The sequence below is a fragment of the Lampetra planeri genome, chromosome 4, assembly GCF_965212315.1.
Source record: "Lampetra planeri chromosome 4, kcLamPlan1.2.h2, whole genome shotgun sequence".
Taxonomy (NCBI): Eukaryota; Metazoa; Chordata; class Hyperoartia; order Petromyzontiformes; family Petromyzontidae; genus Lampetra; species Lampetra planeri.
Window position 1 is genome coordinate 26,786,380 of NC_136110.1, and position 62,493 is coordinate 26,848,872.

The 62,493-nt window shown below is 42.3% G+C and overlaps 3 protein-coding genes and 1 long non-coding RNA gene across 6 annotated transcripts in view; all 4 read left to right on the forward strand.

Moving 5' to 3' along the window:
* Window positions 1-7,420: 7,420 nt before the first annotated feature.
* On the forward strand, window positions 7,421-23,834 carry LOC144717876 (uncharacterized). Of its 2 annotated transcripts, XR_013585157.1 has the most exons (9): window positions 7,421-7,529; window positions 9,383-9,967; window positions 11,304-11,410; window positions 12,045-12,103; window positions 13,396-13,535; window positions 15,041-15,214; window positions 16,926-17,096; window positions 21,224-21,265; window positions 22,568-23,834. It is a non-coding gene; the product is annotated as an uncharacterized LOC144717876 (long non-coding RNA). The 2 variants fall into 2 exon arrangements; XR_013585158.1 differs by lacking the exons at window positions 21,224-21,265; window positions 22,568-23,834 and adding an exon at window positions 17,203-17,554.
* Window positions 23,835-27,747: 3,913 nt separating this feature from the next.
* LOC144717877 (uncharacterized) lies at window positions 27,748-42,603 on the forward strand. Its single transcript, XM_078593623.1, has 16 exons — window positions 27,748-28,951; window positions 30,237-30,357; window positions 30,509-30,536; window positions 30,677-30,814; window positions 32,579-32,682; window positions 33,138-33,196; window positions 33,281-33,429; window positions 34,094-34,197; window positions 34,433-34,491; window positions 34,576-34,724; window positions 36,027-36,248; window positions 37,004-37,216; window positions 39,363-39,512; window positions 39,869-40,053; window positions 41,056-41,256; window positions 42,217-42,603. The coding sequence occupies exons 2-16, from the start codon at window positions 30,250-30,252 to the stop codon at window positions 42,586-42,588; spliced, it is 2,241 nt and encodes a 746-aa protein (XP_078449749.1). The 5' UTR covers window positions 27,748-28,951; window positions 30,237-30,249; the 3' UTR covers window positions 42,589-42,603.
* On the forward strand, window positions 42,603-47,224 carry LOC144717878 (adhesion G protein-coupled receptor F4-like). The gene is made up of 4 exons (XM_078593625.1): window positions 42,603-43,574; window positions 43,968-44,009; window positions 44,823-44,867; window positions 45,230-47,224. Exons 1-4 carry the CDS (start codon window positions 42,639-42,641, stop codon window positions 45,239-45,241), a joined length of 1,035 nt encoding a protein of 344 aa, XP_078449751.1. The 5' UTR covers window positions 42,603-42,638; the 3' UTR covers window positions 45,242-47,224.
* A 3,460-nt stretch (window positions 47,225-50,684) lies between these two features.
* Window positions 50,685-62,493, forward strand: part of ADHFE1 (alcohol dehydrogenase iron containing 1) — a 15,638-nt gene continuing 3,829 nt past the window's right edge. Inside the window, exons 1-11 of one of the 2 annotated variants that reach the window (XM_078593626.1) lie at window positions 50,685-50,870; window positions 52,211-52,251; window positions 52,731-52,768; window positions 53,215-53,268; window positions 54,730-54,884; window positions 56,068-56,264; window positions 57,846-57,923; window positions 58,279-58,384; window positions 60,051-60,203; window positions 61,437-61,535; window positions 62,141-62,219. In XM_078593626.1, the coding sequence (XP_078449752.1) occupies window positions 50,809-50,870; window positions 52,211-52,251; window positions 52,731-52,768; window positions 53,215-53,268; window positions 54,730-54,884; window positions 56,068-56,264; window positions 57,846-57,923; window positions 58,279-58,384; window positions 60,051-60,203; window positions 61,437-61,535; window positions 62,141-62,219 (1,062 nt within the window). In that variant the 5' untranslated portion in view covers window positions 50,685-50,808. The remainder of the gene's footprint in view (window positions 50,871-52,210; window positions 52,252-52,730; window positions 52,769-53,214; window positions 53,269-54,729; window positions 54,885-56,067; window positions 56,265-57,845; window positions 57,924-58,278; window positions 58,385-60,050; window positions 60,204-61,436; window positions 61,536-62,140; window positions 62,220-62,493) is intronic. The other variant, XM_078593627.1, reaches the window with a different exon arrangement.

Below are 62,493 nucleotides of genomic sequence, written 5' to 3' on the forward strand. Positions count from 1 at the left end.
CGGGGGCGGCCGGCCTTGGGGGGGGGGGCAGCGCGTTTCAACATCACAGTGTCAGATTTGCCCGGGGCCAGTCCCGGATTATCCTAGTAAAAAAAGTAGTATATGCTACGGGCCAGTTCCTGAGACCCATTCGTAAATCGAATGGTTCGTAAGTCGGAATGTAATTATGTGCTATAAATTAAATGGTCATACTGTCAGTGTTATGAAATGTGTCAGTTAAAAAAAATGGAAGCATTGTTAAACTCCTCTGTACCACACCTCATAACAAAAGGTGAACTGAAAGACATTGTCAGGGATTTGGAACTACCCAACAGTAAGGCAGAGCTGTTGGGCTCCAAACTGCAGCAGTGGAATCTCCTGGCAGGTGATGTTAGGGTTTCCATGTTCCGTGACCGTCAAAAGGATCTTGTCCCATTCTTCTTCATGGAAGGTGATCTTGTAGCCTGCAGCAACATCGATGGTGTGATGGCAGCCCTCAACATCGTTCATGATCCAGATGAGTGGAGACTGTTCATTGATTCATCAAAGATGAGTTTTAAAGCTGTTTTACTGCATAATGGCAATGTTTTGCCATGAATTCCAGTTGGTCATGCAGTCCATATTAAGGAAACCTATGACAACATGAAACAACATTTGAGATGCGTAAACTATAACCAACATCAGTGGCAGCTTTGTGGCGATTTCAAGGTTGTTGCTCTCTTGCTTGGTCTGCAGACTGGATACACAAAGTACCGCTGTTTTCTACATCAAGATAGATTGGCCACTCCGACAGTCATTGGAGCCTGGGAGGAAAAGTGTTCAGCATCCACCACTTATTGAATCAAGGGAGATTTTGTTACCACCCTTACACATCAAGCTGGGTCTGATGAAGAACTTTGTCAAAGCCATGGACAAAACACAAGAAGCTTTCAAGTACCTCCATGGTTAAGTGAAGCTAAGATAAAGGAAGTTGTCTTTGTTGGTCCTCAGATTCGTGAACTTCTTCGAGATGATGAATTTGACAGTGCACTGCGTGGCAAGGAAAAGACGGCATGGAACGCCTCCCAGTTAGTGGCAACAGATTTTCTCGGAAACAAGGCAGACAGCTACAGAAAGTTGGTAGAAAACCTCCTCAAGGCATACAAAAGCCTTGATTGCAACATGTCACATACCTGCATTTCCCATATCCCCTCCCTTTGATGCTGCTAATCCTGCATAATGCACGGGCATAAGTAGTACTAATCACATACCTGCATTTCCCATAAATATGCTAAATTCCTCTTGATATTCAAATTATTTTGTCAAGGCGCCCTTTCCCCCCCTTCCAACCCAGCTTAAATATATGCTCCAAGCATGGTGCTGTTTCATTCAGACGCTGTCGCCTTGACAGACCTGGTTTTCACCTGAGGACGGCTGCTTGCGTTGTGGCCGAAACGTCGTGAGAATTATTTTATTATGTTGTATTTTTATTATTTTATTACTTCCCTTCTACGTGACCTTACCGAAAGAACCAAGAAGATGCAACATGTCACTAAAGATTTTTAAAAAAATTGCACTCATTTAGATATTTTCCCACCGGACTGTGGAGCAGTGAGCGATAAGCATGGCGAGCGATTTCACCAGGACATTGCAACAATGGAGAAACGCTATCAGGGAAAATGGAGCCCATCAATGCCTTCAGACTATTGCTGGGCAGTGACAAGAGATGCTCCAATCTTGATTTGAAGCTTTCGTGACTGCAGGAATCCATACTCTTTGGTTATTTCCGTAAAGTCACATAGATAGGTAAAAAAAAATTAATAAGCAAAAAACTACGACGTTTAGATTGCAACACAAGCGACCCTCATCGTGTTACATGAACAGGACAAGTGACATGCTATCAAGTAAAGCAACCATAAACACATTAAAAGACCTAGGTTTACAATTTCTAAGTAAAATTCTATCTCCACAATATAAAGACATAAAATGTAAAAACTTTAATATCTTGGGAGCAGTAGACAGTTCTTTTAATTGTCATATTTGAATTGAGCACGTAAAAATCGATAATAAACATCACATTTCATCTCTGAAGCAGGCAACATCTAAAACATTGTAGAGCTGTGTTATTTGTGTTTTTGGTAGAGAAGAGTTGGACCTGCGCTGTTTACCGTGTGTAGAGATCAGACTCCCCATGTTACATTAGCTGTTGCATATCTATGTACAACAGGTGCATTGTAAATAATAATCATAATCAGCCATCATTAATCTACAGCTAGATGAAGGCCTTCCCAAGCCGTTGGCATCTCTAATGTTACTGCAATATAATAAGTCACTCAGCATGTCCACACCACGTCCTGTCGCGCATGTCCATTCGTCCTCCCTTAAATCTTTCTGCCCTTCACCGTCTGAATTGACTTAACCTGTGTTTTGAGAAATTCCCTTTTAAAGACGCCTTCAAACGTTGGAGGCGAAACGTCGAGACGGAGAAAGGAGCACCGCTTGCCACGGCTATGGGGCCGTCCATAAATGACGTCACGCGATTTTGGAGGATTTTTGACCCCCTCCCCCCCTCGTCACACGGCGTCACAAAAAGTCAGACACCCCCTCAAATATGACGTCACAAAGCTTTGCCCCCGCCCCCCCCCCTCAAATAAATAAAACATGCTTCAAATCGCTTTAAGCTATTGTCATTGTAGTGTGTATTTAATGTGGCGCTGCACTCTGATATTGTAGGAGAAAACATTTATTAAAAAGTCTATTTAATTAAGTAGAACGTGTTGTATATATATTTAAAGTTGCGCATTTTGATGTGACGTCACATTTCTCAAACCCCCCTCCCCTCGTCACACATCGTCACAAATGTCTGACCCCCCCCCCCCCACCTAGGTGCGTGACGTCATGAATATCATTTCATGCATCAATCTCTCCATGCACCTGTGCATACTTTTGTTTTGTTTTTGTTGTTTTATTGTTCGTGATAAAAAAAAAAGTAAAACTGTTCAACTTCATCACGGTGCTTTTTTGTGTATATGGGGCAAGGTGATATTTAAATAAAATAACCGAATATGGGACTTCACAGCTTCCTTGTCCTGCCTCCACATGTGGAGTGGTTTGGCAACTTTATTATCAGTGACTGTGTCGGAAGCACGGTGACGAAGCACAGGCGTTAACACAGTGCTGTACAAGAGTACCACAGGTAAGCAGAGTTAACGAACACTCTCCATCTAATTTGTTACATAGTGCTGAAACGTATTTCATAATTAACACTGTTAATGATCCGTAATATAGTTTGTGCATTGCGGTATTATGTGTGCAATTGTGCCTACAGTATTCTAATATACTTTTAGACTGTTAAGTTATAGACAATGTTTTGACGAATGATATATTGCATCGAATTGTCACTTCGAGTACAATAAACAAATTTTCACATTATTCAATGAATGTAGTCTAACTTGTGCACAAAGAACAGTACGGTACTGCATATGAAACGGTGTGTTAATAAGTTTAACACGTAGGATTTCGCGACCAATATCCACCATGAAGATTGTTTTTGGGTTAGATCGTATAAATATGTCGTTTACTCGCCATCGCTCAACAGTCAATTAACAATGTTTGTTAGGTAAACAAAACGTGCCAATTAGTTATCAATGCAGCACACCGGTGTGTTGGAGAGTAAACAGACAACATTTACAATAATAGGGTGTTTTCCCCTTTTTTCTGGCAACAAAACGAAACCTTTTTACAAGAATGCATGTCTCCATTAACCACAATACTTGCAGTCAAAATGCAAACAAAAAACACACTCATTTTGACTGCAAGTATTGTGGTCAATGCAGACATGAATCCTTGTAAAGAGGTTTCAGTTTTGTTGCCAGAAAAAAGGGGAAAAACCGTATTATTATATTTTGGTACTGGCAAAGGAGGTCCCATGATGTAACATTTACAATTTTAATTCGACGTTTCGCAAGTGATAATATTATGGGGTGTAATTAATTGTCGATAATTATTGGGGCAGTGCTGTGGCTCGGGTGCTGTGCTGTGAACACAGCCACCTGAGTTAAATTCCTAGTCACATGTAACATCAGTGGCTCATGACATCTGAATAATTTCTGGACCTCCCTTCTCCAATCCACATTGACCAGCGCGGTAAAGTATGGTCAAACAACCCAACAGCATGTTGACAGGCCATCCTGCGTTGTCTTTTGCAAAAGGCTGTAATTTTATTTTATTTTCACTAGAAATTCGGCAAAATTGAGTTGTTGTATGTGTAACATGTGCTCGACTGTCGTATGTATCTTGTGCAAGAGTGGCTATGTTTGACAGAGTGATGAAAACCATTCTTCTCACATTATGGATGCCTCTCCTTTGGTCACTGTGTATGGGCAACGTTACGGTCAGTGTCATGCATCCAATCCATTTAAACGGTATAAATGTCTCGTCCTGCAAAAACCATCTCCACAATAATTAAGCAACCTTAACTGGATGTTATTAACAGTAACGGTGTTGTTTAAGGTTTGTGATGTTCATAAACTCTCGCCTGCATTGTCTCATTGTTCTCACACCACTCTGCAGCACGTCTACACAACAGACCACTTTTCACATGATCTGACCAAACACTTCTGTCAATCTCAACGCAGAGTCTGCCATGCACTTTCAGGTCTCCTCTGAGGCCTTTCTCAGATGTCAGGTTGTCCGTGCTGAAGGATCCCTCGCAAGCACCTTTGTGCCCGCTGCTTTTGAAGCAACATGCCTCCTCACAATCAACGCAAGCTGACCCATATTACATTAGAGAGGCAACACTACCATAACTGGCAGTCATTGGTTCGATAAATAATTATTAGCACACTCTACCTACATCCTCTTGGAATAAAATCCTCCTTCCATGAATCCAAACAACTTCAGCGAATCACTGCTTTCTATCAAACTCTGTCTCCTGGCTCAGCGTCCTTCCCAGCTAGTCGAACTGCTTTGCAAACACACCAGAGACCGGTATTGTTTCTCTGAATTCCCATGATCAGTGTGCACGCCTCCCATGACTTTTCCTCCAAACAAGCTTCGTGGTGTACGTAACATTTCCGAGCCATCTAGAGTAACATAATCTGCATCCGGGTTTGTCTATTGGAGTATGCTTATTTATATCTCTGAAATATGTGTCAATAATCCATGTTGGTCAGTCAGTCACTTCATCCGTTTTATTCGGAACGAGAAGTTAACCTTAGGCCCAAAAAGGTAAATCAGTTCAAATCATTGGTCAGCCAGAGACTGCACATGATAAGTGATGGGAATTGACAAAAGGATATGCCAATTTTATGAAATAATCTTTTTTACCGCATCTACATTAACGAGTGTAAATGTCCAGGAAATAAATTTAAACCCAATTTACACCTGATGTCTAGTTACATCAGGTTATGTTAAAACAATTCTAAATAAATAAATAAAGGCATGACATGAACATTAAAACATGTATAGTTGTCTTTTTTTCTGTGTGTACTTTACTGAAGCTAGGACGAAGCATTGCATAGCGTTGCCAGAGACTTGATATGGCAGAGGTAATTATTTCCCTTAAATTAAGTCTTCCTTCTCGAGGTTTGTGTGTGTGTGTGCGGGTGGCGTGCGGCGCACACAAACTCAGTCAGAGACGAGGTAGTTGCAGGGGCCACCGTCCTTCTTTATTATCTCTCGTTCACGCCACCAACTCTGGCCCCCTCTCTCTCTCACGACTACGCTGCCGCACGACCCAGCGCAGACACGACCCTATCCACGTTGCACCGACGGCGTCGACAGCCAACCACTGTCCGGCCGCGCAATGATCGGGCGAAGGCGACGGCAATGAGACGAGTCCACTCCCAGAACCGGCAGCCCCGAGCTCTCGCTCTCCGCCGCTTTTATTCCCCTCGGCGCGGCCTGGCTCCACCCTAGCCGCGCCTCCCTTCTCGAACCCTCTAGAGGGTTCCAGAGCCTCCCCACGAGGCCTTCCGTGACCCTTGCCCCAGTTCCTCCACCCTGCCGGCACACACACCGTGTGTATGCTCAACGGCGTGTGCGCCAAGTGTCTACCTGCAGTTGCAGCTGCTGTACAGCAGTTAGCGCTGTGGCACTACACATGTGCATTGTAGTGTACATGTACAGTACATATACAACACGTATATTCCTAGATCGTAATTGATTTTACACTCATAATACATGCACATAATTGTATACACAAATTGAATGTGAATGCTAATACAGGGTGCTTAAACAATGTTTTACACTTATATGGGACTATCATTTTTAATGGAACAAGAACGGATAATACACTGTAACATAACAAATATATGTTAATAGCTTCAAAAAGTAAAAGAGTCTCCATTTGTTCGCCATCATTGTCAACACGTGCCTGGAATCTTCTCCAGGTGGTCTCCAGAGCCCGGAGGCACATTTCTCATGGTATTGTTGCAAATTCTCAGAAGTGTTAAAAAAAATTTGAAGAACCTTGTATTTAGCTTTGTGAGATCTGCCACTTTGTATACTAGAGCCAAATCTGCATCCATCCTGTCTTCACGAATACATATCACCCATTCTCTTAACATCATTCCACGGATAACCTTCTCAATACTTTTGTCCTTGTCTTCTTTGTTGGGCAGTGCTCTTGATTAATACGTGATAGTTGCATTTTGCATCGTGCGTCACGGTATTCTCAGAAATTAACTTGGCAACAAATGGCATTCACAAATGCTAAAATGTAAGTGATTAGTTAAGCAAGTATGGAGTGTGTCTAATAATGCACGCTGATAACATAGCAAGCAGATGTCCTTTACGGAAGACCTAATGGATTAATTAATTGGCTGCGATCGGTCGTTTGATCTTCCCAAGTTATTTTGCTTTTTTTTACATTGAGGTTGCTGTCGCTAAATCTGATAACAAAGACATTTCCCATCCTATAATCCTATATGGTACAGAGGTTTTTATACGATAGATAGAATGGTAAAGAAAGTTGATATTTACGAGAACATTGTTGTCCAATTGTATAATTATCTAGTTTACTGGACAATTAGTGTGTTCTTGATTGCATATTAACTGAACTTTCATAAATATGCATTTCTTTGTTCAAACAATGTCAATATCTTTTTTTAAAGATAAAGTAATTTTTTTAAAATGTGTTTAACGAACTGATTATTCCAACTTTTATTTCTTTTTAGGTGCTTGAAAATGGTAAGTCTTCAAAATATACTTTTCAGATTTGTTTTACTTCAAACCTTTTGCTTCCAATGCCTTTAATTAAATACATATTATGCTATAGACTTCCCAACAAATATGACAATGAGGAAATCTTCGATGCAAAATCTAAATAAAACTTTCTAGAAATGTAAACAAAGTACATCGTTTTTTTTTGCATTTACACGTATTCAGAATTCATCAATAATAAAATCATACAACAAACATTTGTAATACAATTTTTCCCCTCTATTCTCTCATAGGAAATCGCATTTTGAACATTGAAATCATTGTGGAAGACAATGCAATCCCCATTGAAAATGTCACAGCAGTAATAACAGATTTTTTTACGACAAAATCTGTCAATTTAACAAAAGGTATTGTTTTGTTTAAAGCTAACAGCAATTATTGAATAAAACGAAGGTGTCAATACGGAGAGCATAACCACGTCACTTACAACTCTGTCTAATTATGTGTGTTTTGGAGAGAGAGCTTGAAAAGTGCAAACTACAGTTTTTTTCTGAAAAGGTGCAGCTCTGCAATTGCTTGCTCACGTCATTGCTGGCGGAAGGGTCCCCCACTCGAGGAAGCTCTAGAGCAGTGGTTCTCAGCCGGGGGTACACGAACCCCTGGGGGTACGTGGCAATGTCCCAGGGGGTACGTGAGGTGATTTATACATGTGTGAAATTATATCATTCATGTATATGAATCTGCCAATATGGTAACCTAGAACAATGTAAAAGACCTAACCAAACTAATTCATCGTAAACGATATCGTCAATGGCGGAGCCAGGATTTTCAGGTAGGGGGGGGCAACCCCTCCAGCAATGAAAAATAATAGGAGTTGTTAGTAAGGACTTGTCCCTTGCTTTTTATTCGACGCGTGTGCGGCGATGGCGCAGCCATCGATCGAGGGTCGAATTCTAACCGCGTTGTGTGATCGGCATCGCGCTCGCTGAAGGTGAATGCCTTCAGGGAAGTCGTGGACTGTATACGCAACTATGCACAATTCTGAGTCACTTATAACTGCTTTGCCGTTACTTATTGCCAATTATGGACTCAGACTATTATCCTATCATCTCATAGAGTCCCTAGCACGTAATAATATGCAACACAGTGGCAGTGGGGGTGGCAAAATGCCGATTTATTACTAATGAACCCCAATTATCCGATTAAAATTAGGGATTTCGATCAGATAATTGGGGGGGCACGTGCCACCCTAACCGCCCCACTGGCTCCGCCATTGGATATTGTAAACGACGTGGTGAGGCCTAGTCGCCTAGATTGCTCAGCCGGCCGAGGTGGAGCCTTGGCCGGCTGGGGTTGGCCTGCCACACCCCCCCACCATCCCCCCGCCCACTCTACAGTAGTAGTGGCTACGGACTATAGTAGTAGTATCTACGGACTCTATAGTAGTAACTGCATACATTGGGGTGGGGGGGGGACATCACACTGAAGAATTTACCTCAAGCGTTGTGTATTTATTTTTGCATTTTGAAGACAAATGATATTTTTTCCCGATCGCGTGTGCGTTGCTAAGGGAACCACGAGTCAGCGTTCTCGCGCATGCGCGGATGCGTGTTTTGGCGCGCGCTCAGCGTGGTAATGTAATAAAAAATAGTGATACCAATTTTAATTTAACTACTTTACACTTGACGGATGGGAAAATAAATCGCGATTTGTCGGTCGGGAGCTTATCGCGTCGTACGTGTGTAGTTTGTTGAAACGTAAAGCCAGCAGTTTGTGAGTTAAATGCGTCACAAGGTGTGTCCACAACAACAACAACCGCCATTCGCCACTAAGTGGCGGTGACGTCACCACGACGCTTGTGCCAGGCCATGTGCACGTGAAGTGTCGAATGCCCGCTGACAGGAGGTCACGGGGCAGACCCAGCAGGTGCCACGGGTCGACTGACTGAGATGACCGAGATGACTGGCTGATGCACCACCTGTGGCCCCTACTGTGCCACACACAGACAGACAAAACATGACTTTTATAGGTAAGATGCTACAGGCCCCCTACTAGCTTAATCTGGCACTAGTGTACCTATCTATACTGCTGGATGAATTGAGGTAGGGGGATTTTAATAAGCTTCCACCTTTGTTTCAAATGCAATGCCAGAAAATAGAATCAACCTGGCAACCTCTGAACTCTGATGCCCAGTGTCCTAAATGTTACATAACAGCAGCTCCAAATATTTCTGTATAACAGTTTACGTCTGTTTGTTCAGTCTGTCTAGTGTCACAATGCAGCTGCGTTCGAAAATTTACTTGGAACATGGAAGGAAGCCAAACATCCAACCAGTGTACAAACTCAGAAATCCCTGGTTTTGAATGTGTCTTCCTGGAAACTCCAAACAACAAAAGCTGCCAGCCAACACCAACCAATACTGCAACCACTCCTACAACCACCATTGCAACCACTCCTCCAACCAACAACACTGAAACCACTTTTACAAGACAATACATGTCCACCACAACAAACACTACTGCAACCACTCCAACAACCAACAATGCTGCAACCACTTTTACAAGACAACGCATGTCCACCACAGCAAATACTATTGCAACCACTCCAACAACCAACAATGCTGCAACCACTTTTACAAGAAAACAGATGTCTACCACAACAAACACTACTGCAACCACTCCAACAACCAACAATGCTGCAACCACTTTTACAACACAAAACATGCCCACCACTTCCACACACCTGAACTCAACTGCAACAAAAAACACCACGGTATCAAATACATCAACAGCAAATAATGTTTCTTCACCCTCTCCTACCTCCAAATCCTCCAATAACCTCACTGGTGAGAAAAGCAATGAATCACACGAAGATATATCTTTTGTTTAAAAGCACGTATGACATTGCCTGTTGGAGATGCATATGTATTGTTACTTTGTCAAATGTTTGTGTATGAGTAATATTTTGTCAGCAGAGGCACAAGTATTTATTTTGTGCTCGTTATAATGTAACAAGTTTTTTTCATAAATTGTCAATTAAAAAAAAACTCCACTTTATAAACACAAATATTGGATTTGTTAGAGAATTTTAGCACTATTGGTGTGTCGTTTAGGATTATTTTATGTACATATGCATGCATATTTTACGGGACCTAATTATATTGTATCTACAACAATCCATCCAGAGACTGTCATATGTCGTGAAAATGTATCTGAATTGTGTACCAAATCGCCTATGACCAAATCACCCAAAATGCACCTGATCTCATTAGATCTCAGAAATAAAGAAGATTAGAGCCTGGGCATGGCTGGATTGAGTTACCATCATACATGCCAGGATTTTAGCCTATATGTAAGGACAGTACGTGGCCTAGTGGCCACAAATAATGATTGCAGTGATGAGGACAGGCAGGGTCAAGTGAGGTAACTGGGTGAGGATTCACCGCGGGGGGAGGGGTGGAACCCACGAGGTGTTAGTGAGGCTAAGGAAATCGCCGATAGTTCAGTTCATTTATTAGGTATAGCCCTGTGAGCCATTCGGCTCTTGAATCGGGTGCAACCGCAACAAACAAAAACATGAACAAGAAACATCTTAAAGTAACTACGCGCAACAGAAAAATCCAGGAGAGAGTTCGGAGTCGGGGTCCGGACCGTCGTCGCTGTCATCGCTGTGGATTGCCCTCATCGTCTTGGAAGGCTAGCGAAAGGAGTTATATATCTACGCCGTAGCTACTACGCCGACGGCTCCATATAGTCAGCTGTGTCGTGAGCGTCGTGTAGCAGTTACATAGAAGTCATCCAGTTGTAAATTAGTCAACCTGCGTCCATCTGATAACCTATAAAGTCGGGTGGACTGTATTGTATAATAAATATATATATAACTTAAGTAAGACATCGTATTTGAGTGCGACATTACAGAAACAGGGCTGCACTACACTGTGGGCAGCAAAAGGCAATGTTGCAAAATAAATAGTTGTCCTTTACTTTGACTCGATACTCCCCAAGTTTATGCTCTTCTCCAACCCACACTGACCAGTGTGGTGAAGTATGGTAAAATAACCACCACCACCTACATGCTGTGACGGGACTCTCATCTAGCAGTGAATTGACAAAGGTCCATACATGAAATAGCAATATGTTTTTTCATAATTTTCTGCTAATTGGGCGATATTTTTTGTGTAGTTACATGCACGTGCCAGATAAAGTTCATCAACACAGAGTACAATGGAGACCTGAACATAACTACTTCAAACGAATACAACACCATGTCAAATATCGTGGCTAAATTTGTAAGTACCTGTACACAGATTCATATGATAACATGTTAAAACAGGCATCCACGTGTGCAATAACGTTCGTAGCACGATTGAGGTTTAAAATGTCGGAATTAATATGCCAACCACTGGCAGTGGCGCTTTATGCAAGTACGTCTCTGTATGCACCTCTCTTGAGCGTCTGTCTCTAAGCCTGACAGTTGAACCCGTAGGCTTTCACGACCAATATTATTCATAATAAACGTTTTTGGGTCAGATCGCGTTATTTATAAATGCGTCGTAACCCTCCACCACCCGACACGGCCAATCAGCAAAAAAGTGTCACGTTGACAAAAGACAAATAGTTCACTACTTTAGCCCAACGGTGTGTTGAAGAGTGAAACCACAACATTTACAATTCTAACCCAAAAAGGTTTATTATGAATGCTAAGCCTGTGTCCGTTTCTGCCTGCGTCTCTCCTCAACTGGCTAACTAAAGCCACGGTCGAATGTAATACCGTTTAAAACAGTGTTCTTCAGTACTGTTGGTAGCATATTTTTGTAATGCAATAATTCTGAAATAACATGCTTATGTAAGAGCATCTAGCATGCGTTAAATTATACTGTGAAAGTGTTGTGCACTTATCTGATGTTTTGTAACCCATTTTAGCTCAATGAAACATATGCAAACATAACAGGATTTCAAGGCGCCTGCAATATCCAATTCAGGTATCTACAGTCTGTACAGAAATACAATTTTATGGATTTGCATTTAAAATAAATAAATGATATTCAAAGTTTTGCATACTGTAAATTCCATTTAAACTTACCTCAAATAAAGCAATATATAAGTGCATTCTAAATATGATGAACAATGAATACTACCGATCATACCTCAATTCGAATTAACGACATCCGATTGTACTCTTTGGTTCTGTCGGTAAAGTCACGTAGATATGAAATAAAATATATCTACGTGACTTTACCGAAAGAACCAAAAAGTATGGATTCCTGTAGTCACGAAAGCTTAAAATCAAGATTGACATCCATTTGGCCTAGATGACAGGTATTAGTTGTGTTTAGGGTAACATGAAAACACATAGCAGGTGGGCTGCCCTATCACTGCTCTATTCAGTGGCAGAGAATTGTGCTCCAGCCAGGTCTGGGAGCTCGTACACAAAACTGCTAGATGCATAATTTACCATGAGAGAGTTTATTCGGGGGTGAAGATCGCGTTAATATAAATGTGTTGTTAAACCCGCCACCACCCGATACAGACAATTAGGTTTGTCACGTAAACAAAACATGCCCATTCGCTTCTAGTACAGCACACTGTTGTGTTGGAGAGTAAATCCACAACATTTACAATCTGAGTACGACGTTTCCCCAGTAATTACAACTAGCATGATCAGGCGACAGCCAGATTTGTGGATACATTCTCCTGTTTCGTTCCATGAATAGAGGGATAGATGTGATGACGTCACTTGTGATGCGAACGGTTAAAATTATTATTTTGATTTCTCACAATTGCGATAGATTATCTAATTAGTCCTGGCCAGTCGTAACTAGTTTTGCACATAACTTCAACATTATCAAAATCAATTGAGTGTCCTTGTTGGCACGTGTGTTCTGCCACTGTTAACTGTTGTATTTGGGAGTATTTCATATTCCTTTGGTGTTCTTATTTTGGAAATCAGTGCATACCACATCTAGAATATTATCACTGGGAAAAATAATGTTTGACTTTAATCGTACTCTATGTATTTATATGAGTAACTTTAACTTTGTGAATACAATGTTTAGTAATGCTCTGATAGTACAAACATTGAATGTTATTTAAATAAATAAGTTATAATCAACATACATTCGTTGTAGAAGCAAAAACAGTGTCGATATGTTTACAATAACGCCTGTACAGCTAAGTTTAACCTATGTGCTGATATAGTAAATGTGACAAATGTGGCTATACTGTATTTGTATCAATAAAACTCAATATAATAATTGCTTATTTGTACCAACAGTTCTGGCAGCGTCATTGTCAGCTTTGATTTAGTTGTTGAAGCTAATCAACCAGAAAATGTTAAAACAGCGAGTCTTAAAACCATACTCAACGGAAGAATTGGAATTTTTGAAACGGACCGAAAATATTTTAATATAAAATGTAAGTTTAAAAAAATATCTAAATATATATATTTTTTACAAAATTAACTGCATACAAGATGACTCTTCTTATGCGTGGTAATGTGGGGGGCCAATATCACGGATCCCATTATCCACGGGGTTATTTGCGAGTTTCTCCCACATTCATGGTGGGGGTGTGGATTATTGGTGAAACTTGCCACTTAACTGCTCCTATTTGCAAAAAATGTGGAATGGAGTTATGACGATTTTGCCATAGTACCTTCTGGGGGGCGGGGGGGTGTTGCATTGCCACGGCAATTCGATGCTGCCCGAAAAAATGTGCGCATTATTGGAAGAACATTTAATTAATTTAAATGCATGCTATTTTAAAACATGACATGTCTCTGTGTGGCTTCGTGTCTATTTGTATATCCCTGTCCCTCTCTCTCTCTGTATCTCAATCACTCTCTGTATCTCAGTATCCCGATAGAGAGACACAGATGCAGAAAGAAAGATGAAGATACAGAAAGACACACAGACATAAGGACAGTGGGAGATATATGCTGATAGAGATAGACGGATGCAAGGAGATACAGAGGTATGAAGACAGAGTAATACGGATACACATACACAAGGATACACACTTAAAGATAAGGAGATAGAGATGAAGACAGACAGAGAAACACAAAGACATGGAGACACACACACAGATGGAGGCGAGACACACACGTGCGGAGACATCATATATACGAATACACCGAGAGAGACACGGAGACCCAGACAAGTACGGAGACAATCAGTGACACGGAGACACATTTATAGCAGTGTCTCCAGGTCTCTCGATTTCTCTGTTTGTCTCTGCGTTTCTATATCTGCACCTCCGTGTCTGTTCTTTCTCTCTCCGTGTCTCTGTGTATGCCTCCATGTCCCTCTGGGTATCTCTATGTCTCTCTATGTATTTCCTTGCTTCTGTCTCCGTCTGTATTTGTGTTTCTGTCGTCGTGTTTGTCTCCGTATCCTTGTTTATTTGTGTCTCCATGTCTGTGTATGTGTCTCCATGTCTGTAGGTGTCTCTGTGTCTATATCTGTATCTCTGTGCCTCTCTCAATGTCACCATCTCTCTGTGTGTCTCAGTATTTGTGTTTTTCTGTCTCATGTTTCTGTGTGTGTCTCAGTGATTATCTCTGTGTTGGCTGTGTGGTATGTGTTACAGGGTCTACTTCTCGGTGTATATCTACAGAGATTGATCTGCTTTTCCATGTGAAAAATATGCAAACAACCCATGTGAAATGGGAAGAATGTGTCACTTGCCTCCTCTTAACAGGGAAAACGTGTATATAATCCAAAGTCTTTCTGCAATTAACGTTTCGAAAATTTGCGAGATAATAATGGATAATTGTATTAATAGAGCCCATGATATTTGGAGTTTGTATGGACCCAATGGCTCGTGGGTACTTGGGTGAAGGATAACACGAGTTCTGTATTTATTAATTTCCTCCACGAAAAAACGATGTAAATATTACTTGTTTTACGTGGTTTTGTCAGCGACTTGCCCCAAGGAGACCATATCTGGTATTACATGGCAAGAAACAAAACCAGGAAAAGAAGAAACTATGCCCAAACAAACCCAACATACAATCTAAAAGGACATGTTCCGAAAATGGAAAATGGAACACTCAGAGCTCTTGTCAGTTTGAAGAAATCTATGATAGTATTAAGGTATGTGATTAAATGTTCAGCACTTTCATCATCATTGATTTTTTTAGAACTGCTTTTTGTGTTTATTTTGTTGTCCTTCACCCACACATCCGATAAGCACGGTTGACTATGTACGATACGAAAGAAATTCAATATACATATATAGATAAATCATCAGCCCCAATCAATTACAGGAGAAAGGCCCTCCCAAGCCATCACCATCTCTCATGATCTTGCAATGCATCATCATTCTATCTCCACTCCAGACATACTCTCCCGCATGTTCCTTCCTTTGACTGCCATTCCATCCTTAGTCATCATATATATAGACTTTGCATGTTCTCTCCATTGATTGATTTTTTTTCCAGGACCTCCGGTTTTTCCCTCCACATTTAGAAAAATGCATTTGAAGTATTTGGCTGCTCTAAATATCCATATGATAAACCACTTCGTTGAGCTATCATTTGTGGCCAGGTAATTTCTGAAAAAGAGCTATATAGCTGGTAAAATAGTTTCAATGTTTAATCATCAACACGTTACCACTGAATCAATTACAAAAAAACACAAATCTCGAGAGGAGATACAATTCCTGAATCTGTGTTCACTCCTGTAACAATTACTGTGCACCTTCCCGAATGTAGCAATACATTCGGGAAGTGTTCTCAGTTAAAGTTCAATGTGTGTCTTGCAGGTTTGCCTTTAAACGGTACAGTTATGGTAAAATAAAGTTAAAAGAGAAAAACCTGCACGTACGTGGATTTTGTTACGCTTTCCAACACGCATTTGTCCTTAAAAGTATGTAACAAAGCAGTACATCTGAAAGCCACCATAAGACATAGATGCTCAGATAGTGGCAAGACACATCTCCACAATACTTGGTGGTCATTAGATGAGCCAGATGCTTGGAATGTCTCCTGAAAAAGAGGATGCCCAAAAGGACAACCACGTGGAGACGAAGTGTTGTGATCCATTTATGTGCAGGAGTGTGGTGAATCTGTGATATTGCACAACCACGAAGAATGGTCGCGCCGTGGAGATGAAAGTATTTTTTTTGTAAATTGTCCCTATGATGAAGCTAGTTGTAATTACTAGCGAAACGTCGTTCTCAGATTATAAATGTTGTGGCTTGGCGCTCCAACACACCGGTGTGCTGTACTAGTGACGAATTGGCATATTCTGTTTACGTGACAACCCTTACTAGTTGGCTGTGTCAGGTAGTGGCAGGTTTTAACGACACTTTTATATATTTACACGATCTAACAAAAAAAACCTCTATTATGGATATTGATCGCGGAAGCCTGCTACGTGTTAAACTGTCCCTATGGACCACTGCCAACGCAGCATCAGCAAATAATTTGTTTAAAATCGGATGAGATCATTTCCATGATTCCACATTCAAGGTTAATTAAAACAAACACTCCCCACCGTCCTTATCTCTGTGTGTCTCTCTTCGTGGCCAATGTATTGAAAAATTGCACGGTAACATGTAATTTGTATTCTAGTTTTACTATATCGTATGTATGCGGTGCGGGGGAAGGACACCATTCTAAATACAAAGAAGCTCTAAATAAATTAGTTGTCAATTTTAATTTATAAGTGCATAGCTCCCAATGGCTTCCTAATAACGGAAGGAAAAGCGTTCCAGAAAGCCGCAAAATCACATCTGAAAGCGGGCGATGTTCAATGATTAGCCAGCAAACAGGTGCATGCAACGAATGTGTTCTCTTTGCAGAATATCACCGACACAAACGGAGTTTATAGTGTTTTAGATCAAATACAGAATTTCAGCTTTAACTCTGCAAATCAATCGCCAAATGGTTTCAAGGAAACTGCTGATATATTACATTTTATGGCAGACAAATCAGAATAATTAAAAATGTCACCTAATGCAAAGCAATACGAGGTAGGTTTCATTTACGAATTCATGCTTGGTTATTCACTCATTTTTCATATTTTGATATTTAAATATTTTATTAATACTTTGTATAATGGAATTGTTTTTCTTTCAGATCTTCATAAACGTGACCAGCAAACTTTTTTCAGAAAATAATGTTGCTATATGGACTTCTAACACTTCTAGCGTTGTCAGTTCAAGTATCCTCAAAGCTATAGAGAAATTTACATCGTTATTTTCCCCTGCTAATTTTGTAATTTCAAACAACAATACTGTCGTTAATGTCACAACTACAATATACCGTGAATTCTATACGCAAATTGACATTATAAATACTATCAATAGCGTCCGTATGCAAATAAACGTTGAATATGGATTGGATATGAACAACACATTTTCAGCCATCGTATTTTCAAACCTTCACAAAATCTTGCCAATACAGCAAGAGTCTGATTGCAAAGATTGTACTGTTAATTCGATTGTGATTATTTCTGCTCTGAAAACAATTACCAGTTCTAAAAAGCCGAGTATTAGTCTGAAATTCTCGCCGATTAACAAAAGCATATTCATCAAAACGTCGGTGTGCGTGTACTGGAATTCGAATAACAGCAATTACAACTTCACAAGTGGTTGGTTTAAAGAGGGCTGTACTACCGTTGTGAGCAACAACACCGTTCATTGCTCTTGCGATTACTTCACACCCTTCGCGGTTCTGATGTCTTCGATCAACCCTGATTTTGGAACAAGCGATATCCTGACAAATATCGTGTTAACAATATCAATCTGTACGTTGGCCGTTTCCATTGTATTGCTCTCCGTCACCATGAGACGGAAAACATTCATGAAAAGAAGCAGTTGCCTAAAGTTGACAATTTTGCTGCACATATGCATCAAGCTCATGTGTGCGCACGTTTTATTTTTGCTGGCAAGCTGCCTTGAAGGGAAGCTGACCCAAACCATGTGCATCCCCATCACTGCACTGATGCACTTCTGTTACCTCGCCTTCTTCTTCTGGATGCTTTGTGAGGGAGGACTTATAAGCTACCAACTGACCTTTCCCATTCACTCCAAGGACTACTGGAGACAATTCACCATCGCTGCTTTTTGCATAGGATACGGATAGGGGTCGGCACGGTTTGGCTCAAACCACCAAACCGCGGTTTGAACCGAACCAAATCGGTTTGGTTTGGCTCTGTTTGAACTGGTTCGGTTTGGTTTGGGGCTACGAAAACCGACTCGGTTTGGCTCGGACAGGGTGGAACCGGCTCAAACTAGTTTGGTTGGTTGTAAAGGCGACACGAAAGGACATGCTGTAGTTGCCTTTGCCTGCGAATTCACTTTGCAATTGCATCTCCATGGCTCGAGCGGCTCAAGACGGCGCCATCCCCGGCGGCTCCAGCATCACAAGGTATCTCATTCACGACGTGGAAGAGACCAAACACGCCGGTAGTGACGAGGAGCCGATGGCGAGCGAACGTGAGAGCCCGGACGCCACGCGCGGCGACACGCGGCAGAGCCTCATGCGCACCCTCGGCGCCGCAGCGCTGCAGACCGCGACGCAGCCCAAGCCCAAGAAGGCCCGTGTGTCCCGAGCGCTGTGGCACGACGAGTACTTTGAGACGAGCCAGGCCGCGGGCGACGTGCAGAGCCGGACCTGCAAGATCTGCACCCTCCAGTACGCGGGCTCCACCTCCTCGGGCACCCGTATCAAGCATCTCAAGACCCATGGGATCGTCGACCCCAAGTCGCCCACGGTCGTCACGTCGCCGCCGACGGGGAAGGGTTTGCTCGTGCAGTCCAAGATGGCCACGCCCATGTCAGCGCACGCGAGCAAGGCCATGGACAGCTTTGTCGCCGAGTACATCGCGACGAGTGGTCTAGGCCATAAACACGTAACATCGGATCCCTTTACGACTCTTCTTCAACGAGCTGCCCCGGGTTACGAGCCCAAGTCTGAGCGCACGGTCAAGCGCCGCATGCTCGAGATGTATGTCGTCCTCAAGCTACTCGTGCTACAGTACTTTACTACTTTTGGCTCTTGCGTCTCCTTGACCTACGACGGTTGGACAAACGACGCCATGACCGGCTTCTTCTTGGTCACCCTCCACTGGATGGACCCGGCGTCGTTCTCCATGTGCAACTGCATCATTGACTTCTTTTGGGTGGCCCCGGGCGAAGGCGTGGGCAAGCGCATGGCGCAGCGCCTGCACGAGCTGCTCGACGACTTTGGCGTGTGGCCGCGCCTGCTCGCCGTCGTCACCGACAGCGGTTCTGACGCCGTCGCATCCGCCAAGTCCCTCACGCTCCTCGAGGGGAGCAACCTGCGCTCGACGTGCTGCTTGCGGTGCATCGCGCACTGCGTCAACCTCGGCGTCAAGGCCTCATTCGGCGCGTTCGAGACACTGCTGCGCAGCCTCCGCGCGACGCTCGGCGCTATCCGCAAGAGCAAGACGAAAAGGGCGGCCTACACGTCGCTCGCGCGGCACTACCCCAAGTGCCCGCTGCAGCCGCCTTGCCTCGACGTGGTCACACGTTGGGGTAGCACGTACGTGATGCTCACGGCGTCGCTAAGGCAGCGCCAAGTGATCGACGCCATCTGCCTTGAGCCCGGCTGGTCGCGGAGCCAGGCCGGCTTGTCGGACGAGCCGTGGGAGCAGGCGGCGCTGCTCTGCCAGTTCTTGGAGAAGCCGGCGGCCATCTCCGATGCCATGGGCGCTGAGGAGTACTGCACCATCTCGAACGCCATCACGGCGCAGGAGGCTCTCTTGAGCCACTGCATGACCCACCGCCCGAGTCCTCATGTGGTCGTGAGCTCGGCCGCCGTGACCATCTCCGACTACATGGTCAAGTACAGCGACCTTCTCTCATCCGAACCAAGCCGCGTCGCCCGCTTTCTCGACCTGCGCCACCCCAAGCCCGCGGCCTCGAGCACCGAGTACAGCAATATCAAGGACATGATGACGGACATTCTCAACCAGCGCTACCCAGCGTTGACGACGGACGCGGCGCCGAAGGCGGCGCCGCGTGGCGGCATTAACATCCTCTTTGACATGGTCTACGCGCCCAACGCTCACGACGGCGCCGCCTCCGAGGTCGACCGCTTCCTGCTTGAGCCGACTCAGGACCTGAGCATGGACGTCGTCGAGTGGTGGAAGCTGTACGGCGGCAAGTACCCGCGCCTACGACGCGTGGCCCTCGACTATTTGCCTATCCCGGCGTCGTCCGTGCCCTCCGAGAGAGCAAACTCGGCCGCCAAGCGCTCCTTTCTCGACCGACCAAACCTGCACAAGTGCACGTTCAAGGCCGAGATGTGTGTGCGCTCGTGGGCGCGGATGTTGCCTAGTGTTGGGGTTTCACTGCCATTGAACTACCACACTGCGTTCAAGGACATTGGGCGTGCCAAGCTTGAGGAGATGGCTGTGGACGACATCGTCGTCCAGTACTTGCTAGTGAATCTCAATATGAAGAAAGCCTGCGTAGAAATTAGCGATTAATACACTTGATATTTGTATTGAATGCGAATATTGTTTGCCGCGCATCTTTTCGGTTCAAGCCAACTCAAGAGGTTTGGTTTAGCTTAGTTTGGTTTGGTTTTGGTTTGGTTTGGTTCAGTCGTCGCTGGTTTGGTTTGGTTTGCTCAATTTGAAACCAGTTTGAGTCGGTTCAAACCGTGCCGACCCCTAGATACGGAGTACCATTGATCATCATGGTCATCACCGTTAGCGTCGCCAAGACAAACTACAGCAACGTCAAGTTCTGTTGGCTTGCAACCGAAAATAACGTCATACTCTCCTTCGTTGTGCCAGTTGTTGTCATACTGGTGGTCAACCTGAGCACAGTGGCGATTGTATGCGTGAAGAAGATGCGGAAACCCATCGGAGCATCGAGGAGCAGAGCCAACAGAAACATGTTACGCTGCTTCTCAGTACTCTTGGTCATTCTAGGCTTGTTCTGGTTTTTAGGGGCCGTCGATTTTTTTATTCCGAATCGCGGATTGGATATATGTTTCACAATCGTTAATGGTTGTCAGGTACGTATGCACATCATATGATTGTTTTCCAATGTCACACATTATTACAGTATATGTAATTACGTGATTTTTTTATTCGTTGCCTCATTATTGTTCTTTTTTTCAGGGATTGTGCATTTGTTGCTGCAACGTATTAAACGATCCAGATGTAAGTCTACTACGCACGTCTATCAACATTAAAGACACGGATAAATCATAGTGCATGCAGTTATAGATGTATTGTGTCAATCCTTGATGTCTCATGTTTTGATGAGAAATTTACAGTAGTAGATTGATGGCTCAACATGGTCCCATTGTCGGTTTAATTTTTCACTTAATTTGTCACGCACTCGGATGCAACATGACATAGGAAAGGAGTTTTAGTTCATACACAATACAGAGCACAAAACAGTAACAACTTTCCTGAAGACGTCAATGGAATTGATATTTTAAATACAGAACATATAAAGTCTCCAAGCCATATTTCCTTCATGGAAGATGTGAAACGACGTGAGTAGGAGTCGTCTAAAAATGGTGGCTAAAGGGTTTCTGGTCAAGGGTAGTGAGCAACCTAAAACAGCACACGTACAAAAAGCATATGAGCCTATAGTTGGCCAATTAGACAAGCGGCGAGCACAGTGGTTTACACTTGACTGTGAGCCTGGCGATCTGAGTTCAATTCCCAGCCTTGGCCATTATGAACTGATCCCGACCCACCTCTTGGTTCACCAATAAGAACTGACCAGAATGGTGAGAGTATGGTCAAAGAACTGCATTGACAAAGGTCTGTAAAAGAGCAACTGTTGAGTGTTCTACCGCTCACCAATACCAACTCCTTGTTATGAGCTTCAGCGGAATGTGCCTTGTTGCCTCAAGGACTTTTAAACTCGTAAACGAGGAAAATATGGTCGGACATTTATGGGTAGGGCAAATTATAAGTTTGGAATAGGATGCAGCAAGAGAAGTGTTGTTCATGTAACTAGGAAGACGTTATGGTTGAGGCACGTGCAGGATTGAGGAGGTCAAGTGACAGACAGGTATTGGAGTTGCCCCCATAGATCAGCGGTGGTTGATTTAATTTTCAACAACTGGGAAATCTATCCAAAGGAGGCTATGGCGAGGTATGTCCCAGAAGCAGCTTTGATGATTTATTGACGTAAAAAAAACAAAATATTGTACTTTTCTTTGTCAGATAGAGGTCGAGCATTGGTTAGGTACCGTAAACATAATGAGCAAACTACACTCAATTTTAAAAAGGCACACACGTGACCACTTTCATTAACCACATGGAAAGCCAATTAAACAGTAATTGTGAGTTATTCACGACACCTCATTCGGTCTATAACATAATTGCAAATGTGTTATTCATTAGCATTCTGTCATTTTACATTTTATTTAAATAGATCGTGTCATGTATGCATTGTACTTTGTGTAAACTGTTTAATAGTGTATTTTATCTTGACTGTTTTAGGTGCAAAAAATGCTGAAACGGAATGGCTTCCGAAAATATTCCTTCTTCATACCAAGGATTTATATTCAAAGACATCGATGATAAATTCACCACCCTCTTCTCTAGCTCTAACTGAACTATGATAGATGGTTACGTTTTCACTGTTATATTTGTAAACTACTACTCAACTTCAAATTAACATTTAGCCTTTCTACGCATATATACTATATACTAAGGTTGAGTGTTGTATTTTTGTTTTTTTAAGGACAATTTCAGATCTTGCTTTTCAATGTTGTAATCAATTACATTATGTAATAATATGATGCATATTCATGCTTGTAAAAGTGATGTCACTCGATCCCACGTGACACCAAGGCAGCTGGAAAACATTAAGACAAACACTGTCTAGTAATTGCATGTGTGAGGAAATATAAGTGATGCCATTTCCTATTTACTCATCCTTTCCGGTTAATATGAAACTAAAACACTTTGTGGAACTTCTAAAGTGAATTTTCAGATTCTGAAAATTGGGTTAGTTATGTACGGGTTGAAAGAAGTTCAACAAGCATACAAACCTATTGCAATGTTCATGGGAACGTAGTCTTAATCTTTGGTTGCTTCCGTCGATTTCCTCATTCTTTAAAATTTAAAGCTTTCATAAATATGCTAATTTCCTCTGTTGATATGCAAATTCCTTTGTCAAGGCGCCCTCCTCCTCTAACCCAGCTTAAATATACGCTGCCAAGCTTGGTGGTGTTCATTCAGACGCTGTCTTTCCGACAGCCCTGTTCTTCACCTGAGGACGGCTGCTTGCGTTGTGGCCAAAACGTCGTGAGAATTGTATTTTATTATGTTTTATTTTTATTATTTTATTATTTCCCTTCTACGTGACTTTACCGAAAGAACCAAGAAGATTCCTCATTCTTGGTGGAGTGCTCCTTTGAGTACTCCATGGTGGGTTTGATTGGACATTTTTTTCTTGGGATGCAGTTTTTTTCAATCCATTTTGGATATTTTTTTTTCTAATAATCAACTCTCTTTATTTACAATATATTCATAGTGGGATAGTATCGTTAAAACTAAATTAAAAAGGTCAGGGGGGTGGGAAATCAAACATTATTATGAAAAAAATTATAATGTGGAATGTAACTTCAAGTAAATACTCTTAGGATCTTTCGGTAAAGCCACGTAGATAGGAAAATAAATAAAATATCACGACATTTCGATCGCAGCAACAAGCGATTGTCCTCAGGTGAAAGAGAGAAACATGTCTCTGTGACGAGGCATTATATAGAGGGGGGGGGGGGAGGCCGTAAAGGGGTGAGAGGGTGGGGATACAATTCAAAGAGGGCTTGGGTGAGAGAGAGAAAAGAATTGTGACAAGGAAGCTTAGATATCAAACTTAACAAAATTTATAAATGTAATGCAACTCAGAGAGTCGGCTAACACAACAGTCACAAATTACGCACGAATGGATGCAATGAATATCACGTCGCGGTCTGATTTTCGCTTGCAAATTTCCGATTTACTGAAATACACCCATCCTTGGACAGGCAAAAGGCTTGTGCTGTATAATTAAGGGGTCCCCAACCCCGGGCCGTGGTCCGTGGCCTGTTAGGAACCGGGCCGCACAGCAGGTGGTGAGAGCGGTGAGTCTGCGCGTGGGCCGCGCCCATTATTTTATTGACCACTTCCGTCCGCGCCTCTTTCCCCCACTGCGCACTTGTTTCAGTCACAGTTTTGGTGAGCCCACAAGCTGCTAACCCCGAGTAGCCAAAATGAGTAAAAAACAAACGTCGCTGGAGAGCTTCTTTGAAAAGGGGGAAAGACCCAATGATGGACCCCCCCCCCCCCCCGGTCCGTGAAAAAATTGTCTTCCACGAAACCGGTCTCTGGTGCCAAAAAGTTTGGGGACCGCTGCTGTATATGGTTGTATGTGTTAAACTTCTTTCACACTGTATGTAGCCAATCGTGCTTATGAGAGGTGTGGCGGAAGGACAACAAACTAAACACCAAAAGCTGTTCTAAAGAAATTCGTTTTTACCATATATTTAAAAGTGCATAGCTCCAGTGGCTTCCTGATATCGAAATGGAAGAACGTTCCAGAGGGCCACAGAAGCGCTTCTGAAGTGCACAATGCAGTGACGTGTGGTGCCACGGCTTCAAAGCCACTCTGCAGGCGCCGTGACCCGCCGTGACCCCCAGACAGAACACGCACACTTGATATTCTTAGGTTTTTTCCGGTAAAGTCACGTAGGTAAAAATTTTTTATTAATAAAAATAAAATAAAAATCACGACGTTTCGGAGGCAACACAAGCCTCCGTCTTCAGGTGGAACCGTCACAGCACGATAGCTGTCGTGCTGTGACAGTCTTCACAGTCTTCACAGCACGATAACTGTCGTGCTGTGACGGTTCCACCTGAAGACGGAGGCTTGTGTTGCCTCCGAAACGTCGTGATTTTTATTTTATTTTTTATTAATTTTAAATTCAATTTTTTACCTATGTGACTTTACCGGTAAAAACCTAAGCATATGAATCCTTGCAGTCACGAAAGCTTCAAATCTAGAACGCACACTTGATTTGAAGCTTTCGTGACTGCAGGAATCCATACTCTTTGGTTCTTTCGGTAAAGTCACGTAGTTAGAAATAAAATAAATCACGACATAGTAATAGGTTTTTACCCTTTCAACTGGTACAAAAACTAACACCTTTATATGCAGTACATAGACAGTGCATATCATTATCAGAGTTGTTTCTTTTTGTTTGCATTTTGACTGCTTGTGTTGTGGTTATTGCAAACATGATCCCTTGTATAAAGGTGTCAGTTTTTGTACCAGTTGAAAGGGTAAAAACCTATTACTATATTTTGTTACTGGTAAAGGAGGTCTCATAGTATAAATCACGACGTTTCGATTGCAACACAAGCAATCATCATCATGTGGTAAAACCACGGCAAGAAAAAATTGCTGAAGTGGGAGCTGTGTTGCAATCAAAACGTCGTGATTTGTTTGATTTTATTTCTAACTACGTGACTTTACCGAAAGAACCAAAGAGTATGAACACACACACATCACCACACCAGCAGGACAGTTTTACATCGCAGAGCCCCTGAATTGGATATTATCATAACAATGTAATCCCTCCCAGGTTAGCTGCTGGTACGATGTACGTAGAGATTACTGGGGAGGTTGATTCGGTCGGCAGAGTTAAGAGCACCGCTTTAGACTGCCAAGTCACACCCGTGAGATTGATGTTTTTTTATACGCCTGTGTTTATCGTTCAATTAAAGTATTAGCCCCGATTGTACGTGGCGTGGTTTGAAGCTTTCGTGACTGCAGGAATCCATACTCTCTGATTCTTTCGGTAAAGTCACGTAGTTGGAAATGACATAAATAACTACGTTTCGGGCGCAACACAAGCGTCCGTCATCAGGTGGGACAACCACAGCAACAAACAATTGCTGAAGCATCTTCTTGGTTCTTTCGGTAAAGTCACGTAGAAGGGAAATAATAAAATAATAAAAATTTAACATAATAAATACAATTCTCACGACGTTTCGGCCACAACGCAAGCAGCCGTCCTCAAGTGAAAAACAGGTCTGTCGGAAAGACAGCGTCTGGATGAACACCACCAAGCTTGGCAGCGTATATTTAAGCTGGGTTAGAGGAGGAAGGGCGCCTTGACAAAGGAATTTGCATATCAAAATTGCTGAAGCAACCACAGGCATTTTTTCTTGCTGTGGTTGTCCCACCTGATGACGGTCTGCTTGTGTTGCGCCCGAAACGTCGTGATTTGTTTGATTTTATTTCTAACTACGTGACTTTACCGAAAGAACAAAAGCGTGTGGCGTGGGTGTTTGCGATTTCCGCGCGGAGCGACCGCGTGTGCGTGCCGAGCCCTTGCGAGGGTCAAACGCATGGTGGGCGATCACGAGGTAGCTTAACCACGTGTGCGCGAGTGAGCGCTCATGGGCCATCCATCTAGTAGGTACGCAGAAAAATCTGTCAGAACTTGACCCCACTCCTTCACCTGTCCCTGTACGCACGCGGACTTTTTACACCTTCCCCCCCGAATCCTATAGAACGGCCGATATTTAATCCACGCATAAACGATCAAGGATGAATAATATTAACTTGTTTAAGCAAACAGATAGTCCACCGCCGGACTATCTAACTAATTTAAAGACCAATGTAGACAAATTATTATCGAGGCTTCACCCCCCCCCCCCCCCCCGTTTCCTATGCGTACGCACATTGTCAGTAGACCCCCATACAGTAGACCCCGCCCGTACACATTTGGGTTAATCCCCCCTCGATGCGGACCTACTAAATGGATGGCCACTAATAATTGTGTGGGAGGTCGCCCACAGGGATGGACGTTTCGCATCAGCTGCCGCGCGGACTTCGCCAAGTCGCCGTGTCCCGAGTGACCGACTGCGCGCTCGGGAGGCAAGGGTCGACGTTTCGCGCCCTACCTTCGCCGTGAGGGCGGACGGGGTAGACGTCGGGGCCTCGCAACCGTCTTTGTTCAGTGGCTAGCCAAAAGCCGCTGCGAGGATGACCGGAGTTCGTGCGATGGTTTAGATGCTGTGCACCGTTGGATGCCGTGCATTGTTTGTTATTTGAAATATAATCAATATTTTCAACAAGTAAATGTCTAAGCTATGGAAATTTACATCTTCATCAGCCATGATCAATCCACTGCTGGATGAAGGCCTCCCGAAGCTTGCCTATAGCCTTCACGATCCTGCGATGCAGTTACACATTCCTGCGGAGGGAGCTGGTAGGAACGTTGGGTTGCTCTGTCAATGGCCAGGGTCAACGGCGGCGTGGTGTATTCCGCAAATATGCCCGACTGTGAGGGCGGGCACAAGCCGGCGTGAGTAGGTTAAACGTTGAGTTTTATAAGGGCACCACGGGGTGACCAGCCCCTCCCCACCCAGCTCCACCTCTCCCACCCTCCACCCAGCCCCACCCTCCCCACCCAGCCCCTCCCCACCCTCCCCACCCAGCCCCATCCCTCCCACCCCCCACCCAGCCCCACCCTCCCCACCCAGCCCCACCCTCCCCACCCAGCCCCACCCTCCCCACCCAGCCCCACCCCTCCTACCCCCCACCCAGCCCCACCCTCCCCACCCAGCCCATCCCCACCTAGCCCCACCCCTCCCATTTTTGTATGCACGACGGACGGACACAATAATCCCATGTGGGCTGGTGTAACCAGGAGGTTCCTACCTGTATAGTCCATCGAACTGCTGCACATTAACTGTGGACGTCCTCGGGGAACATTCGATTTCTTGGTTGCCAATCCGTGATAAATCTTGATCATCGGTCATCATTCTTTCTCGTGACGTGACCTGCCCAAGCCCACTCGGCTTTCAGAATACCGTGGCATGGAGTATACAGTACCATTAACCTGCCATATGTTCTCTAGTCCAACGGTTCACCTTTGTGTCGTATCACTGCAATTCCAAGCGTGAGTTTTTCCACGCTTCTTTTTTTTCAGTATTCTGTTTGATATATTTACCATGAATGCCCATGTTTCTCAACCACGTGTCATATCGGATGAAACCGCTTTAAATTGTTAGTTTTACGTGCATTGCTTTGTTAACTTTCCTGATCAAGTTCGGCTTGCCATAGCACTCTAAACTCTGCTCTCGTCCGAGTATTTTTTTCTTTCAGTCCGCCTTCAATAGCTGCCCCAGGTACACATACACTGCTCCGTTTTACAATTGTATCTCTCCGACTGATATCTCTAATTGCTTACCGAACTTGTTTGTTTCTCCAGCAAATAAAACAAAGAAACAACTGTAGACCGATTGCATCATGATCGACTAATCAGTATAGTATATAGTCATCAACGTTCACTGAATACACGTGGCTTCGGGAAGCTCTTTTTGGAGGGGCTTACCTGTAGCGATGGGGAACCCTCACTAAGCCTCAAGGCAACAATCATTCAATCCAACACTTTCTGTCAATTCTGAGAAACCCCATCACAACGTGCAATTTTCATCAAACAAAGTGTTCCATTCGGCTTACGCCTGAATTTAAAGAGTGTGGAAAGAATCAGCAGTGTGTACAGCCAGAGGGAGAAGATGGCAAACGGTGAGGGTGTTAGAAGGAGCAACCTTCCAAATGTGACTTAGCAACACAATATTCCAAACAAAGCCCTCCTTCTGTTAAATGTCGTAACATTAGGGTGGGACCAGCCACTGTACATTAAAAATGACCTATTGAGGCGTCTCCGAGTCCAGCATTTACAGGGCGTGAGCACATAGTGTGATTTCATCTGCGGTAAGAGCTCGGAAAGTTGCGGGCGATCATTCTGGCAGCCACGCAAAATACGGTGTGCATCAACTTTCAAAGACTGACAAGACAGACACGTGAAGGATTCTGTAATACAGGTATGTGTCAAAATGCATTAACACTTAACATACATCATACAGTATATACAATACAACACATTATTTTCCACCATCATCCTTAGCAATGGTCTACCCACTTCCGGATGAAGGCTTTGCTATGCTGTTGCAATCCTTCATTGTCTTGCGATTTCATACTCCGTGTTGCCCCTGTAGGAGCTGATCTTATAACTGCATCTCTGGTGGCTGTCATCTCGAGCATGTTTCCTCCATTAGCTGCCATTCCATCAGCATCCTCATCCTTCAACCATTATCCCGTCGAACAGTGCGCCCTACCAAGCCCACTTAGTTTGATAGTCAATAAAATGTCTTTGATATCTCATTAATTCCTTGAGCCGTGTGTTTTTTTGTGTATCGGTGTGATTGCAAAACGTACACGTCTCCAAGCTGGTACAATTAGCTTGTGTCCTTTGCTCGTGACCATTATCACCCTACCACATTCTATATGTGTTTTACTATTCATTTTTAGTCTTACAATGACATGTTTAAAAATTGCCTTTAATTTTCAGCATTAACCATTTTGCACGTCTCTATTTGTTTAGGAATACTAGCAGACCACATATCCTTTGGGACGTGACCATCCATCCCTCCAGCCAGCCAGCAAAACTTTAGTCTGATACAATGATATAATAGCGTATCCCCTGCACCCCCCCTACCGTCCCAAATGCGTGGCATCAGCGCGTCGCCGTGGGATACGGGTGACTTTATACTGGTAGGAACGAAGTGGACCAGACCATCAATAGATTATATCGTCCGTCCGTCCGCCCGTCCGTCCGTGTATCAACATCGCCCCCTACTGCAAACACTTGGCAGGACCCTACAAAAACCTTTCGACTCAGTGGGGCTTTCCTGGCTTAACAAGTGTAATAATACATTATGTTTATATTCTTTGGTTATTCGTTCCTACCAGCCCACCCCGCAGGGTCCTGTTCACGTCTATGTGGGTGATAACGTGCCGACGATGGACGCGCACTTGCGCGCCAGTCAGCCAGGAATCCAGGCAGGAAGCCAGCCAGAAAAAAAACCTTTTATTCTGATACAATGTGAAACAATTGTGCATACTGCCCTTACAATGTTCACGATGTTATGCATCTAAGCCACTGAATGTAGAATAATATCCGACGTTAACTACAATGGCATACCATGTTTCCCAAGAGCAACACTGCATTATGGTTGTAAACAACTAATTTGCATGAACAGGATCGTGCAAATAACTTTTCAATGATCGTGTGACATTGTATTTTAACCTGATTACTTCATTCTTCAGATGTGAGTTCGAAATGGCCTACGGTACAATGATGAGCGCTGGGCTCACAGCTTGCGTTATTTTGTGGGAAACCATTTTCTTCTTACCTTTGGAAAGCAGTCGCCTTCAAAAAGATGCCAGTGTGAGATGAATGTCATTTTATTTATTCCATTGCACACAAAGTAGAGGACCTCAAGGTGTAATATCAGCACTCATTGACTAATTAAACATACACATTACAATTACAAGTACACGGGTACAATTGGTTGATTTTCTTTGTTTCCCCAATACAGAATGGATCCGGCAGAGTTGTTGATGATGGTAAGCATGCAACATAATTTTAAGTAACGATTGATACTTGTGTGGTTATTACTGTCTAAAATAAACCGTGTTGATGGCTGAAAGAACTCAACGAGCACAGTTCTTTAATACTGCTTGAATGGCTCACCTCTACCAAACAGTGACCTACAACACTTTCTTTGTGGAAATGGAACTTACATCCAGCCAAGCCAACTTCAGTGACGACGATCTTCGCAGCAAGTGGCCATCCAAAGAATTGGGTGTACCGGCAGAACCCTTGTTTGTCCACAAGGTTACAGGTACACACACTCTCCTCGTGATCTATTACATGGGGAAGCGATGCAGCTCTACCCGTTGCGGTTTCGGGTTGCGCCACGTGTTGTTTGATATGTCCGACGTTTCGCTGCACGTGCTGAAAGCCTCTTCAAGGACTGTGGCGCAAAATCTTAGACACTGTATAATACCCCACTTCAGCAATTGTTTCTTGCTGTGGTTGTCCCACCTGATGACGGACGCTTGTGTTGCGCCCGAAACGTCGTGATTTAATTTAATTTATTTTATACCTACGTGACTTTACCGAAAAAAACAAAGAGTACACATTAATATATTTACACGATCTAACCCAAAAGACATCTATTATAGATGATATTGGTCACGAAAGCCTACGTGTTAAATTACTACATACCTGTCAACCCCTTATCGTTGCCTTACCTTATTACAGACCAATTCAGACCTTATTGGTCACCCCGTGCTCTTATAAATCTCAACGTTAATCCTACAAAGTCCCATCACAAGGGAGAAACACAAACAAATAGACAAAACACTTCGTTGTTGTCCGTATTGAACGTCTGTACACCGTATGGACTTGAAAACTCAATTTCCCTGTACAAGAATACGGGTACACCGTATCGGTTGACAGGTATGAGAGAGTAACTCTGGCCACAAAAGCTTTATAACGACAACAAAATTAAACAATTATTTGACAATCAGATGTTGGTAAGCAAACTTCAAATCACTTGCTCATATTACTATCTTGCAGTCGTCTAGAGGTATACTAAAGGGACACTGTTTGTGTATTATGTCTTTTAGGAATCCTTTTTTTAACGACATAAAGCTTTGCTGTATGTTTGGCTTCTATGATTATTGCAATACGCAGTCCTGCAGCTTGACACTGGTACAGTACTGCAACTGGAATGTAAATGTTTAAACTGCTAAATAACGTGAAATTTTATTTAAAGTTGCCATTTAATGGTTTTTTTTCTTCCTGTATCTAACATCCCTTTAATTAGTAAAGTTAAAAATGCCCATTGACAAAATGTCCCCTGGGCTAATGTTCTCCCGCGTCTATCAATCAACTTGGCCAGTTCCCTGAAGAATGTTAGATCAAGGTTTCAAAATATGTAATGTACATCGATACACATATTATCTTATTTTACATTCACGTATGAGCACATTGAGACCAGGGATCTATTTTTCAAGGGAGACCCGAGTTTAAAGTTGAGATTATTTGGCTGCTTTGTATTTCCACATTAGAAGTAACATCCTTGAGCTGTCGTATGTGGCCAGGTCACTTCTGAAAAATAGCTGTATAGCTCGTATGTATGTTGAACTTGTTTCGCACTGTATGCAGATACACCCACTCACCCACCCACCGCTTTCCAGTTTATATTTCTGGCAGTGCGAAGTTCCATAGGTCGGTGTTCATGGCCTCAGTCAGTCGCTCACAGCAAAGTTTTAGATTTTTCACTTGTGCATGACGAATCCGGATACTCCGTAGTCTGTGCGTTTATGGTTAAGTGCTTGCCAATAGTTTCATGAGGATGGGGTAACCAATAAGATGTTTTCTGGGCACATTGGCGATTGTCAACGAGCTGGTCCACGTCATTTCAATTCTGATATTCACGTCACGCAGAGTATGCGTGCATGCTTCCAAAATTACTTTTTCTGGATATGTTGTTGTTGTTATTCAGATTTTGTCCAGATTCTAACGACATATCAATGCAGAGATATTTTAAAAGAATAAGTACGTTTTATTAACTCTTGTCACGTGTGTTTTCTTGCAGTGACAGCAAAAATGTCACTTGTTCTCAACATGTTTTTCTCAAAAGGCCTCAATGATGTCCGTTCCACTGAATATCAGTCACTATCCAGCGATCTCACAAATCAGGTACTGTGCTGAAATAGTACTGTGCAGTACTTTTGCCTTCAATAATTTCTGATACTCCAGGCTAAAAAAGAAGAGTACAGTAGAACAATTTAAAAGCATTGTTTTCATGTATATGTAGGGGTGTCAGGGGAAGGATTCCCACCAATAGGAGGGTTAGTGGGAGGGGTGATCGAGTAGATATAAGGGGAGAACGGGCGGGAAGAAGGGGCCTTTGGCGGGAACGAGATTGGGACGGCTGGGGACAGGTGTGGATGGGAGAAAAGGATTAAAAGACGAAACCCCTGCAATCTTGTGTCGGCTCTCCTTTACATATATATCCAAATGGTTGTGTGCCCTTATGAATAAAATAATTGCACTTGATCAATATCGCACCAAGATTAATTGAGAATGTTGAGACATTTTATTTTTGTAATGTATAATTTGACTCTTTTTTTTATTTATCCGTGCATTTTCAGCTCAACAACCTTTACATAAACTACAGTGGAGTTTTACGTACATACGTATTGGGATTCAGGTAATCGTTTCATTTGCTGCATGTTTTGTTTTAATCTTGTCGGATTATGAAAGTATAAATGCCTAATACATATATTTTTTGCAGACCAAACAATGTAATTGCAGACATTCAGGTTCAGGGAGACTTCATGGATATTGTCGACCTGAAAAATTTTACCCAAAATGGTTCAAAATACCTTCAGCGACGAGGACTACCTGCTGACATGGCACCAAAGCTGAACACCACCGTGAAAGGTGCGTGGTATGCCAATTAACCACAATGCCTTGCTGGTCTCTGTTGAACTTGTTTCGCACTGTACGTATCCAACCGTGCTAATTGGAGGCGCAGTGCGCCTAACCTGGTAAAATTAAGAAAAATAAATCATAGTTAAATAACCTACAAGAGATGCAGGTCCATGTAATTTAACTATTGAATCGCTTAGTCTGAGAATTGCAGATACACCCACTCACCCACCCACCGCTTTCCAGTTTATATTTCTGGCAGTGCGAAGTTCCATGGTTTGGTGTTCATCGTCTCAGTCAGTCGCTCACAGCAGAGTTTTTGATTTTCCACTTGTGCATGACGAATCTGGATACAGTACTCCGTGGTCTGTGCGTTTATGGTTAAGTGCTTGCCAATAGTTTCATCGAGGAATTGAAACCGGGCAATGTGGTGATGGGGTCGCCGATAAGATGTTTGCTGGGCACGTTGACGATTGTCAACGAGCTGGTCCACGTCATTTCAATTCTGATATTCACGTCACGCAGAGTATGCGTGCACGCTTCCAAAATGACTTTATCTGGATATGTTGTTGTTGTCATTCAAATTTTGCCCAGATTCTAACGACATATCAATGCAGAGATATTTTAAAAGAATAAGTACATTTTATTAACTCTTGTCACGTGTGTTTTCTTGCAGTGACAGAAAAAATGTCACTTGTTCTCAACATGTCATTCTCAGAAGGCCTCAATGATGTCCGTTCCACTGAATATCAGTCACTATCTGGCGATCTCACACATCAGGTACTGTGCTGAAATAGTACTGTGCAGTACTTTTGCCATCAAGAATTTCTGATACTCCAGGCTAAAAAAGAAGAGTACATTAGAACAATTTAAAAGCATTGTTTTCATGTATATATCCAAATGGTTGTGTGCCCTTCTGAATAAAATAATTGCATTTGATCAATATCGCACCATCATTAATTGAGAATGTTGAGACATTTTATTTTTGTAAAGTTTAGTTTGACTCTTTTCTCAGCTCAACAACCTTCCCATAAAGTACAGTGGAGTCTTACGTACATCCGTATTGGGATTCAGGTAATCATTTCATTTGCTGCACGTTTTGTTTACATCTTGTCGGATTATGAAAGTATAAATGCCTAATACATATTTTTTTTGCAGACCAAACATTGTAATTGCAGACTTTCAGGTTCAGGGAGGCTTCATGGATATTGTCGACTTGCTCAATTTTACCCAAAATGGTTTAGAATACCTTCAGCAACGAGGACTACCTGTTGACATGGCACAAAAGCTGAACACCACCGTGACAGGTGAGTGGTATGCGCATGAACCACAATGCCTTACTGATCTCGTCAACGAAAATAAACCATCACTCGAACTCCAGTCATCCTCCCAGTGGCTTTTGGCTTTCCATCGAACAAAGACGGTCACTGAATCGCGTGCGTTCACATGCGCTTCTGCGGCCGCTCATTAAAATACTGGTTTTGGGGTTGACTCAGCCCGATCATCCCTTCCTCCGTGGGTCGATAAATTGAGTACCACTTTGTGGAGAAGTCAACAATGGTTGCTATATGGCTGGACTCGCTCCTGCCATGGGAATGTGGAATGTTTGCTACTGGTTCAGGGCACGACATCACTTGGGTTATGTTAGTTGCACAAAGCTCTGCACCTAGCCTTACAAGGTAAGAGCTGCACTCAGACTCAGACATGAACACAGACAGACACATACACTTCTAGAGACGCAGAGGGACAAAGATAAACAGACGTGACGTTTACCTTTGCAGTGTTCGCTTCATTTTGAAATGCACAGAGGGCAAATAGAGATGCAGAGAGGCGCACGTGGAGGTCTGGATGTTTATTGAATTATATAACATGCATACAATCCAACGTTAATTTTATTTTTCCTGCTTGCAAAAGTGGCCAGTGAGATAAAATATATTTTTCTCTGCATCTATACTTGTCTTCCTTGTAGCTCCGTCTGCCCATATATCTGACAACACACAGAGTCATCCTTGATTCAGCCATTCAAACTATATTGGCAGTGTAATAAAACAACAGTTTTGGTTTTGAAATACTTGAACGGCATTAAACTTTTTTGTTGTTGTTAAACTGTAACCCCGAACTTAATCTTCTGAGGCATTTTAAACTGATTGAATCATAACCAGTTCAATTGGTTTTAAGTTAACCTGAACCTTGCCCAAGCTTGCATTTGATATTGAAAAATCGGCAGGAATTAATGTGCTTATGCAATTTGAACTTTGTATATATTTATTGTGACTTGCTTACTTTTTCTCTATTTGTATTGTTTGTTGTTCGAACTTTTTGCTGACCCGCTCCTACTGGACATCTTTGAAAAAACATAATAAAGTTTGTTTTTTGGGTTAGATCGCGCAAATATAAATGTGTCGTTAAACCCGCCTCCACCCGACACTGCCAATTACTAAGGCGTACGTGTTGAACTGATCCTTGAAAAAGAGCTTCATAGCTCTTTGGATTTATCCAATCGAAGTAAAGATTCTGATTTTGAGATTCTGGGTTGCATGGCCAAAATCGCACTGTGGCCCGTCTTTAATGTTCCACCTAATGTTATTACCGTATCGTTACTGACGCAGGCTTGGCGTTTATCCCAGCTGATCCATCGTCAGCCATCGCAGAGGGATGCCGTGTGAAGCTGGATTGTGTTCTGCCAAGCAATGTCCAAGTCGGTGTGACGTGGACCAAGAATGGTGAAACTGTGCAGGAGAATGGCCAAGAGATGCATTTCTCAACAATGAGTGGAATCACATCCGTGAAATCTACGCTGGTTATAAATGAAATGAGAACAATTTATGAAGGTGTGTGGATTACACATGCAATTCATAGTTTAGAACACAAATATATCGGTCCATTGTTGTCCAAATGGTCGCTTTTGTTCAACTTCAATCAATTTTAAGATTACTGTACTATGTGAACTTCTGCAATGAAATTAACACTATTTTCATGGAATCAAATAATCTAAAAAGGCATGCTGATTCATGAAACGTATTTGGCGTACAAAAGTTTGGGAATATTTGCTTAATTTTAAGAACACTATGTCCAATTAATATCTCGTATACTTGCTTAGCAATGTCACTATACACGACAGCAAAGCATACTATCGAACACTTTGGGGTGCTACATTCAGTTTTGGTCAATTCATTTGGTTTGCCAGGGTATGTCAGTACAGCAAGTTGATTAATTTCCATCTGTACGATGATTGTTGTGCTATCCCCTCAGCCCTCACACACTCCTGTCTTCTGCCACACGTATACACACTCAGTTTTGGAAGCTGATCAAACATTCAAATCGAGGGACACCGCATGGACAATTGTTTGCGCTGGTTCTGGCTTGCCTTCACGCTCGCCTGTGGTTTTCCCCACCCTTCCGTGCGGGGAAAACCTTTTGAGGTGCAATGTGCACGAACGACGCAACACAAAGAATATGCAAAAAATATCACTACTTATTATTGTCATAGTGAATCATATTTGTGCATGAACACTAGGCCACAATGCAGATTGCCCCTGTGAAGCGATGTGATGTGCGATGATAACGAATAAATAAAACTCCGCAGGAAACTACACGTGCCAGCTTAAAGTGGGAAATGTGACCCACGTGGCACAAGCCATACTGGAAAATGTGGTATTGCGTCCCTATGGAGTTTTTATGTTGGCCAACTCAACCTATCAGAGTTGCAACGACATAGCACCAAGCATCACGTGCTGTCTTGCGAAGGATGTGCAGAATGTCTCCGTCACCTGGTATGAAGGAGACACCGTGGTTTTGGGTGAGCAAACATTTCACTGTCACTGTGTTTATAAATATGGAGTGACATCGCAAGATGTCACTGTGTACTGCCAGCCATAGAGAGACACGGCGTGCGATGTAACGACATCGTGGATACCACTATGATTTGGGTGTAGTACCGGCCCTAGAGGGGCTCGGTCAGCGCTGATTGATAGCGCTGGATGCCATCACGCTTGGCGGGCAGTGCCAGCCCTACAGGATAGGGTGTGGGAGTGCCGGCCGTAGGAATAGGGTTACTAAAGGCCATGGCACTCTGGTTGACCCTAGAGGACACGTGACCAGTTAAGTCTACAAAGGGGCCCCAAGTGGGGGCTCGGGGTGGTCACGTGATTGTGGTCCAGATCCTGCTCGAAGATTCTGGAAGGTGGGCGTGGCCAAGGGCGGAGCCAGGCACGCCGCAGAGAATATAAGCCGGGTCCCCCAGAGGGATCGGCGTTATTGTTCATCCTGAAGAAACCTTCGTCTAAGTTCTACGCTCTCCGAGTCTCCAACACGTGGACCTGAACCCGAGCTGTGGTCCCGTTCCGTAGTAGCTCGTTACGTTGTAATTAGTGTAGTTAGCCTGGTGGTCACCACCATAGGTTGTTATTTTGTTAAGGGGCAGTGACCCCGTGTGTTGTTGTTAAATAAATGTGTCGCCTCCAAGAGTACGTCTGCGACTCAGTTGAACCCACTACAAATACAGAGCCGGCTGGATCGACGCTTGTGCAGCCACTGACAAATATGCAAAACTTATAAAAAATAAAAGTGTCTTTACAGTCCAACAAACCTTGGGCTTGGTGCTTATGCTTGTTGTCGTGGAAAGTCCGCCTGCTTCCGTTGCAAAAAAATTCTCAAATGTGTGTGCCAAACTAGCTCATGAATTGATGTAGTGTGCAAAAAGAGAAGGGTTAGAGGTGCAGCCCTGCAATCGTTTGCTTATTTCACTGCTGGCGGAAGAGCCTCCACTCGAGGGAGCTCTAAAAAGCCTCACTATAGGGTGTTTATGGCCTGCGCTTCCCTGTTGGTCAGGTGTCTTAGAAGAGGTGGAAGTACCACCACATTTGCAACCTGTCGATCGACTGTGGTGAACCATTACACTAAGAGACCTCCTTTACCAGTGGCAAAATATAGTAATAGGTTTTTACCCTTTCAACTGGTACAAAAACTGACACCTTTATACAAGGCATCATGTTTTCAATAATCACAACACAAGCAGTCAAAATGCAAACAAAAGTACGCCTTTTGGCGTCATCTGGTCCAACACCAATGGAGACTAGGCTCTAAGAAAAGCTGTCTCGGGTGTGGACCAATCAACTTCAAGGACAGTGCATATCATTATCATCACCAGAGTTGTTTATTTTTGTTTGCATTTTGACTGCTTGTGTTGTGGTTATTGCAAACTTGATGCCTTGTATAAAGGTGTCAGTTTTTGTACCAGTTGAAAGGGTAAAAACCTATTACTACTGTGGTGAACCTATTTGTATGAAGGAAACACCGTGGTCTTGATGAACAATCTCCACGTGTGGAGATTGAACCGGCATCCTGTAGATTGCATAATATGTATTATGATGGTAAAAAAAGTAATATCTCACATAATTGCCACGTAGTATTGTTGCCTAAGTTTATAATGATAAATATGTTTATTCAGAAGTAATAGTTTAGCATTTCCCATCACTGCGATTAATAGCTCTGTGTATAATTGTTCACGAAGCATAATGGTAGTTGTCAAAAGAAATTCCATATAATGCTACGTGTATTCTTTGGAAGTGCTGTCAACCCAATTAGCACCACATTTGCTCATATTATACTTTTTAAATGTTAAGGTCATGGTGCCCTCGTGGTTACAACACTCCACTATGAACTCAACAACCTTAGTTCAATTCTCAGCCATCGCAAACATCATTGCCAAGTGATATCTAAACTCGTTCTGGTTCTCCCTTCACCTCCCTGGACTGACCAGCTTGGTGAAGTATGGTTGCATGTTGAACTTCTTTCGCACCATACATGGCCAACAGTGCTAATCAGAGGTGTCGGGGGAAAGGACGAGAAAATAAACACACACCAAAAACTGTGGATTGACTAAGGGCTGTCAATAATAGATTTATAAAAAAAAATTGTCTATTAAAAGCACGTGCTATTTGCAGCTGCCTCTTCCATGGCCACTAGATGCAGTGTATACAAGGTGCCGTTGAACAACTGCAGCAGTACGAAGGTGAACTATACATGCGAATTCTCCAACCCGGCGAATAAGTTGAAGACGAACATTGAGATTGATTTCAGACGAGGATTACCAGGTATGATTATGTACGGTATTTTTTGGATGAATCGTATATTGTGTACCACGGATTGGATAGCTGTCAGTGAATTATATTTTACATTAACTGGTTATTCAACGCTTCTCATCATTTTTACCGTGCATGTGATGGAGAATATTTCCCAAATGTAAGGCGTGGTATTGACCATCTCTGGTAATAAGCAACAGCGCGACACTGTGGACAATTAACAATTGAAATCTAAATTGTATACCTGCTTATGGGTACACGCAGTGTGACATTCAGTGTTTTTTTTCCTTCCAATAATGACTGCACGTTGTAGTATCCGCCGTGACAACACGTAACGTTTCTTCGCTTTAATTTTTGATGGCAAAAAGGACTTGGGGAATGTTCCCGCAATGGGACGTGGTCTGCCACTGCTGAAGGTAACATCGAACGACAAAATTGTCCAGTTGGATATGACGGCTTTGTTAAGCGTCCGTGTGGCTCAGGTGGCCAGTGGGGAGACGAGATATACAACTGCACATCTCCCGTGTTCAAGAAGCTTGTCGAGATGTCAAAGGTACACTTCACTAATTGTACCTGACTGCATTGTATAACACATTGCTGCATTCGTCTGTGTTTCACTATGAGGAGCCTAAAGCTAGAATCATTCCAATGAACTGATTCTGTGTTACATCCAAGAGAATCGTTTTTACAGACCTATGTGTCCAAAATTTCTGTATGTAAAATTTTTATGATTATGGGGTTCTCTAAAATCAATATGCATGTAAATGTATAGAATGTATATTGTGAATGTGTACACTGTAAAGTTGTTGAATACAAAAAAATACACATTTTAAATAATTGAATTGATGCGTGTATTGGAATATTGAGAATTAATTTTAATGGATTAATCACTAATTCGTTACTTTCACAATCGGCAATCTAATATTCACTCTCTAGAAAAGTTCTCACAATTCAGAGTCACAATTAAATTCACAAATCAAATTTAGCATGGCGCTTGTGACGGAGAGCTCCCACAAAACCGTCGCGTGCAACGTTTTCAAGTCAATGCCCTTTAGTCAATGCCATTTTGTCAATCCATTGGCAGGTTAAGGGATTGTCCACAACGTGGATGGGGGGGAGGGGTTGTTGGGACCAAAACTTCACTGCGGCTTGGCAAAGGTTGAGAACTCGGGACCGGTTCACACATTTTTCGACGCTGATTTGTGATCGTGGCCCGTTGTGTTAACGTCATCATATTTTAGAACGAGGTGCACCAACCACAGCGTCACCGCCCTACATGTACGAATCGTCAATGTTGTTATTGACTAATTGCATGTAATCTCAATGCATTGTATTATAAGCCTAAAAACACTGTATAATCTAATTGACTAATCATTACCTCCATTTTGTTAAAGTGATAATACGTTGATTTGAAGCTTTCGTGACTGCAGGAATCCATACTCTTTGGTTATTTTTATATTTTTCTACCTACGTGACTTTACCGAAAGAATCAAAGAGTATGATAATACGTTCTTCCATATTCATTACCTGACTGTATGATATTGTCCCTTTATAGGTTCTACTGGCTTACGGAGATGTGCAAAAGAAGGCGACAGCCATTCTGAGTTTGCTGGCGAATGCTACAACGATGCCACCAAACGGCAATTTCTACAATGGAGACTTGCATGCGTCCGCCACCATATTAGAAACCATCAGCAAAGCTACCACAGAATATACATCTGGCACCCCCGCAAACATCACTGGGCAAAATATGGATGTAAATGCCTTTGCACATCTGCGTCCTCAAGCACACATTATGATATCCAGACGACTTAATGTTGCCCTTAAACATTGCACAATCTCACAACCATCAGCGTATGTTTTTTTTATCCCATCACAATCACCATTTATAGTTGTCAGAAGCCGGTTTCCTTCCTGACACGCAGCCATGTAAAACATAATATGCAAAACTACGAGCACAACTGAAGCTTTAGCAAAGTTGTGCTTAGTTTTTGTGTGAAATGGATAATGTAAGCGCACACAAGCATACCATAAATAAAACACGACATTAAAGCAGATTATTATAACAAATGCAAAAAACGTGCACAATTATGTAACTGTACTTATGCTGGGGATGCTGCCATGGTCTAATCGTTGACACGCCAAACTGACAATGAAGAGGTCACCGTTCTATCTCCTGGCATGGCAGCTGAAACATTGGACAAGTGTCTAAAATCCCCCAATAATTTCGATTTAAAGCTTTCGTGACTGCAAGGATTCGTCTTCTTGGTTCTTTCGGTAAAGTCAGGTGAAGAACGGCTGCTTGCGTTGTGGCCGAAACGTCGTGAGAATTATATTATTTTATTACGTTTCGTTTTTATTATTTTATTATTTGCCTTCTACGTGACTTTACCGAAAGAACCAAGAAGATGAATCCCCCAATAAATCGATACACCACAGTTGATCGCCAGTTCGCACGTGGTGGTGTGAAGTGTGGGTTCTCCTATTTCTTCCAACACACCTATAGCCGGCGTAGAAGAGTGAGCCAAATATTCCCTAGAAGGGCTCTTTAGAGCGCTCTCTCTAGTGGAAGCCATTCCGCCAGCAGTAGCGCAAACAAGAAATTGCAAAAAAATAACTTACATTTTGCGAGGTGCATCTCATCCATACATACCAATGTTGATCTTGTATGCTGAACACTTAAACATCTGATGGATATGTGTGCATATATTTGCAGGATTTTTTGACAGCGTCCAGTAACATCTTAAATATAACACTGAAAAAACCATGGGACCAAATTGCAAAGGAAGGCCTATCAGACAGCTCAAGCCTGTTGAGGTCCATTGAAAGATATGCAACATTCTTTTCAACAAATTCCTCCATAAGAAAAACCAACATCGTGCTCAAGGGAAACGTACTCGACATTAACACGCACAACCCCATCCCCTTTACATTTGAAAACAGCAGCGTCTTGGTATCCTATCAAGGGATCAACACTGCAGACCCAGTCTCCATCAATAGCATTATATTTACAAGCCTGTCGCAAATCTTACCGATGAGGATCGGATATCTCTGCCGTGTAACAACCCGTACAACATCAACAGCATAATAATGGCCATTGTTGACAATGCACAAGGTAGCAAGAGTATAATCTTGAATATGTCTACACTGTACGCCCCAGACGAGACTGAGCCAACCTGTGCATTTTGGGACTATTACATCGCCACAGAAGGAGGAACGGGAGGCTGGAACAACAACGGATGCACCATGCTCGAGTCGACGGCCAGTTTCACAATATGCGAGTGCGGTCACCTGACGCCTTTCAGCACACTTTTCTCATCGAAGGAGACCTGCTCGAATATCTTGTCGATTATCACCTATGTATGTATTGGAATATCCATCCTGAGCCTGATCATTGCAATCTTTCTCGAGGCCCTCGTCTGGAAGAGCATCAAGAGTGACCTCACCAAATACTCCCGGCACATCGTTCTAATCAACATCTGCGTGTCGCTCTTATGTGCTGACGTCTGGTTTATCATTGCCTCAGCAAAGTCGAGCAAACACAATACAATGCTATGCCATGCTGCCGTCTTTATTGCCCATTTTTTTTACTTGGCCCTATTCTTTTTAACACTTTGCAAGGCGATCGGTTTGTTTTGCTCCGTACACTTTATATTTCCCATCATGAAGAAACGTCACGTGAAGCGGTTTCTGGTGCTCGTGGGCTATGGATGTCCCTTGGTAGTGGCCATTGTCACCATAGCAGTAACTTATCCACGTGGATATGTCAGTGGAAACGCCTGCTGGCTTCAATGGTATAATTCTCGTGCCCTCCTGGCTTTTGTCGTGCCAGCCCTCACCATCATCGGCATCAACCTGCTCATTGGACTCGTTGTGCTTTGTAAATTGCTGAAGAATGGGCCAGTGACAAGGGTGAATGGTGCCGGCACTACGGGGAATATCATACGGATCCTAAAGACCATCACAGTCCTCCCATTCATTTTAGGGCTTACATGGGGAATTGGAATTTTCACCTTGGACAAGAAGAGTCCAATAGCATTCCATTACATCTTCAGTGTGCTCAACGCTCTACAGGTAACAGTGTTAATTAATCAAATTTACTGTACTTTGCAAAGTTAAACAAAAAGTTAAAGTCAAAGTGTTTTCCCCTCTCATCTGAATATCATTATCCCACTCGTATTTACAACCCTAAGCCAGATGTGGGAATTCAACATTTCTATGTTGGGAGGGAGTCTTTCCATCGGTAAACCTCAAAGTGATACGCGTTTATATAAAACCCAGAGGGATAAAGGGCTGAGTTAACCTCTGACTTAGATTTGAACTCGCAAACTGATTATGAACTGCGCACTCCACCACCAAAACAGGTTCTTGAACATAAGTATTGGTTAACATTCATACATCAGTTAATAAACACTGTATTTACATTGACAAAAGACACTGATTACAGTCATTTCATTTCATTTGTAGGGGTTATTTATCCTAATCATTGAAGTGATGTGGAACTACAAGGTAAGCAAGCAATAATGTTAATATTGAAACGATTTGTACTTGATGTAGTGTTCGCATGCAACCTCGCATCCCTTACGCTGTACAATGCTGTGGAAAACAAAACAAATATGCACATATGTAGATTTATAGAAAGTATTGTATGATTAATCACAATGTTCAACAAGTGAGTCAATTTCATTGTCACCCCAAGACAAGGTACAGTAATGATATTGAGCCCTTTGTTAATCCAATGCTGGATGAAAGCATCACAGCGCTGTGTGGGCCATAGGATTGCTTGACCATAGTTCACCACTTTGGTCGGCGCAGGTTGGTGATGGAGGGTACCCAGGTAGAGTTGCCACCTGTCCGGGTTTGACTCTAGACAGTCCAGGAATGTATCTTGTTCAGGTTACATGAACTCATTTTTACGGAGATCTGGTGGTATTGTGTTGGACTTTATTGCAGTATGCTACACAATTTTGATAGAATGTTGTGGATAAATCTGCCTAATTATGATATTCACTGGGATGGACACAATTTTGATTTAAAGCTTTCGTGACTCAGGGATTCATATTCTTGGTTCTTTCGGTAAAGTCACGTAGAAGGGAAACAATAAAATAAAATACAATTATTTTTATTTTATTGTTTCCCTTCTACGTGACTTTAGGGAAACAATAAAAGAAAAAAATATATTTTTTATATTTTTTTATTTTATTGTTTCCCTTCTACGTGACTTTTCCGAAAGAACCACGAATATGAGACACAATGTTCAGATATTAAAAGCCCTGATACAATGTTGAATGCATTAAACCTATTTTCCTTTCACACTCAAAGGTAATCCAAGCTTTACGAATATTCTTGAAGAAATATATCATACCTGTAAGTAAGAAGTAAAATCATATTTTAATGTTATATGTGCATAAATATAATAGATTTCTTTGAGAAGAGGGACACATCGGTTTAAATATATATTTGATTATTCACGAACATTTTACATTTTAGTTGACCGAACGCTGATGTAATTATTTTTTGGTAGAACCGATTGCCTGGTGATCTTAAAAACGGTACGATGCAGTACGTCAACTTTGACATCCCATTAACTTTTATATTTAACAGCGATGATTATAATTTCTGCAGCCAGTCAATTTTAATGTCTTTACATTTGGGAGATAGAATGTTACTGAAATGAACACGTTGGTTTGGTAAAAATTAACGTTTATGTTTTGCTGAATGTTTTGTAGGTGGACTTGTGAATCTATACGTAAGAAGGAGGCGAAATATCCCCAACGCAAGCTGCTCTTAATCCAGACATGTGTCAAAATTTGCATTGAAAGTACATGTTAATCCATTTATAGATACCCCATATATTTCAAAACACCATCTTCCTTTCTTCTTAACGGGTGATTGAATACTCGATTGTAAACGTGATGGCTACGTGAAACAATGTATATTAGGAGATATTTAGAAAAAATGTAATAGCTGTAACAGTATTGCGATTGACGGGAGAATTCAAATATTTTTTACGTATCCCAAATATTTTAGTGGTGTATCTCTAAATGGATCATCGTGTATATTCTAACCTTAGGAAAAAAACCTTTACACTAGGCTCAAACCTGCTTCTGAAAAAATTAGCAGCCAATGTGATGAGGCTTTTACATCAACAAAGGAAATGGCAGTGTTGTTTAACACATCACTATACTGGTAAACGCATACGGTATTGTTAATCATGCTTTATATTAACTGCACTTACCCACTTCCAGCTTGCAATTAAACGTTTACTTGTCACCTACAAGGCATATTAACATGCAATAGATTTTCAAACAGGGAAATATGTTAAAAGTATAGTCCTGTGGTTTGTATAGCGGCAAAAAAATCACGCTTTACGGTTTTATACATTGATACATCCGTTACGCTAATATAATGCTACAACTGTAATAAATGTGTGCTGTCAATTTTGAAAACCGCAGTGGCTATGAGAAGTGAGTATCAGACATAGCCTTACTTTTAATGCAAACACAGCGTAAATGATGCCTGCTGGTGATTCTGCTGAGAGAACATGGAACCAGCGTTGCAAAGGGCTATTTGGTGTCAGTACCACGATTGAGTGACGCATTTGGTATGGCCACGGTGCAACGTAAGGCCTCTAAATATGTGTAAGACTGTCCAATGTTTTTTTTAAGAAGCATATTGTACATTTTTGTTTAAAGCTTTCGTGAATGCAGGGATTCATATTATTGGTTCTTTCGGTAAAGTCACGTAGAAGGGAAATAATAAAATAATAAAAATAAAAAACAATACAATTCTCACGACGTTTCGACTGCAACACAAGCAATCATCATCAGGTGTGAAATCCACAGCAAGAAAATTTGAAAAAAAGTGCCAGTTTTTTCTTGTGTTGTGTTGCTATCGAAACGTCGTGAGAATTTAATTTGTATTATTTGATTATTTCCCTTCTACGTAACTTTTTCAAAATTTCTTGCTGTGGATTTCACACCTGATGATGATTGCTTGTGTTGCAGTCGAAACGTCGTGAGAATTGTATTTTTTAAAAATATTTTTATTATTTTATTATTTCCCTTCTACGTGACTTTACCGAAAGAACCAAGAATAAGCATATTGTGTTCTACAATATTCACGCAAAATAAACCGTAGCATCGGCTTAATACGTGGCGCTACTTTATATTAGACGTTAGAATGCTGAATGTTAAATTGTTACATGTTGTGGGTAAGCAATGAGGAATGTGTGTATGTATATAGGATGAGAGTATGCGCTCATACAATCTGGGCAGAGTCGAGCTGCAATAGGATAAACCACACCATGGCAAAACATCGCTTACCCGTACATTTTTGCATGTGGTTGTTCAGCCTGACCCATAGAGATAATATAACCTGCATTTATTTTACTTATTCACATTCAATCTTGATTTGAAGCTTTCGTGACTTGCAGGAATCCATACTCGTTGGCTATTTCGGTAGAGTCACGTAGTTAGAAATGAAATAATTAGTTATTCACATTAGTCATGCATGAGAGATTATTCAAGGGTGGTTACATATAAAGTACAATGTTTTTTCATTTAATTTTTTTCATTAAATTTTTGCCTTTGGGTATATTCTTGGCGTGCACGTTATTGGTTGTGGTTATCTAAAATTTGGATGTGTCTGTGCAATGCATTCATGGAGAAACGTAAGGGCGCTTTTGAATAAAATTAAGCTTCAATCTGAATGTGCAATTTGCCAGCGCTGTGTAATTCTCATTATAAAATATTTCACTTTGTGGTACCCAAATTGGTTTTTTTTCTTATACAGTACATCCTGTTATGAATGCTATGACTCGATATGCTTAATGAAGTAAGTGCATGCTATGGAAATATTGGACCAATTTGAGCTTAATTGTGCAGGTGTGGCTGGTGAAAATGCAATTTCACAGTCGTTTATATAAACGGGAAATCCCCAATACGAACACACACATTGTTTGGATTGGGTGTTATAACTCGGGCACGCCTTTACAAAAGTGCCAATCAAACTTAATTTGGAGCTTTTGTGACTGCAGGAATTACTCTTTGGTTTTTTCGGTAAAGTCACGTAGAAATAGAAAATAAATTAAATAATAGAATACGACGTTTAGATTGCAACACAAGCAATCATCATCAGGTTTAAATGAAAGAGAAAACAAACCTAGTACACTTAGAATTACAATGCAAGACAACACAGAGAGTCGGCTAACATAACATTCAACACCGTAACTGGTTGATTACGTTCTTCCAGAGAATGAGAGAGAGAGATAAAATACAGAACCGGAGACACATAGACAGACATACAAGCAGAGAGAGATAACACAGAGACACATAGAGAGCGACACACAAATAGGCACACAGAGAAACTACGCCTCTGTGTCGAGGCTATATAAAGCTATATAAAACCTCATTTATACCTGATGATGATTGCTTGTGTTGCAATAGAAACGTCGTATGCTATTACTTAATTTATTTTCTCTTCTCTTTATACGTGACTTTACCGAAAGAACCAAAGAGTAAAAGTGCCAATGTTTTACGTGGCAAAGGGGGGTTACAGTAGCGCATATATAATCTCCTGGTTAAATCAAGGATACTGGGTACATGTCAGTTTATATTAGTAAGGCCCATTGAGCGAATAAGTTATTTTCAATAGCAAAATATTTAGAAAATTCGCATAGCACGTCTCAATTGACGGGACCTTTACCAATACACTGGTAGGAACCTCCTGGTTACACCAGCCAACAGGGGATTATTGTGTCCGTCGTGCAGGGAGGGGATGGGTGGGGAGGGAGGGGCTGGGTGGGGAGGGTGGGACTGGGTGGGGAGGGGAGGGTGGGACTGGGTGGGGAGGGGAGGGTGTGGAGGGGCTGGGTGGGGAGGGGCTGGGTGGGAAGGGGCTGGGTGCGGAGGGTGGGGCTGGGTGGGGGGTGGGAGGGGTGGGGCTGGGTGGGGAGGCGCTGGGTGGGGAGGGGCTGGGTGCGGAAGGTGGGGCTGGGTGGGGGGGTGGGGCTGGGTGGGGAGGGGCTGGGTGAGGAGGGGCTGGGTGGGGGGTGGGGCTGGGTGGGGGGTGGGAGGGGTGGGGCTGGGTGGGGAGGGGCTGGGTGAGGAGGGGCTGGGTGCGGAGGGTGGGGCTGGGTGGGGGGTGGGGCTGGGTGGGAGGGGTGGGGCTGGGTGGGGAGGGGCTGGTCACCCCGTGGTGCCCTTATAAAACTCAACGTTTAACCTACTCACGCCGGCTTGTGCCCGCCCTCACAGTCGGGCATATTTGCGGAATACACCACGCCGCCGTTGAACCTGCCCATTGACCGAGCAACCCAACGTTCCTACCAGCTCCCTCCGCAGGAATGTGTTTAAGTGGACAGTGTCATTGTCAGATGCAGAGATCTCGCCTGGGCGGTTTCTTAATGCCTTCATATTGTCTTATCTAATACAGCGATCGGAACGTGCTCTTTTGATCAGCATACTAATACATGCCATGGCAAGGCAAAATGCACACACAATGTAATTAAGTTGTTGGTCATGTTCTTTCTATACACTCATCAGATCTAACGCGATACACATGTTGTATTATAGTAGTATCTTTAATGTGTTACTCTATGACAGTCTAGATTGAAAACCTATTTCTTTAGAACTTTTTGTTTAGTTTGTTGTCCTTCCCCGCGCAACTCCTAATAGCACGTAAGGTGTCAAAGAAGTTACACATACCTATGGTACATACCGCTAGTCTATTTTTCAAGAGAGACCTGGGTAAAAAAAAAGATGTATGCACAACAATTAGAAAATAGCATTAATAAATAACAAACAAAAAATAGATGTAAAAAACATCTGGCGGTTTGTGAGACCATTGCAATGTATTGTGCACAACATACCAGAGGTGTGGACTCGAGTCATGTGACTTGGACTCGAGTCAGACTCGAGTCATGAATTTGATGACTTGCGACTCGACTTGGACTTGCATAACAATGACTTTGTCCCACCTCTGCAACATACTGTAAATACGTAGACTAAACAACTATTAAAATTATCAAAACATTTTTGAAATCTATAAACATCCAAAAATAACCTAAGGTTGCTACGATATTCCTATACAGTACTGATTCATATCCATTTTGAAAAATACTGCGGCTGCATATTATTGCTGCTCAAATGTAGTTTTCAGTTTTATTTCTTGACAACATATTTCTGCAATAACAAACTCGCTGGTTTATTTTGTTCATGCAGAGCTATTTTTGGTAAAAGTATGGTTTTTTCAGAGTTATTGACAGCATGTCGTCTTTGTGAAGTCGTCGTTTTTTTGTAAGTTAATTTGGAGCTCTATTTCTTGTATAGCCGACGAAATTGTGCATTGTTTAGAGATGTAGACTGGAAATTCACGATGGATAGAACAATTGTGTCAAGCTTATGTCGAGTGAACTGCAGTTTGAAGAACTTTTCGGAAATGTGTACGTATTTGTGTTGCAGTAGTTTGAATAGCACAACACATATAATAAGAGAACAATGTAAAATACAACGTATGATTATGATTACACTTGTTTACCCAGGAAAGCCTCACTTGAGTCTTAAGACTTGTTTTAAGGCGAGTCCTGGCGAAGATGTTGCAGCAAGGTGGCGACGCTGCTGCTGCTGTGTAATACCCATTTGAGTAATGTTTAAAAATGTTTCTCCAACACCAGTTCAATAATTCTAGATTTGAAGCTTTCGTGACTGCAAGGATTCATACTCTTAGTTTCTTCGGTAAAGTCACGTAGGTAAAAAAAAATGAAATTAAAATTTATAAATTATTATTTTATTTTTATTAATTTTTATTTCAAAACTAAGAGTACCAGTTCAATGTTTTTTTTTTACCATTGGTTTGTTTTCTTAGCTCTGGGAAACTGACCTTGCGATAATCGCAGACAACCCTCAAACAGAAACTCATGGATATCTGGTCACCGCTGGTATGATGTTGTTTACAATTACAGGATTACAGCCTGCCTAGGCAGGCCTGCCCAGGCAGGCTGTAATCCGGTGGGTATCCTGTACAAGTTTCATGCAGTCCATCTGCTGATATCGACTGCCATGCACACAGACACACTTGCCCACCACCCCCCAATTCAAAAACAACTTTTACTCAACTCCCCCCACACACTCTGTGACCTTCCACTCAACAAGCCAACTAGCCAATGGAGGCTCGTGGTGGGAGGTGGTGGGGGGTTTCATTTTCCCACTCTCCAACCAGCACCACCGTTCCTGGCATTCTTCCCGAGCCACTTTTCTGTGCGCAGCCGACGACTCTGTCGCGTTCGCTTTTGCAAGGGCCGCCGGCCATGGCTGTGTCATTGAGGGTCGATCATGTTGTGCAGCTGCTCAAGGCGCTGCGGCAAGCTTCGTGAGTTTCTCCCCTTTTGAAGTTGACGTCCTTTCAACATTCTATCGGCGGGAGGTTGTGTGTGTGTGTATAAACTGCAAATTGGATCGCTACCTGTGAGTTTTACACCCCTAGCTGCCGCTGCAATTCAGTGGCCTGAAATCAAATGTGTCGCTCCGGATGACCGCTGCAAAGTATGATCTTGAGTTTTGATTATAGTGTGCTGATCTTTAAAGGTGCATTGAAAATGGTTGGTACTCCTGCTGTTATGGAGTGACTCAGGCTGCCAGCTATGGCTGCAAAGTTTGGTCGTACATATTATGGATATCGTTTATTGTTAAATTTGAATCAGTTCCTATGATCACTGTTACATTGTTTTTATAGTTTTATTTTGGTGATTTCGACAACGTTTTGGTTTAGCCATATTTGTTTGTTGTAGTACAGAGTTAGACGTAACTTTAATCTAAATTATCTTATGGTTGTTATTGTTTGACTTGCATCCCACTGGGATTTTTGCACACATCGTTGATATACGGCGCTTTTTGCTGGAAGATCTTGCTGTTTTTTTCCTGGATTGCACGTAGTCACTTTAATGTTTCTTGTTCATGTTTTTGTTGCGGTTGCACCGTATTCAAGAGCCGCATGGCTCACAGGGCTATACCGAATAAATGTACTGAAATGAACTGAACTGTGTTGGGGGGGGGGGGAGTTTTTTGACACTCTCCTAAGCTTGCAAAAATAGTGAGTGATGACTCCCCAAAGTGCTTGCAACGCGAGAGGCGCAGTAAAATCGCGTAATCCGACTCGCTCTGGGTAATGGGTGGATTTGTGTTCTAAAAGGTGTCGACCCACACGGTTTAGGGGAAATTTAGTTTTCAGGTCCATGTGGTGTACAGCCGTTTCAATACGGGCAACAACGGATGTGTTTCTTCTCCCTTGTGATGGGACTTTGTAGGATGAACGTTGAGATTTAAGGTCAGGGTACGGGGTGACCAATAATGTCTGAATTGGTCTGTAATAAGGTAGGGCACTGATAAGGGGTTGACAGGCATGAAGATGCAATAAATGTGTACGAGACCACGTACAGTATATATACACACTAGCTTTACTATCCAGCTTCGCTCGGGACTTGGATTCACCATGCCTTTTTCTCCCCAGTGGCGATGTTCACACACCACACCAGTTACTCGTTTGAGGCTGAGTCGACCTAGGGGAGGCCCAGGACCGGTTCAAATTATCGTCACCGGTGCAGATCTCCTTCGCTGCCAGCAGCCAGCGCTATACTGCTACATTACTATTCTATGCCACTACACTTGTGACAAGTTAAGCTGCTGTTTAATTTCAATGTCGATGACCAACAGGTGTCGCTGTCCTGCCCATTCCCATGCGTACACAGCAACAGGTAGAGTCACGCATACAGCATTCACACAGCAACAGGTAGAGTAACGCATACAACATTCATACTGCAACAGGTAGGGTAACTCTAGATTTGAAGCTTTCGTGACTGCAAGGATTCATATTCTTAGGTTTTTTCGGTAAAGTCACGTAGGTTAAAAATTAAAATTAATAAAAGTAAAATAAAAATGAAATAAAAATCACGACGTTTCGGACGAAAGCTTGTGTTGCCTCCGAAACGTCGTGATTTTTATTGTATTTTTTATTTTACTTTTATTAATTTTAATTTTTCACCTACGTGATTTTACCGAAAAAAACTAAGAACAGGTAGGGTAACGAATCCGGCATTTACACTCACTTCACTATCAGCTGTGGTGGTCGAATCCGGCGTTGTTTTACTTTCCCCTAAAATAATTCAGAATGTGTTGCTTCACTTATAATTTGTACAACACGGTTAATTATGAATTGCGTGGTTTTGTGTTACAGCCGAAGCAAGCAAGAGGCAGACAGATTATGCCTTTGAGGTGAGGTATGGGGATCAGTACAGTAAATTATTTTTTTATTTAAGGGGTTTCCTGTATTGGGATGTTTATCCATTACCATTTACGGGTGACTAAGTGTGGGAGGAAACGAGAGTACCTAGAGAAGGCACTCGCTTGTGAGGGGATAGCTCCCATCACTGCCATCTCCTGGCCACCTCGCAGTGCCATGCCTATACAATCTCGCAAGCCAAGGTCGTCAACCATGCAAGCACTAACCAAAATATCTGCTTAGTTTCTGAGATCCGCTAAGATTCATGCACCTTTACGAGATGTGATTGTAGGAACATCCTAAATATATGCTTTACATTAAAACCAAAGGTTGTGAAGCATTTAAAAAAATAAATTGTAAACCCCTTTGTAGCATAACTTCGTCAGATTTGTCTTTGTAACATGTGATTAACGGCGCTTTTTCTTTGTTTTCTCTTCAGATGGCATGCTCCAACATTCGTTATGGAGAAGGAGTGACGCAAGAGATTGGCATGGTATGTCTACATGGATTTGCATGAATTAAAATAAAATGACAATATGATTAATAAAAAACATTAATATCCATTCATAATTATCCACCACCTATCCGTGACATGCTGTCAACACAAACGTTACAAATAATCTCAAACCAATTGTTTATCTTCCATTATTGATTCTCTTTGCACCAAACTCATCCCTAGCTGTTTACCTACCCTGGCAACATGCATAATCAAAATCGCTAATGCCCCCCATCTCATCCGGTACCATTCCCTTAGCCTCTCAAGGTGATGTTGTCACTCCCATCGTGAAAAATCCCCCACACTAAACCCTAACATCCTGTCTCAGACCTCCCTTTCTTTAGAAAAGTCCTAAAAACGGGTCATCATCTCCCACATCTCTATACACCTCTCCTTCTGTGGTCACCACAACGCAGTACAATCTGGTTTTTGCTAAGGCCGTTTCACTGAAACTGCTCTTCTACATGTGAGAAATGGTCCTTTCCTCTCTTCAGACTGTGGATCACTCTCCTAGTTCTCCGAAAACACGCTCCGCTACTTTTGACACGATTGGTCATGCAATCAATGAGTGTCTCCGTAGTTATGTAGGTGTATCAGCCACACTTCTCTCCTGGTTCTGCTTGTGCTACTCAATGACTGTCTTCCTTTCCTAAATATGTGTACTAAGGTGTCCCACAAATGCTCCATCTTTGGCCCCTTGCTATTTTGAATAGCCATCCTGCTTGGCAAAATCATGTCCAATTTTATTGTCAGCCATCATTTATATGCTGATGACATCCGGCAGCTCTAATATAACATTACAATGAATGATACTAGTTTTTTTACCCTTTTATCTGGCAACAAAACCGACACCTTTTTTTACAAGGAGTAATGTTTGCATTGACCACAATACCTGCGGTTGGAATGCAAACAAAAAACACAATTCTGATGATGTATGCACTGTCCTTGAAATTGATTGGTCCACAACAAAAAAAAGTGTCGGTTGTGTTGCCAGATAAAACAGTAAAAAAACAATTATCATATTTTGCTACTGGCAAAGGAGGTTCCAATGGTGTAATTTACAATGAATGTCAGATTAAATGTTTTGAAGGTTTGTATGGTTGACTGCAAGCTATGGATTTCAAAGACAATGTATAATGAAGATTTATTGCCACTGCTATCATGGTGGTGAGATGTTAACTACCTCGCCTGGTATGCCTATATATTTAGAGTTTGCAACATCTTTCTCCCCATGGTCACGTGGATTTATCCCCTGGTCCTCCGGTTTTTCCCTCCACATTTAGGAACATGCGTTGAGAGTATTTGGCTGCTGTACATTTCCACATGATGAGCCACTTCGTTGAGCTATCATTTGTGGCCTGGTCGCTTCTGAAAAATAGCTATATAGCTCAGTGGGCCTTACCTCGTAAAATAAAAATTGTCTATAGTTTTTTTTAGTTTTAATGTAATTTCTTGCAGGATTTGCAGAACCTTGGAGCGCGCAATGTGTGTGTGATGACGGATAAAAACCTGTCACGGCTACCTCCAGTGAGGGCAGTGCTCGATTCCCTCGTGAGCAGCAAAATCAACTTCAAGGTTTACGACGATGTGCGTGTGGAGCCAACAGACACCAGGTTCTCATCAATCACCATTCCCGAGAAAACAATACAGTCGCAGTTGGACATAATGACACCTTATACTTGCACCGTTCTCATATCAGCAACACATTCTTACATTACACTGGTGGGGGTGGGGGAGGCAAAGTGCAACTTCTGATATAAGCACACTACTTAAGATAATAGGGTTTCCCCTTTTTTCTGGTAACAAAACAGGTGTTAAGATGTTCAAACACCAAACTGATACCTTTTACAAGGAATCATGTCTGCATTAACCACAATACTTGTGGTCAGAATGCAAACAAAAGGTGTACAGCCCAGGTTGTACGCCTGTTGGCGTCCTCTGGTACTGGCAAAGGAGGTCCCATAATGTGCACACTACTTAAGATATATAAGCACTTCTGACCGTGTTCCCAAGCGGTGTGCTTCCATCTTGCTTCTGCTGTAGTAAAGTCTGCCTTGGGGCAGGGCTACGTCTAAACTGTGAACATGCTTCACAATACTTCATAGGCCAGTTAACAGAATGTGTAGGATGTAGAGTGATCCAAAGGGTTTAGCAGTGGAGGTGAAAAGTAAGCGCGTTAGACTATTGGATCATGCCGTGTGATCGTCATTTACTTGGTTTATAGCAGTTTATTTCATTACACAGAGCCAACGTAATGTACGGTGATTATACAGTTTGAATAATGCAAAATATGGAGAGAAAAAAAGAAGCCGCAGGACCACTCTTAATAAACAAATGTCATACAACTACAACTGTAACAGTGTTAGCTCTTGAGATCAAATCTGATAACTGAAGCACATCTTGTTTATATCAACAGCCATTCTTTAGGTTCAGGCTTTTTAATTAATTGAAGAACTGACCAATAAATAGTCAGAATGAATTCTTACTCAAATGAGCGATGAGGTGGCGATTATTTCCTGTTTCCAGCCCTGAGCCAGTGATATAATTTCCACATTCCCATAGCTGGGGCAAGTATTTCCATCAGACAACCATAGTTGGCTTCCCTACAAAATGGTATTGCTTTTAACAACCCCTGATTATGATGATTGGGCTGACTCAACCCCCCCCCGCCAAACCAGAATTCGAACTTTTGCAACCTTCCGTGTGTGAGCTGCTCGCTCTACCGCTGAGCCACTGGGGACTGACAAAAGTGTAACGGCATATTTGTGTTGTCTGCTGCCCTGGGCTGCGTTGCAGTTTCAAGAAAGCCATCGCATTTGCACGCAGTGGTGGGTTCGATGCTTACGTGGCTGTTGGTGGGGGCTCCGTCATGGACACGTGCAAAGCCTCAAACCTGTACAGCGCCAGCCCTGATGCCGATTTCCTAGACTTTGTGAACGCCCCCATTGGAAAGGGCATGCCCGTCACCGCCACACTCAAACCTCTCATTGCCGGTAATGTATGTTGCACGTATGTACATTGAACTTATTTGCACCGTACGTAGCCAATCGTGCTTATCAGTAGTGCGAGGGAAGGAAAACAAACTATACACGAAAAAGCAGTTCTAAAGAAAAGAGTTTTCAATCCAGATTTAAAAGTGTACCATTAGTCCAGTGGCTTCCTAAGTAGCAATGGGAGGACATGTTGACCTCGTGAAAATAAATGTACAAATGGCCTCAAATAGAATTATAGAGTGTGCTTCTGGAAATACTTGATCAGGTAATACCAGCCTTAGACTTGCTTACCATGTGACATTCATCATTGGATAGAGACTATAATATTTAAATAGGCCATTGAAAGCAAATTTCTTGTTTTATTTTTATCTATATGTAAAAAATATATATATAATTTTTTCTCGATTCATACTTTCACACACAACCTTATGGTTTAATTTCCTATTTTACATGTTAAGCTATTTTAGTTGTTTTCATTTAGTTAATTTAATTTTTTACCTATGTGACTTTACCAAAAAACCCAGAGTATGAATCCTTGCAGTCACGAAAGCTTCAAATCTAGAAGCTATTTTAGGATTATTTATTTGTTACGTAAAAAAAGCTAAAGGTGCAGCCTTGTAATTACTTGCTCATGTGACTGCTGGTGGAAGGGCATCCCATGAAGAGACCTATCAAGAGCCCCTTCTAGCGTATTTTGGCCTACTATATTCAGGGTGACCAGACATTTTTGCGTCGGTGGGATTACCTCCACTTTACCTCTCCACATGTGACCTGCCAAGTCACTGGCCGTGGGATACTCATTTGTACTGCTGAGTGGACAAAGGCGAGGGGATTTAAGAAACTTGCGCATTGTTTCAGCTGCCATGCTACGAGATGGAATTGGCGACGTTTGGATTGTGCAAAACATTGTGCAATGTCAATCTGACTTTTAAATTATATACTGTTCATTTTTTAAAATCTCCATTTGAAATAGAACAAATGAATTACATGATGACAACTGCTTTCTGATCAGTCTGCCCGTGCTATGACAACGTGGCAAGGTGAAACACCCAGACGCACATTTATTCATGTGAACCTTATCTTCTACCAGTTATACTTAGGAGTGGAGCAGTGATGCACTGGTTAGTTCACTGCACTTTCTAGATTTGAAGGTTTCGTGACTGCAAGGATTCATATTCTTAGGTTTTTTCGGTAAAGTCACGTAGGTAAAAATTTTAAATTAATAAAAGTAAAATAAAAATAAAAAACAAAATAAAAAATTAAAATAATTTAACATAATTATGTTATTTTACTTTTATTAATTTTAATTTTTTACCTACGTGACTTTACTGAAAAAACCTAAGAATATCACTGCACTTTCACTGATGACCTAAGTTTGATTCTTGGCCAAGAATGGCAAGTGATATCTGAATTGTTCCTGGGTCCCCCTTTAAATCACATTACCAAGGATGGTGAGGTATTGTCAAATAACCTTCATGACTGACAATCAAGTGATATTCTTGAGTTGAATGTGCCATGTGCCAAATGTTCGCATTCACTTTTATCACAAATTCACACAGTTCTTTCATTTTATTTGTCTAGTGCCGACAACAGCTGGCACTGGCAGCGAGACGACAGGAGTGGCTATTTTTGACTATGAGCCACTGAAGGCTAAAACAGGTAATCTAAGCTTGGTTGAAAGTTAAGCCATGCATCTGATGTCATCCACACCTTGGCTATGTATAGTTCTGATAAAGTTGACACTGTAATGTATGTATGATGAACTGCTTTCACACCATACTTAGCCAACCGTGCTAATGGGAGCTGCGGGGGAAGGGCAACAAACTAAGCACACAAAGCAGTTCTAAACAAATGAGTTTTTGATATTGGACGGAAGAGCATTCCAGGTGGCCGCAAAAGCGCATCCGAAAGCGCGCGATATAGTGCCCGTCTTTGTTCGATGATTAGCCAAATGATTTGTCATGTCAAATGTCAGCTCTATTCAATGGGAATGTAATCGATTGTCTGTGAGCAGGCATTGCTAGCAGAGCCATGAAACCAACGCTGGGGCTGGTGGACCCACTGCACACACTGCACATGCCGGAGCGCGTTTGTGCCAACAGTGGATTTGACGTTCTCTGGTGAGCCCAACGCCCACTACCCGCACTTTAAACTGTGAGCGCAGACACACATTTCACTAATGGGTATATCATGTTGTGATTTGGAATGTAATGGTTTATTGACTAAACATTTTATTTCACGCACGTGATGCAGGCATGGAATCGCATGTGTCAGAATCGATTATTTACGATATACATAAATGATGTGATGTTGCATTTGGGCTGGCAGAACGAATGAGACAGAGCACACAAATGAAGCAGGACAAGACAAACCAGATCGCACAGACAAGATAGAAACTAGATCTGAGGGAGTACAAATGAGACGGGCAGTACTATCGAGCAGAGGTGTGGACTCGAGTCATGCGACTTGGACTCGAGTCAGACTCGAGTCATGATTTTGATGACTTCAGACTCGACTTGGACTTGCCTCATCTTTGATTCGACTTGACTCGGGACTCGAGAGCAAAGACTTGAGACTTACTTGTGACTTGCACAACAATGACTTTGTCCCACCTCTGCTATCGAGACAAAATCCAAATGGCACAGAGCAAGACGGACAGTGGTAATGAGACTGACGTTACTCACAAGACATGAAGTATATCCAACAGATAATACCGTGACGGCAGTACAAATGAGGCAGGAGATAAATCCACAGTATTGTAATGAAACATCTCATCATTGATTGTCATTGAATTTATCACGAGCCGGAATCATGAATGTACTTAGTCTATTTTTCGATTTAAAGCTTTCGTGACTGCAGGGATTCATCTTCTTGGTTCTTTCGGTAAAGTCACGTAGAAGGGAAGTAATAAAATAATAAAAATAAAACATAATAAAACAATTCTCACGACGTTTCGGCCACAACGCAAGCAGCCGTCCTCTGGTGAAGACCAGGTCTGTCGGGGAGACAGCGTCTGAGATGAGTAGATTAAGCGTCTGAGACGCTGTCTCCCCGACAGACCTGGTCTTCACCTGAGGACGGCTGCTTGCGTTGTGGCCGAAACGTCGTGAGAATAGTTTTATTATGTTTTATTTTTATTATTTTATTACTTCCCTTCTACGTGACTTTACCGAAAAAACCAAGAAGATACTTAGTCTATGTATAGGGGACTGTGCAACAGAAGTCTACAAGCAGCTTCTTGAAATATGTATCCAGGAGAGCCACACTGAGTCGCAGGACTCATTCAGGAGGATCACGCGTTTTGTTTTTGTTATTTTGAAGATTTTTTTTTCAGCCAATTAATGACGAGCTTTTATACGAGTGGGAGGAAACCGGAGAAACCCGGAGGAAAACCCACGCGTGCGATGGGGCAACACAATTCAGAAAATCGCTTGAGGCCGTAAATTATTAAATGCCCAGTTGTGGTTGGTGGGATTTCGATGCCGACCAATAGTTTTAGAAAACTCTTGTGCCTAAATAAAGCAAACACACAAAAAAAACACACACACACACACATACCAAACAGTTGCAGTAATGAAACATGCAGGACTTATGCACCGACTTATGCAGGCATAGTAGCTTCGGTATTATCTCTCAAAGGACATTCAGATGTGTTATTTCGAATATTATGAGCGGTGTATATTTTTTTACTCCAATATAAAATCTAAATCGCATTAAACTCCACCTCAATCTGTCGATGGACTTGTGTATTAACCTTCTCACTGCTGTGTTTGACTGAATGTGTAGCCATGCGCTGGAATCGTACACGGCTCTCCCCTACCACCAGCGCTCGCCGTGCCCTCCCAATCCAATCAACCGGCCCGCGTACCAAGGCAGTAACCCCATCAGTGACGTGTGGTCAATTCATGCCCTGAAAATCGTGGCCAAATACATGAAGAGGTGCGTTGTGCATCCCTACATTCTTCGCCCTACCACATTTTTAGGAGCTCTCGTTTAGAAAAGCCACTGCTGAGTTGTACTGTTGTTGTCCATTCATTTGGTGATCATGTGCAGCCTTGCATCAATTCACTGCTGGATGATGGCCTCCTCCATGTGGTGTCAGTCATCGGAGTTGTCTTACCATTCTTTACCACTAAACTCGGGTGTCTGGGTTGAGTGAAATTTGTTCATCACCGCACCAGCGTTCCACCCCGTCGTATATGAATCAATGGTATATTGTCTTTTTTTATACCATTTTTCACTTAAACATTTTGCTACCATACACTACTTTTAAAAGTACAGTGCTTTCTGAATATAATTTTGCAAAGCAAGAGATTAAATTTTTATAATCACCTAAAGCTGTCAATAACTTCCTCTGCCTATGGTTAACGCTTTCATATTCTCCTTTAAAAATAACAAAGCACAAAAAGCATCCAATAAGTAGAGGCATTTGACTGGAATCCATTTTTTTGTATTTTGGCCCTCAAAAAGTATATCTCAGATGTTGATGGTTTAACTCTTAGGGAATGGCCATCCTAAAGCTACAAATTGCTTTAAGTCTTGTGCTAAATACCTCAACATGTCATCCACATCATCAGTGCACCAAGTAATTTGGCTGCTGTGGAGTGTGACCTTGAAGCTGATTGCCTGCTAATGTATACCAGTATAATGAAGTAATAGCGGAGCTTAAAACGCCAATCAGTTGTTTTTACTCGTGAACAAAGTCAGATCAATTTCCCGCTCATATGGACATCTCCTTTTTAGAGCCCCTGAGCCTGCGTCTCTGGAGCCGCATGTGCCTCTTCAAGTAACTGCTTCGTGAAAGTTGTTTATTCAGGACCACCGTCACGTATTCACGTGCATTGCGGCCTCTTGAAATATTGATTCTTGTCTTTTTTTACTTACCGAATTTAGAAAAGAAACGGCTCTTCGTGTTATATTGGTTGCAGACCCCTGCCATAGAACAACCACTGTTGACACGCCCACAAAGTGGAACTCGTTTTTTTTTATTAAATCCCCAGGAGGGACGGTGGGCTGAGCCAACCCTCATCCGGGATTTGAACTCGCAAACCCTCCGATTGTGAGCCAAGCACTCTACCAGCGAGTCACCCCGGCTGAAACCGAATTAATTATTAAAGGTTGCCATGCGAACACTTTCAAATACCCCTGGACACTTGTGTGTTTGTGCCATAGGGCAGTGAGGCAGCAGGATGACCTGGAAGCACGCTCCAGCATGCACCTCGCCAGCGTGTTTGCAGGGATCGGCTTTGGGAATGCCGGCGTTCATCTCTGGTACAGTTTATTGCACTTACATCACCACACGTCAGTTTAACACGTAGGCTTTCGCGACCAATATTGTTCACAATAAACGTTTTTGGGTTAGATCGCGTTATTTATAAATGCGTCGTAACCCTCCACCACCCGATACGGCCAATCAGCAAAAAAAGTGTCACGTTGACAATTCTAGCGAATTGCCCGATGATGCTGGATGTAATTACCAGCGAAACGTCGTACTCAAAAATTGTAAATGTTGTGGATTCACTGTTCAACACACCGATAGGCTAAAGTAGTGAACTATTTGTCTTTTGTTAACGTGACACTTTTTTAACGCGATCTAACCCAAAAACGTTTATTATGATCACCACACTTGCGATGAAAAAAGGTCCGTTGCCTGAAATGTCACCTATTACAGCTATTACAGTATATGTATACATATATTTCCGATTAAGGCAGTGTTATTGCTGAATGTTTTGAGTTTTTTTGTTACGATGTGAGAGGGTGTGTGTAAGCTATTTTACAACTTTCATTAATATTCGTGCGTTCTGGTTTACAACCTGGCAGTTGGTTTTTTTACATTGCGTTCATAATAAGGTTTTTTTTCACGTGCGCATTTTCAGTCACGGGATGTCGTACCCCATAGCTGGAATGGTAAAACATTACAGAGCAAAGGACTACAATGTGGATCACCCAATTTTGGTGAGAAATTAGCACATTCAAGACACTTTAGTTATGTTTATATGTGTAAAAGAAAAAAATCAAACATCTAATAGGCAAGTAAATATGCATAAATTAACATTGAAATACTGTATTATGGCTTCAATACATGTGCATTAAATCGTGCATGTGAGAAGATATTATTTAAGTTAATGATAATTATGTGCAAATCGTATTCTCAATTATATTTAGTCAAACAGGACGAACAAAATTACACACTGGACAGAACAAATGAGTAACAAAATTCACAAAATGG

What these genes read in the sequence shown, in the direction of transcription:
- LOC144717878 (XM_078593625.1), top strand. Translation starts at nt 42,639, where the DNA reads ATGTCTACACTGTACGCCCCAGACGAGACTGAGCCAACCTGTGCATTT. An exon ending in GTGTGCTCAACGCTCTACAG is followed by an intron (nt 43,575 to 43,967) that starts GTAACAGTGTTA and finishes TTTCATTTGTAG; the next exon opens with GGGTTATTTATCCTAATCAT. An exon ending in AAGTGATGTGGAACTACAAG is followed by an intron (nt 44,010 to 44,822) that starts GTAAGCAAGCAA and finishes TCACACTCAAAG; the next exon opens with GTAATCCAAGCTTTACGAAT.
- LOC144717877 (XM_078593623.1), top strand. Translation starts at nt 30,250, where the DNA reads ATGGCCTACGGTACAATGATGAGCGCTGGGCTCACAGCTTGCGTTATT. An exon ending in CCAGCGATCTCACAAATCAG is followed by an intron (nt 32,683 to 33,137) that starts GTACTGTGCTGA and finishes GTGCATTTTCAG; the next exon opens with CTCAACAACCTTTACATAAA. An exon ending in GCTGAACACCACCGTGACAG is followed by an intron (nt 34,725 to 36,026) that starts GTGAGTGGTATG and finishes TTACTGACGCAG; the next exon opens with GCTTGGCGTTTATCCCAGCT.